General features: G+C 41.0%; 1 protein-coding gene and 1 long non-coding RNA gene across 2 annotated transcripts; both read left to right on the top strand.

Annotated features, from left to right (window-relative positions):
* The first annotated feature begins 28,018 nt into the window (after positions 1–28,018).
* LOC122669398 lies at positions 28,019–36,691 on the top strand. Its single transcript, XR_006334007.1, has 3 exons — positions 28,019–28,434; positions 29,217–29,221; positions 36,681–36,691. It is a non-coding gene; the product is annotated as an uncharacterized LOC122669398 (long non-coding RNA).
* A 16,691-nt stretch (positions 36,692–53,382) lies between these two features.
* LOC122668700 lies at positions 53,383–55,031 on the top strand. Its single transcript, XM_043865235.1, has 2 exons — positions 53,383–54,939; positions 55,008–55,031. The coding sequence occupies exons 1-2, from the start codon at positions 53,383–53,385 to the stop codon at positions 55,029–55,031; spliced, it is 1,581 nt and encodes a 526-aa protein (XP_043721170.1).
* The last annotated feature ends 17,058 nt before the right edge of the window (positions 55,032–72,089 follow it).

Consider the following 72,089-nt stretch of genomic DNA (forward strand, 5'->3'; position numbering starts at 1 on the left):
AAAATATTATATTTTTAGAAAGATGGCAAATTATTACAATATTCATACATACCAGGTAATTTTTGTCTAGCAACAAGTTTAGCTTTGATTTTTAACCATGTTATAATCCCCTCATTGGTTAGATTCCGGAAAATGATATCCTTAGATATGTTCGAAATCTGCAAAAAATAGGTTAACAGTTCGTAGGGCCAAGGAGATCAGGATGGAGTTGGAAGAGGTCCAGGCAAGGAGTCTGAACACCAAACTTCTTTCAGCTTCACTCCTCTCTTGGCAACAAAATTTAACACAGTTAAAATCCCAACCAGCTCTGATTCTAGAATATGATGGTTCTTAACGAAACCTGCATTGACCAAAATGAATTTGCCATTTAACAAACTTAAAGACATGCTTTCTTTTCATTTTATAGTGATGGGTAGTCAAATTAGACATGTAGTTATTTAGGGGTACGTAGTTTAACTCCACCCATGGCCAATGAGGTATGTCTTCACCATGAGTCTTTGTTGGTAAGCTTCACCATGAGTCATGATGGGGTAGGATGAGTGTCAATAATGAGGCCAGGCCATGAGGGGATAAATAATTTAAATATTCGTCATATAGAGAGAATAAAAATGGTGATCAAATCGTGGGTTTTTCATTTCTTAGAGATGAAAGATATCTCCCTCCTTGCTGTTTTAGAGGATCACCTATTTGTTTACTAGTTGGAATTGCAAGATTCACCATTGATTATTGGCTTTTCCTCTCCATTTTTCTATTTATTTATTGGGAAGCAGTTTTCTTTACGGGATTGTGGCCTACGCCAGCACTCCCATGTGTCTATCTCTCTACTCCTTAAAACAAAGGGACAGAGGTGTCTTTTCACATGGGGAGGAGAGAGATAGACTCATGGGAGTGCTGGCATAGGCCACACTCCCGGACAGAGAACTTTTTCCCTTATTTATTTTATGCTGAAATTTGACCAGTGAAACAGATGTGGACAAAAACCACTAATGTTATCCACTTAACAAGAAATATCATTTGATGTCATTCTAAATGACACTAAAACAATTGTATTATTTTTTTGGAAAACACACTAACAATAGTATCATCATGGAAACAAATCCTACGATGTGTATATTAATAAGAGGTACAAGTAACAGCATAATGATAGTTCGTGCTCACTCCCATAGCCTTAGGGCATTAGGGTTTTTGGGCACTGTATCCAAACCAGTATTGGTGGTATTACCACCGACACTAATAATGATATAGATCAGTAGATGATTCCTAAATCCATGAGATGCATCCAACTAGCCAACTAGGGATGGCAAGAAAGTTGGGTCAAACCCATGGTTTCCAGAATCGGGAATTAGATCGGTGAATAGATCGATTCATATTGGAATCGACTGACACTGATCGATCCTAATCGTTAATGCTTGAATTGGAACCGGTTTGGCCCTATTCCTAGTCATTTCTTCATTTTTCAACCTGAGTTGGACCGATTCTTAAGCCAAATCCCGATTCTAAAGCTAATCCAATTTTCACATCCAAATAGCTTAGAAACAGTTGGATCGGCTCGATTCCAATCTAATCTGGATCAGAATCGGCTCTGATGGATTAGGATACCGATTCCATTTTTTAACACCCTGGTCAAATCCAATATCCGAATCGCCCCACCCACCATCAGACATGGTTTCGAACAACACAAATAGTCTATTTTATTTAGGAGAATAATTAATTAATTTTAATTTTAAGAAAGTGTAACGTACAGGGGTAGGTTCTGTAAGTTTTGGATTTTCAAGTGTCAATAACATAACCCAAACTTGTTTTCCCGCACCCGCGCTGACGCGGCAAGAATATAACGGTCATATTCCTTCGATTTTACGCGTCTTCTGATCTCAATCTTGAAATTTTGATTATTGCATCTATCTTGGAGAATCCACAACGGTCATATCCTTCGAATAAAAGCTATTAAGAAGAGGGCAACAGGAGCAGGTAACTCTCGGTCTGTCTCTCTTTGGTTTTCGTTTTCTCTGTTATTGTATTAGAAACTAGAATCGGACCACTCTCCCCCTGTTTTCATACATTCAAATTTCTGGGTTTGCAATCTCCAGCTGGGATACTTCGTGGGTTTTCGAGTTCTCTGTTCATGTGGTAGAAACAAAGGAGTGACGATGAAACACTCAGCAGAGGGTTCTAAGAAGAAGGAGAATCTGGTTTTAGCTTGTGAGAAGCGGCAAAAAGTTTCCTTTCTAAAGAGAACAGAGGGTTTGAAGAAGAAGCTGCGTGAGCTCACGACCCTCTGTGGTATTGAGGGGTTTATGGTCATTGTACCTGAATCTCAACCTGGGAATGACCAATGTTCCCATATTTGGCCAGAGAATCAGGATGAAATTTTGCGTCTTATACAACGATACACTAGCACAGATCATAGGAAACGAAGGAAACACATTTCTAATATGTGTTTGAAGGAAGATCAAAACGAGACTCAGAGCATAGAGAAGGGCCAAGCTACAAAGAAACCCAAAATCTGGCTTCAGGGAGGAGACTCCCTTGATGGGTTTTCTATGGAACACGAATGAATCTTGGGGGGCACTGGGATTGGTTCACCGGACCAACCCCAAGCCTGGCAAAAGTGTGTAATGGCCAGTCCAGGGTATATATGACCTCAGGTGGAGCTGGACCGGTGGCAAGCTTTTAGGTAGTTCACTCAATAATAATGTGGAGATGTGTACAATAGGTATACTATCAAAGAGTTGAAATGAATTTTTGATCTCCTTCCTTAAAAGTAGAATGGCGAAAAACCTGAGAGATAAGAGAAAGGGAAAATAATTTCTTGGCTTGGATTTGGGGTTGTTATATCTTGTATTCTCTCTGAGGCTTCCTCAAGGTAGACGAACATTAGTATGAATAGAGGTAGGTAATCTAGGGCTTTTAAATTTCCCATAGTTGAAGAAAGAAGCATCTTCCTGTTGCTGGAATGGAGCAGAAGAAGCTTGAAAGTGGATAATAAATGAGTGGGTGACTGGGATCTGAAAGACAGGAGATGACAGACTAGCAAGTGAGAAATTTGTTGAATTTAGGTGTCATCGGTGTTATAAAGACAGCTTTATGAGATTCTATCTAATGGAGGAAAAAGCATGGGAAGCAAGGATGTTGCTGGAACTAAGCATTCTATAAGCAGTTCAAAATGGAGTGTGAAGGAGAAGTTTTTAGAATTTCATTTTGTTATTGGTGTTAGAAAGATAGCTTTTTTTTTTTAGGGTGAATAAGTATATATTACCAAACCCCAGGAGGGGGCCGGAAGGAGAAAAGAGAGGGTGGGGGGAGGGGAATGTACAAAGAGGAGGGGGAGAAAGAGAAAACCAGAGATAAGTCCCCCTTTAAATAGAAGGGGACTGCAACAAACTACTATCCAGACCCCAGGTAACAATAATGTGCCTGTTCCTTGGGGTATCCATGAGGGACCGGTGAGGAATAGTGCTGATCTTAGAAGAAACTTCGAAGGAGATGTCTTTCCAAATCAAGTCGAAAGATCTAGATTTGGAAGTCCATCTCCTTAAGTTCCTCTCCATCCAGATATGATGTATAGCAGAGCCAAAAACAAGCTTACCAATGCTGTCACAGATGGTGCTGCCTTTAAAAGCTTTGGTCAACCAGATGCATTCTTGGTCAAAAGGAAGATGTCTCCTACTATGGTACCAGATGGAAGCGAGGGCTTTTATTGAGATGGTGGCAGAAAAAGGGCAAGCAAAGAAGAGGTGGGAAGTGTCCTCAGAACCGTTACAGCAAAAGGTGCAAGAGGGGTGAACAGGGATGTGACGGTGTAAGAGAAAGGCTTGTGTAGGAAGGCAATGGTGAAGCGATCTCCAGGCAGTAAGGCTGTGGTGAGGGATGGAGCCTTTGAACCAAACTAGCTTGTGCCAGGGGACGGGGGCGGAAGGGTTGCGGACAAAGTTCCAAGCAGAGCTGGTGGTAAAACAGCCAGAGGGGGAGGGGAGCCAAATTGCCTTATCCACAAGGGACGGAGTTGGCAAGTGAATGGGGGGGGGGGGGGGAGGGTGGGCCAGATCTGGGAAAGGACAGAGGGAAGAGGAGAAGGGGGGGGGACCAGGAACCTAGGGAAATGATGAGAGACAAGGGGGCAGATTTGGGAATGCCTGAAGAGTAGACAGCTCTAGGGCCAAAAACATTATAAAGAATGCCTAAGGGATGCCAGGGGTCAAGCCAAAGGGAGGTAGAAGAGCCATTGACAATGGCGGTGGAGGTGGCCGTAAGGCCAAGAGGCCAGAGAAGGACATAAAGGAGCGGTCCAAATGGAATCATTCTTGAGAAGATGGGAGTAGACCCAGTTGACCTAAATAGAATCGTGCTTGGAAGAAATTTTCCAAATGAGCTTAAGGATCCCGATTTTGTTGGAGTCTTGAATGCGGCGAATGCCTAATCCTCCTTTAGCCTTGGGAAGGCAGATGGATTTCCAGGTGATTGGATGCAGAAATTTTGAGGTTTCTTTCTCTTTCCAAAGGAAAGCACAGAAGAGTTTCTCAATGGCTTTGATGGTGGCTTTAGGGATGGCAAAGATGCCACACCAATAAATGTAAGAAGATTGGAGGACCGATCTGATACATTCAAGCTTACCCGTATCAGATAAAAGTCTGCCTTTTCAGAGTTGGAGGCGCTTGAGAATATTATCAAGCATGGGTGTGCAATGATAACTGAAAAGCCTGGCGGGGATGAGAGGCAAGCCTAGATATTTAACAGGGAGGGAGCCAAGAGAGAAGCCAGTGAGACGAAGGAGGGAGTCTTTGTTAGACTTAGAGGTCCCAGAGAGGAAGAGTTTGGATTTAAGGAAATTTATTCGAAGCCCAGAACGGTCTTCGAACAGGCGGAGGGAGGACATGATGGCAGCGATAGAGGAGGGGGAGGCCTTGGAGAAGATCATCAAGTCATCAGAGAAAGCCAGGTGGGTTAGGTTGATGTGCTTGCATTTAGGGATGGGGGAAATGAGATGGAGATCGGTTTTGGATTGGAGGCTCCTGGAGAGGACTTCAAGAGCAAGGGAGAAAAGGAAGGGGGAGAGGGGGCATCCTTGGCGGATACCAACAGAAGAGTTGAAAAAACCAGCAGGGGAGCCATTTACAAGGACAAAATAGGAGGGGGAGGAGATGCAAGTGTGAATCCAGTGCACAAAAGCATTAGGGAAGCCCATTTGGATGAGCACATTTCAGATGAAGTCCCAGCGGATAGAGTCAAAAGCTTTGTGCAGATCAATCTTCATGAGAGCAGCAGGGAAGTGAGATTTACGGTCGAAGCCGCGAACAATCTCAGAGCAAAGGATGATATTGTCCGCAATGCTCCGTCCTGAGATGAAGGCAAATTGGTTGGGGCTGACTAGATCAGGGATAACTCGCGGGATCCTATGGGCGAGGATCTTTGCAATGAACTTGTAGAGGAGGTTGCACAGTGAGATAGGTCTAAAATCAGACAAGGAGGAGGCTCCCTCCAATTTGGGAATGAGGCAGAGGAAGGTTTGATTGATCTGGGCAAGTTGACTAGGTTTGAAGAAAAAGCTACGGATGGCTTTGAAGAGCTCGCCTTTGATCGAGTCCCAGCAACTGAGAAAGAAACCCATACTAAAGCCATCGGGACCAGGGGCTTTGTTGGCTTTATGGGAGAGAATGGCTTTGGAGATTTCGTCATCCGAGGGGATGGACAGAAGGAACTCAGAAAGAGAAGGGGGAAAAATTTGTTTATGAGATTAGGGGGAAGGGTGGAGACGGCGTGAGGAGGGGGATTGAAAAGGAAAGAGAAGGAGGCAGCTTCAGCCTTGATCCCAGAGACGGAGGAAATAGGGGTCCCATCAGAAGAGATGAGTTGGGTGATGGAGTTGGAACTAAGCCTGGCACGCAAAGAGCGATGGAAGAAGGCTGTGTTCGAATCACCCAACTCGAGCCACTTGATTCTAGATTTTTGGCGAAGAAAACTTTCTTCGAGGAGGGAGAGAGAGAAAAGCTCCTCGGAAAGCTTTTTCTCCTCCAAATTAAGATCCAAGAGGGAGGGATCTTGTTGAAGGGAAGATTGGACAGGGGCCAGATCAGAACGGCAGGAGGAGAGGCGGGAGTTGATGTTGCCAAAGGTGGAAAGATTCCAGCGCTTAAGGGCCGCTTTAGTGCGGCGGAGCTTGGAGGCGAAGGCGAGGAGGGGAAGGGAGGGGAAATGAACAGAAGGGCACCAAGCTTGGAGAAAAGTGGATTGGAAATAGGCATGGGAGGACCACATGTCGAAGAATTTGAATGGCTTAAGGCCAAAAGAAGAATAGGGCTGGCTAAGGAGGAGGCAAGGATAGTGATCGGATAATCCCTAAGGGTGGAAGGTAGCATGGGAATGAGGGAAGGTAGTGAGCCCGGAATCATTAATGAGGAGGCGGTCGAGTTTACAGGCAATCCGCTCAGGCCCAATCCGTCTGTTGTGCCAAGTAAGAGGAGATCCAGACCACCGAAGATCTTCAAGACCAAGATCTTCAATGCAGTCATTGAAGGAGTTGATAGAGGGGAGGTCAATGGGGCGACCTCCAAATTTTTTGGATTGGTATCTAACCACATTGAAATCACCCCCACCCCCACCCCCCAAGGGAGGGAGTTAATTCCAGCTTTGAGGAGAGAGAGGTCATTCCAAAGGGCTAGACGATCAGCAACCAAATTGTGAGCATCGACCACAGTGAGGAAGATTGAGGAGGAGGAATTCGGAAAGGAGAGATGAAGGTGAAGGAGTTGGGAGGAGGAGTGAGAGATGGAAATATGAATTTTGGAGGGATTCCAAAGGATCCAAATGCGGCCATTAGGGGAATGGGTGTAGTTAGAAAGCAAGGACCAAGAAGGAGCTAAAGAAGCAGCAATACAGGAGGAGTTCTCTTGGAGGACTCGGGTCTCCAGGAGAGCACAAAAGGAGGAATGAGAAGAATTGATGAAAGATCTAATTTCATGATGTTTGGCTAGGGAATTAAGGCCCCTAATGTTCCAAATGAAACTGGCGGACATGACTATAAGGTAGAGGGCAGGGAGGACCTAGGGGGGACACTCCGGTATCGTCTGTGAGAGAATACAATAGCCGGGTCGCGAACAAAAGGGCCCTAAGGGGGGAGGAACGAACAACAGGAAGAGGTTGAGGGGGCGAATAGGGAAAGGGATCGGGATAACTAGAGGGGCTAGAGGAGGGTCCACCGAAAGGGTGGGGAATTGGGATTCAGAAATGGACGGGGTCTGGGAGAAGGAGCAAGAAGATGGGCCGAGAGGAGATGGGCTGGGGGGTGATAATGGGAAGATTGTAGGCAAAATAAGATTTGAAGGTGGGAGGAGGGTTCGGTTGAGGAGGGAAAGATGAACGAAGGTTGGCATGGGTGGGCTTAAGAGGGGTGGATTTAGAGGAGGTTTTAAGATTTTTGGATCTGGTGGCTTTGGACGAAAGGATGGGCTTAAGGGGTTTGGATTTAGTAGAGGTTTTAAGTATTTTGGGCCTGGTGGGGGAGTGGGTGGGCTTGATGGGGGTGAAGTTTATGGAGGGTGAGCGGGCTTTCGGATTGGAGGGCCTAGGAGAAATGGCAGGGGGTTGATGGGCCTGAGCGTGGGTGGGCCAGTTGGGTGATAAAAGGTTTGATGGGCGAGGAAGAGAAAGGGATGGGGGATTAAGATGAGAAGGGGAGGGATTGCTGGAATTAAGGTTGAGAGGACACTTGTCGGGAGATGATAAAGAGGGGACATGGGGGTTGAAAGTAAGAGGAATAGGAAGTAGGGGGAAGTTGTGAATAGGGAAAAGGTGGCAGGGGGGGGGATGTACAAAAAGGGGAAAGGGGTTGGGGGGGAGTTGTGCAAACCTGACGAAAGCTCAAGAGTCGAGCTTTCAATACCAGAGAGGGCATCGTTGACCAGAACTTTGGGGGCAGAGGCATCATCAGCAGCGGATGGAGCTTGAAGAGGCAAGCCTTGGTTCGAGTGATCTGCGAGGGGGACAGAACAATACGAAGTTCTTCCTCGATCAGCATAAGAGACCTCATGGGCAGAGGGAAATCTTGACAATAAAATGGAAGTCGCATCTCCCGAGGGACAAGCTAGGGTTGATGGAGGGCTAGAAATAGCCAGACCGGAGAGCTTGCAGAGCGGCAGAGAGGGCAGGGGGGCAGACTGCAGAGTCTCGTTTCCATCAAGAGCAACAGTAATCGTTGCAGAGGACAGGGTCACATCAGCGGTAATCGACGCAGAGGACAGAGGCACCGCAGATTTCAGGGAGCAGGCAGCCTTTCCAAGAGTTGCCTCCGGCTGGGTTGCAGCGCGATAGAGATTTTTAGGCTGGCGGGAAGAGTTGCAGCAGCGGGATGGAGATCTACCCCGAAGATAAAGCTTCACAGCAGCGGGATCGAGGTCTTCAGATGAAACTTCAGGCATAACGGAGATGGCAGCTTCAGCTGCGACAGGGGCAGCTTCAGACTCAGACGAGACTGTAGCTTCAGGGGTAACATCCGGAAGAGCAGGCACAGCAGTGACTTTCCTTGAGCAAGACAAGGAATGATGGCCAAAGACTTTACAATGAATGCAATGAGGCGGCAACCATTCGAACTTTACAGGCTGCTCAAAATTGAAATCGTCGTCCTCCTCGATGGCGATGGAGGAGGGAGGGGGGGAAGCGGCAGAGATGTCGATACAGATGCGGGCGGAGGAGAGTCTGAGCATCTTAGAGGTTCGATCGTCAGAATACAGAGGAATGCCAATGACCGAGCGTAGCCGGCTGAGATACTCTTGGCTCCAGTAGTGCAGCGGTAGTCCAGGGAGGGTAATCCACAAGGGAATGGTGCAGAGGTCGACCTTGTGGAGCTGAATGAAAGGAGTCCATTGGCGAAGGAAAATTGATTTGGAACCAACCATCCAAGGGGCGCCAGCAAAGGCTCGAGCTTTGACATCGGGGGAGTAAAATTTGAAGATAAATACTCCATTGTCAAGGAGGAAGAGGTCCAGTGCTTCAAGAGCTTTCCATTGCTTGGAGAGGGGAAGCTTTGACAACATTGAAGGAGGGTCTGGCCCCCAGGAAATGGCCCACGAGACAGTCAGTCTATTTGTTGATTTTTGGAGCTAACAGATTGTTTGGGCAGTGAGCATAAGTAGCGCCATTCTCAGAAGAAGGTTGTATAAAGTGAAGCGAAGTTGCAGGGGAGGAAGAGTCACGGTGGAAGAGGTGGTTGGCCCAGTTTTTTCCAGGAGTAGGAGTGGCGGTAGGTAAATGGGTAGTAGTGGTGATGGATGGAGGAGAGAGGTGGGGGGGAGCAGCGGTGGTGGAGGCAGGGGGAGGTTGGGTGCAGGCCTGTAGAGTTGTGCACATCCTAATAGTTAACACTTTTGTTAAACTATTAAATTAGAGATCTGAAGTTGCTTTTGGATTAGTCTCATTTAGGATATATGCTTATGGGCTGAAAATTCTAGCCTGGTTGTACCTATTAACTATTAAGGGTTTGCTAAGCTGGCTTGCATGGTGAAACATTTGGGTTTGTTTCTCGCATCTATTATATGTTCTAAAAATCTTGGATATGTGATTACGAATCAATTATTTTTCGGGGTTTGATCTTTCCATCAGTTATATTTTCCTGAAAATTTTGTCTAGTGGAGTTGATTCAATTGGTTTGTCTATTGGACAAATCTATTGGTTCTGGAATGCCAGACAATGCATCTACCTGCCTAAATTATTTTGGTTTCCTACATTGATTTGATTCCAAAGGAAGGGGGAGGGGGTAGCCTACCTAGATTGTTTGGGCATCTCCATTGCCTAAAAGTATAGTTTGTCACTGTTTCTAACCAGGGATTTCTCTGGTTGGAGTTCTATTTGGCTGTAATCTCTTTCTCTCCTTCTCTCTCTTTTGTTATGAAATACAATTCAATCCTTTCCTTCCTCCCAAATAACTCAGTAGATTGTTTGGGCATCTCCATTTAGGAGCCTAAAAGTATAGTTTGGCAGGGATTTCTCCAGTCAGAGTTCTATGTGGCTGCAGTTCTCTCTTTTGTCATAATATACAATCTAATCCTTTCCTTCCAAAAATATTGGAAAGGTTGGCACTGGACTTGTATCATTTGTTTTGATGTCCAAAAATATATTTTCATTCAGAGCGATTTTGACAGTATTCACACACATCGAATTAAGTTTGACCGGTACATAACTCCTTCAATATAAATCAGATTTAAGCAATCTTGGACTTGTTGGAAAGCTTTCAAAACAAAACTTTCCAACAAGTCCAAGATTGCTAAAATCTGATTTATATTGAAAGAGTTATGTACCAGTCAAACTTAATTCGGTGTGCGCGAATGCTGTCAAAATCGGTCTGAATGAAAATAGTCTTTTGGACATCAAAACAAATGAATATTTTAACTATTTTTATTGGATTCAAATAGGGGGTATTTGCTTATTTATGAATAATATCTTAAGTAAAGTAAATACAAAATGATATTAGGCATAAATAAGTGTCTGTCTTGTCTGTCTTGGTTCCTGGCATAGATAGGTGTCTGTATACCCAGAATTTCCAGCAAGATCTCGAGATCTGGCACTCATATAAAGGACCTAGATGGGCATTTACCTATGTCAAACCGAGATCTCGACCGAGATCCGAGATCTCGGACCGGCGAGATGCGAGATCTCGGCGAGATATTATACTTTTGTGACTCGACCCCCATCTCGTCTCGGATTTTCGAAATACCGAGAAACTCGGCGAGATCTCGCGAGTTCTTGAACTATGGCTCGTACGTGTGCTCCGATTGGCCCCAGTGCTGACGCAGGGGCCACATAGCTTGGCAGCAAACCCCTTCCCAATAATAATTAGTTGTTTTAGAGAGTTACTTTTCTTTACTTTAGAGGTGGTTGGATTCTCTTCTTTTCTAGTGTCCTCTAGTCTTCCTATCTAGGGCTTGAAAGTTGGGGTCATGATCATGATTGTCTTTTGATGGCCAATTACCCTAAGTAGGCTCAAGTAAGAAATGAACCAGTAATAGGCTTAATATCTCCTCTCATCCCTCTTCCTATTCCAATACATACCTCCTCAGCTTCCACTACTTGCTTCCCTAATCAAACTTTACCATAAAGTGAAAAAATCTAATGTTAACCTTATCATAGATTATTTGGTCTGTTAGCTTCCTTATAAGCACATATTAGATCATATTGTTCAGAAGAATTTCTGCTTTTTAAGAGGAGTAAACCAAGAACTGCACAATTGAACTGTTAAGCTCAAGGCTGGATGATACTGTTAACAGTTCAATAGAAACTGCAGTTGGGCAAAATAACAATTGGGGATCATCATTTGTAGCCCTCTGCATGCCTTCAAGTTGTGTATCTTTTGTCCTCATCAAGGCTAGTATAGCGTGACTCTGTTAGTTCATCCCAGCCACCAGTTAGTATGACACTATTAAAACTTCTTTGCTAATTTCTACTGTGTAAATTCTTTAAGGCTCTGTTTGGTTGCAAGGGGAATCAAAGGGAAGGGAAGGAAAAAATTTTCAAACTTAAAAAAAAACTTTTGTAATCATTACCCCATGTGATTGTATAAACTACTTAATTTCTTACTATATTTAGTAATGATACATTTTACATGTAATATTTATTTTACATTTTAAACCAAAGGGAATTGGATGCAAAGTAAAGTGGAATTTAATAACCAAATATGGAATGATTTGGACTTGGTGATATTGTCACATGGGGTAATGATTACAAAAATTCCTTTTTTAAGTATGAAAATTTCACTTCCCTTCCCTTTAATTCCCCTTGCAACCAAACAGAGCCTAATGGATTTTAGTAGCCCAGAAAATTTTTCTAGTGGGTATATGTTACAAAACTTCAACCTTAAGAGTAATAGTCCTAACAGAGTTAAGGTATGGTGATGACCATTCCCAAGCATGTGCTGTTGTGAAGAATTTGTTTAGGAGTGGAAAAATTACATAAAATTACCGAAAAGCATTAAAGAAAAAAAAAAACGAATTTATGGACTCAAGTAAGTATCAATTCACCAACTCTCCTTCAAATCAGATCTATAAATGCCTTAAATCCCTTTTAGTTGAGAACCCAACTCAATAAGAAAGTATTGCTTTATGTGCATAACTTGAGAGTGCTCCTTGTGTTATCATCAAATTAACAGGCCCCCAAATACGGCATAGCTTCCTTTAGCTTCCACTTCCAACATCTTCAAATTTGGTGCTGAGTTCTACTTCAACAATTTGAAAATGATAAGTGGCATCTGATGATCAGATTAAAAAAAAGAGTCTAGCTGAAAGCACAACAGTGCATACAGAGATGAACTTGGAATCCTTCTTTGGGGTAACATCAATCTTCTCTTATGCCAGTATACAAGTCCGCGAATTCTATTCAAGCATGTATGTATGTTTTTATTTCCTCCTCCTAAGACCATGCCCTTTGTTGGCTTACTTGTTTCTTGTTTCTAATTCTATTGCAGAATATTTATGCTTAACAACTTCCTAAATTACTGAGACTGCCACTTTATACAATGTATATGTGGCTTACCCAACAAAACCATAACCCTTTCCATGACTCATAAAGTGTTTGGAACCTTGGAAAAGGATAACTAGTTCAACTGACCATTATACAAAATAAACTAATCAGACACCAGAAATCATGACATTGTGGTTCTAAAGATTTGCAGCATTTTATCAGTGAATTACATATTCCTGCAATTCACATGTGAAGTATCTTGAAAATCTCACTACATATTTCTGTAATAGCTGTTCTCCTTCACTTTTATCTCCTTTTCCTGCAGTCACAAGCCACTAAAATATAATCGAAAACAATTTGTGCTGAGTGAAAGAAAGGATTTAACAAAAAAAGTTCTGACTGAAAAAGAGAGGGAAAAAAACAGAAGTAACAGCAGTGGTAAAGTTGAGAACTAGCCAGTTATACATTATAGTAAAAATGATGGTCATATAACAAAACTGCAACTTAAAAATGAACTCCATTTTCCTTTATAAGCAATACCTTGAAGACACAATAAACAAGATTCTTGTTTTGCAGGACAACATCGACCTGAAGACAGTTTACCTAGAAATGCACGATGTTAATTACAATGTGCACATGTGGGAAGGAAAATATATTGAATCAAGACCTGCCTCGATCTTATTTTCCCATAGATTTTATGCATTAATACAACACACTATAGCATAGCAAGAGGAGAATGATGAAGTTCACCAAATGGTTTGGTGAATTACTTCAGTAGGAAGCCATTTATTCAGATCTAAACAGTCTTTTAGAGGCATGGTACTTGATGGAGTACTTGTTTCATCGTATCTGCAGTGAGAGATGGAAAGACTTTTTCAATCCTTCTGTGTTGCATTAGGTGTGAATCGTGTGACACTGTCATTCTCTTGATTTGACAAACTTTTTACTTGAGCTATTATTGAAATGGAAGTCGCATCTTGCACATGACGTACTTCTACAGTGTGAGATGAAGGAGTAACCTTGGTAGCCATTTTCGAGGATGTGGCCATTGAAGAATTAAACGGCTTATTTTTTTCAGATTCGGCACAAGTTAGAGAATTAGTATCCTGACAACTAAGGGCACTGTAGTCTTCCATGTTCATCATGTTATAACATTCAAGGGTTTTATCCAAACCTGAATCCGTCCCCATACAGATCCCTAGAACACGATTGAATCAAAATAAATAGGGAAAGCGAAGAGTACTTGACACCCACGTGTGTTGATGAAGAACACATAAGATCGCCACTAATAGTTGCATTGATCTGTCAGAGAATGAATGCAATCCGCGATGGGGATCCTCTGCCGCCTCCTAAACTCTCCCACAGATCCCTTTCTTGTGGAGAAAAGAGAAAAGAGAATAGTGAATGCAAGGACCCCTCATCAGTTGTATTTATAATACTCCTCAAAACCCTAACCCACTTCCACAATGGGCCAGGCCGAGCCGGTCCATCTCAATAAAATAGTAGCAGCCACGTCAGCCCTTGTATTTCTTGATCCCCATCAATGATCGACCCGATAATTAATTAAGCCCACACTCATCGCATTTTGGGAAAATCCTAACAATCTCTCACTTAGGCTACATTAATTATAAAGTCATCATTATCAGATGTGGCCATGGGATCTCAATACAACAATAATACTACTAAACCTTGATCCAGTTAGCAAATACATCGATGTCGAGCAACAACAGAGAATACACCTCAACATACGGCATATCTCTTTCTGTCAACTACAACAAAGACCTACTTACTAACATGAATCGCCTTGAGATAATTTGTACAAGGAATGTCATACACGTCTGTGATCACATAAATATCGTCATCATTCCTTGTGGGTCCTCGAACGTATCATGAGCATCGTACGACTCATGGATTACCTTTGAACATCGTCATGATTCGTTAGTAATCGAACAACTTGGTTTATCTCCAATTGAACATCTATGGCTAGAGATAGCCGAACGACTTGGCTCGTGGTCAATCGAACATCCTTAGACCAAAATGGCCAACACATCAACCATATGCATGCATGCAGATGTTATTCATCACAACAAACAAAAGCATCACAATCGAAACGAAACATGTATCAAGTGCTCCCACTCAACAAGCATATCAACGAGATAGGAAGAACTCTCAATCCATAAACAGAACAATCATGTAAAGAAGCACTCCCACTGATCAAGAGAATCGAGCAAACTAAATCGACCAAGTTTGAAAATAAATATTTAAACCACAAATTCCGCATAAAGCAATCAAAATCATCAAACTACTCGAACCGATTACTTCTTTTGTTCTCATTCAAGTTATCATTCTCTAGCTTCTTACTTCCTTATGCACAATTAGATATCAATTCTTTCAAGGGTATTATCGTAGTTTATTATGTGCATCAATTTCTTCAATATGTTTTTCGTGATTTGTTCGCTCATTCATTCCTTTATTATTCCTTGTTTTATTTCAGTGCTAGGTTCATCTTTTCATATTATTGATGCATTATGCCACCGAAGTAGCTTCTGTCAAATGCCTCAAAGCCGGTTATACCCTATAGGTTATAAATTGTTAATCTTTCATCACTATAATTCTTATTGATGGATTATTCGTACATGGTTTATTATGCTCGTTGGTTAACCGTCAGTTGTCACAATTATTCACTTATTATTTTATCTACCATAATAAGTTGTTATTCTTCAACAACATAATTTCCATCAACATATAGAAACAAAACATCATAACATTAGAGATTTCTATATCGCACAAATCATCATGTTCTTTAACCATCGCGTGTCCATTCATCATTCAAACATGTATTAACATATTATCACAAAATCAGTGGTTCTAAACATTTATCATCAACACATCAGACACATAGTTATATGCAATCAAGATGATAAATATCAATCAACAATACTTCTTTACAACAACATTGCATTATTACCCTTTCGGGTCAAAGGTCCACGTCTTTATCGTACTGGTACACGTCTTTATAGTACCGCAAATACCGTGAGATAACAACTTTCGGAAATCTCCCTCCACCTTTGGGTGATAGAGAAACCCCGAGGTTATGCACCTCACTAACAATTTATCGCACTGCAATTACCGCGAGATGTCGATGACTTTCGAAAATTTTCCTCCACCTATGGGCGGTAAGAAAACCCCTAGGCCGCGCATCCCAAATTCTTTGAGTAGACTATCTTTGGATGGACACACTGCCTTTCCGTGAAGAGATCAGTAGTTTTCAGAAATCCTAGCACCTTTGGGCAACTGGAACCCTTATACCACTATCCTTCCCAAGGATTTAAGTCTCGGACCGTATCGTATCATCTTGGCCGATATGTCTCGGTATCGGTCGTGGTCGATACGATACAGGCCGAGACGTATCTTTTTAAAAAAAAATGCAAATGTCTCGATTGTATCGAGACGTATCGACCGATACGATACGATACGATCGATACGTATCAATATAGCCGATAGTTTTTAAAAAAGATTATTTTATTATATTTAAAAAACGTTATGTATCGAGACGTATCGAGTCGTCTCGATATGTATCGATATGTATCGACCGATACATACCGATACATATCGAGACGACTCGATACGTCTCGATACGTATCGTTAACTTAAAAAACACATGGCCATTTCATTCTTTTCACCTAAAACTCGATCTCCAGCAGTCCTGGCGGAAGCTCTTCCCAGCTTTGAGAAACCCTTCCAAAAACACATTTAAACTTGCTTTTTGGGTAAGATTTCTTGAGGGTTTTCAATTCTTTGCCAAAAAAGAACTTAGAGGAGCTGAAATCACATCATTTGGTGGATCTAACAGCCCACATTTGAATTCAAAAGCTGTTCTTGAAGGGTTAGGTAAGTTTTTTGAAAAAAGCTTGAATCTTTTGCTTTAATCTTTGATTATTGGTATGTTTTTTGGTATGAATCAAAGAGAATATGTTAAACAAACATAGAAAATGCATTCTTTGTATGCATTTACAAAGATTTGGTTTCAAATCCATGTTTCTTTCACCATTTTTACCCAAAACCGAAAATTCCTTCTTTAAAATGAAAATTTTTTTTCTTCTTCTTAACTTTAAAACAAATGGTAATGTTTATAAGATATGGAGTACATTATGTATAGATGTATGACATCCCAAGAAGATTATACATTTATCCTAAAATCTGTATTTTTTTTTTGGGGGGGTATTTTCTGAATTTATAAAATACTTAAAAAAATGTAAAAAATCTGATTTTTCCATCTATGCTCTTTCATTATAGTTTGATAAAAAGTATAATTGGCTGAAATAGAATCAAAGACTTAGATTCATATATGTAGTACATTATGTCATTTTTTTTCATTATTTAAAAAATTAAATAATATGTAACTAGTTGTAGAAAATATAAAAATGTTTAAATATTGTTTAGGACAACTTTGCTAGGTAGTAAATACATGAAATGATGCAATGCATGACATGCATCATAATGTTTGTCTATACTTGTATAAATAATAAATTATTGATGTGTGGATTTGAATATTGTTTAATATATATCTTATATAGTTATCTACTTTTGTTTGGTATTTAGGACGATGCCGCGGCAACAAGACATTGGGTGGTCTTATTGTACCAAAATAAACAATAATAGATTGCATACACAGTGCAACTTCTGTGACACCCAACATCTTGGAGGTGGGGTAACTCGGCAAAAAGAGCACATGGCAGGAGGATATGGAAATGTTTCCAAGTGTACAAAGTGCCCTGTAGAGTTAAGCAGGGCAATGCAAAAAACACCTTAGAGATTCCAAAAAAAAATCCAAGCAAGCACATGATGATGTTGATGCATTGGTGAAAAATTTGATGGAAGATTTTGAAGATTATGAAGGATCGGATATGGAAGCAGAGGAGGACCCAGAGTTGGCACTGGCGATGAAACAATCAAGACATGAAGCAAAAGAGTAACAATGGAGAGCTGAGCAATTGATTAGAAGTCAATCAGCTCGACCCAGCCAGGGCCCTGTAGATATTGGTGTTGGCTCCTCTTGTCGTCCATCTCTAAGTAAGGGTAAGCAGCCTCTTGGCCTTAGTAGAGCAACCAGTGTGAAGGGGATGTTTGACCGGTTTATAAAGAGTGGTAAGGGTAAGAGAAAGAAGAGCCCAGATATCAGAGACATGGATCCTAATGTCTATAGAGCAAGGGATGCTAGCCAACAGAGGATTGAAGAATGCTTTCAACCCAAAACACTTAGTAAAAGGATAAGCAGAGCAATCTCCAGATGGTTCCATAGTTCTATGATTCCACCACATAAGGCCAAAGATCCCCACTTCAAGGCCATGGTAAAGGAGATTCAGTGGTGTGGGAAAAATGTTAAGCCACCCACACCTCATGAGATTGCTGGGCCTTACTTGGATGATATTGTCCAAGAGGTGCATGAGTATGTAGAGAGGTTCAAGGAGAAGTGGCCACTATATGGAGTGACCATCATGTGTGATGGATGGAGTGGACCAACAAGATTATCCATCATCAATTTTCTTATCTACTGTGATGGAAGGACGATCTTCCACAAGTTGGTCAATGCATCTAGTGAAATCAAAGATGCCAACTACTTGTACAAGTTAATGGATGAAGTTGTGGAGGACATAGGAGAGGAAATTGTTGTCCAAGTAGTAACTGACAATGCAGCAAATTTCAAGAAGGCTGGTCAGTTGCTTATGTTAAAGAAGCAACATCTATTTTGGACACCATGTGCAGCTCATTGCATAGATTTGATGTTCAAGGACATAGGAGAATTGCCCAAGGTCCAAAAGTTGGTTGGTAATGCAAGGAAAATCACCAACTTTATTTACAACCATAGTTGGGTTTTGGCATTGATGAGGAGTTACACACAAGGAGATTTAGTGAGGCCTGCAACAACAAGATTTGTAACAAATTACATTGCAATTGATAGCCTCATTTCCCGAAAGCATGGGCTGCTACAGATGTTCACCTCTACTGAGTGGTTGACTAGCAATTATGCAAGGTCTGAAATTGGGAGATTTGTTCAAAGATCTTGTCACCTCCTTAAAGTTTTGGGCTGCAATGGACCGACTTTATAATGTTATGATGCCACTCTTTTGTCTGCTTCGAGAGGTTGATGGGGATAAAGAGCAGACCATGGGTAAGATGGTAGAGGCCATGGGATGTGTGAAGAGAAAAATACATGAGAATAACCCAACATCAAATAAGAAGTATTTGAAGATTATATCCGATCGATGGGAAAATATGTTGGTTCAAGATGTTCATTGGGCATGTAATCTTATAAGTGTATGACGTTGGTTTCATTTTAAACACTTAGTAATTAGTAAGTTACTATTTATTTATTTATTATTAGAATTTCTAGGTTTCTAACCATCCATTACAAACCATGTGCAGCATATTATTTGAATCCGGATATCCAATACTCCAATGATATAGGGTGTAGACCGGATCTATTGCGTGCCCTAAGGAATGTTGTGAACAGAATGGAGCCAGATATAGCAAAGGCCACACTTGCCATGGATGAGGTTAGAGCTAAATTAGTTGTATAAATGATTGAAACCAAGAATAGAGTGATTGGTGGAAGTGGACTAATATATATATATATTTTTTAATACCTCTCTAGGCTAAGTATTTTTGGGAGGCCACTCGTGATTTTGGTGATAGAATGGCTATCCATGCTAGGAGCACACAACGCCCAGGTAAGTTAGGTTTACCTAATTTATTATATCATTTAAAATTTGTTTTAAGGTTTTATCTTTTAATATTTCATTTATTATTGTGCAGCTGATTGGTGGCTCAATTATGGGGATACTAGTGCTCTACACTTAACCCGAATTGCAATTCTAGTATTATCCCTGATGGCATCCTCTAGTGGCTGCGAACGTAACTGGAGTACATTCGGGTTGATACACACCAAACCCCGGAATCGTCTCAGTTATTCAAAGTTGGAGAAGCTAGTGTATGTCCATTACAACATGAAGCTGAAGCTTAAATATTTAGAGCTCGAAAGAGCATGCTTGACGATGAAGATCCAGTTAGAGCATGGATAGAAGATACCGATAAGGTATTGGTGATGGATCAATTAAGTGAGGATCGCCAGACAACCAAACCTGATCCAGTGATAGAGAGCATCATTCAACAGATGGATGAGGATGCAACACAGCCACCATCACAAGATCCTTGTCCTAATGTTGAAGAAAATGAAAGTAGCTCTGAAGAAGGTTTAGTCAGGAGGACGAGGTCAGGTCATCCGTATGGAGGAACTCAACAACATGTTGATGATGAGGATGAAGACGACGATGGTGATGGTGATGATGATGGTGATGGTGATGGTGATGGTGATGGTGGTGGTGGTTTTGTTGCTGCTGCTGATGATGATGATGATGATGATGATGACGATGATGATGATGGTAGTGGTGGTGGCCATGGTGCTAGAGGTAGTGGTGGTGGCCATGAGGCTTCACAACATCGTGCTGGGGTTCAGTTCACATTTGAGGCAGGATACACACATACTACCCAAGATATGGATCATGGTCCTGAGCCTGCTGGCCAAAAGACTTACTCGCAGAAGCCGCATAAGGGCAAGTCTGCCAAGCGCTCCCACAATCCATATGATAGTGATGTACTTATGAGTGGCATGGAGTCACTTAGCATTAGTTCTGATTATGCTGGTGCTTCATCAGGCCATGGACATTATGTATCAGGTTCTTCTTCAGACTATGGACATGGGGCTTCTGTAGGGTATGGAAGTTATGGATACAGAGAGAATCAAGCACAAGCACAACCTAGTGCTATCATGACATTAGCCACTCTAGAGCAGTACACATGATTCTACTATGAGTGGGAGAGTCACTACCATCAGTATTTTGACTGGGCTCAGTATTGTGCTTATGTTCGGACAGTACACAACATCATCCTAGTCGCTCCTATTGTTAAAGACCCTTACAGACATGACTTTGATCCACCCCAACATTCTTCATGGCAATAGAGTGACTCTACATGTAAGGAATTTCATCTTTTAATCTTTTATAACAATTTCAAAGTACCGCACTTGTCTGGTTATTGATTATTCACCATTCTTAGTATATATGCATGATATATGACACAAATTGCTTGTTTATATTGTTTTCTGTGTCGAAAAGTGCATTTTCATGTGTATTTTGATCATTTTCTTGCATTTCTGCACCGATCGATACGTATCTCTGATACGATACGATACGTCTCTTAAAATCGCCTGACCGATACGATACCCAATACCGATACTTAAATCCTTGATCCTTCCAATGCATATGCATATCACCTCGTCAAACTTTGGTAACATCGCCTTTGGGCTAATGTCACCTATTCCGCTGCCTTGACAGAACCATAAAAGGATTCAATGGGCTACTTTGGTGGATCATCATTTCATCCTCTCATAATTCCTCAACCAGGTATGCAGCAATATATGTGGAAGTAAACACATCGATCGTCCATAATGTGTTGTGACATGCATATTTATTGTCAAAGCGACAATGGTCAACCCAAAATAGTTCAAATATGCTCAAAGCAGCATAATCGTCCAAAATAGGTCCCTGGAAGTATTAATCGTCCAAAACCAGGTACCAGTGGGTAGGTCTTGAAACTACGAATGAAACAAGACCAACCGGAGCACGATCAGATGCTCCACTCGCCTATACGTCACTTGTAAGTGACACAATCGTTATTGACAGGTCCCATAAAATCAACCAAATATACAAACTGGATACCCAAAACGTTGGCCTTAAAAAATTCAAGCAAAATGGGATATCCAATAACATAATCCAATCAAAACGGCGTTCCAAAACAGGAAAAACAGCTTCTGGAACAATTAAAAACGTTCTAAACAGTCAATTCTGTTCCCAAAACAACTGGAAAATGCAATAACCGCCAAAAACATAATATCTGTTCATACAAAGTATGCCAAATTGCATATCATATCGAAGAGCACGAAAAAACAAACACACCAAAAAAACCGCGTCTCAAAATTCATCCAAACGAACCCACACGGTTCTGGTCATTTTCCCCCTTTTTTTTTATAAAAAAAATCTAAATCGAACTGGTCTGAACCAAACCGGACTGAACCCGGATCGTCTGAACCGGGTTGCCGATCCACCCAACCGGGCTACCCGGGTCAAAACCCGAGTTGAAAAATGGGTCAACCTTGAACGGGTCAGGAATCTTTGACCGGGTCTGGGTCAGGTTTGACCCGGGTCAAACGTGACTCGCAAGGAACAGGGCTGACGTCAGCATCGCTATGAAGATTTTTTTTTCTGCAGCGGCCGCTGGCGTGTGGATCTCACTTGCGGCTTCAGTTGGCACGTCCGGTGGCCGGCGGTGACGATCCACACGTCGCCGTGATCGTCTCTTCAAGCCCTTCGCATCCATGTAAAAATATTAGACTTTTGCCGGTGGAAAATTCCGACAGTGGCGAAAATGTGCGGTTCCGCCAAAATCAGGCCAAAATCCCTATTTCCATCGTCAAAACTCGATCTAGGTTTTAATCAATCGATCCTAGGTCCGTATGGTCGGCTCTGATACCACTTGTTAGAACATTCAAGGGTTTTATCCAAACCCGAATCCATCCCCATACAGATCCCTAGAACACGATTGAATCAAAATAAATAGGAAAAGCGAAGTGTACCTGACACCCACATGTGTTGATGAAGAACACATAAGATCGCCACCAATAGCTGCATTGATCTGTCAGAGAATGAATGCAATCCGCGATGGGGATCCTCTGCCTCCTCCTAAACTCTCCCATAGATCCCTTTCTTGTGGAGAAAAGAGAAAAAAGAATAGTGAATGCAAGGACCCCTCATCAGTTGTATTTATAATACTCCCCAAAACCCTAACCCATTTCCACAATGGGCCAGGCCAGGCCGGTCCATCTTAATAAAATAGTAGCAGCCACGTCGACCCTTGTATTTCTTGATCCCCATCAATGATCGACCCGATTATTAATTAAGCCCACACTCGTCGCATTTTGGGAAAATCCTAACACATCAAGCATATTTGTGAAACCCGCCTCTAAATCGAGCCTAATTCAAATGCCGACCATTAGGTACAAATCTTCTCCAGTTATTAAAGCCAAATTCCTATTATTCGTAATCCGAGCTGATCGATCGTGTTTATCGAACTGCCACTATAGGCTGGCTGTGCTGGCCTAATATTTAGTTTTACCCCACGGGCCCTGCATATTCTAAACTCATTAAAGACCCCGTGCCATATATCGGTACGATCCCAATTATACCCGAGACTTAACATTTCAATTCCGGCATCGAAATCCACTTATAAGCCAAAATCACTTTCCAAAAACCCATTCTTTTAATGCCCTTAACCAAACAAGCCCTAAGGGCTATGATATATAAGTAATACATTGTTCTGAGAATTCATTTGTCAAAAACTTGGACTGAAATCGGTTTTGGAAGAAAGACCTTGGAGTGAATTTGCTTGGAGACCCCCTTTGATTTAGTGCATGCTACCAATTCCCTATTCAATTGAGTTCATCCTTCATTAGGTAAACTCTAAACCCTTTCAATTTCCTTTAATTCTGATTTAAACATCAATAAGGCTCTGTTCGTGATTATTCTTGAGTTCTTCTAACTCAATTGCCCAATTCCTCTCCTATTCTTACAATTTATGTTTTGGCATGCCATTGCATGTGTAATCCTTTGATATACATGCAATTGGACCTAATTAACCTAAAACATGTGTACATTATCTTCACCAAACCCTTGGGCAGATTACGCTGAGTTTGGAGACCAAACTCAACCAAAATCCTGCAATTCTGGGTTCTATCAAGGACCCGGAGTGTCAGGGTCGGTTGACTGGACTTGGCAGGGCCAGAAGATCCGGATCCTTGCTGAGTACTATTTTTGGCCCAGTTTGGGCTGGGTTTGAATGCATGCCCTGTATACCTTTTTCTAACCCTCTGTAATTTATTCTAGGGCCTTTCTAGTACCTTATTTTCTCCTCTTTGTGTTGGGAAAGCTTTCTTCCTTACTTGGCTCATTCCAAGGCTTAAGGTGAGTTGGGGGTTTTGGTTTGAGTCTTGTGTTTTCATGTGCTGATGTTATATGTATGTACTTCTCTTGCATGCACCATGTATGACATTGGTTCTGATTTCTTGTTTAAGGTTCTTGAAACCTGTTGCTAGTTCTAAGTTGCATGCATATTATTTAGCAAGTTGTTAGTATTATGCATGTGTTGATGTTGCTGAAATTACATGATAATAGCTACTAATTTCTTATGGATTATTTCTGTTAAGAATGATTGATTGTGGATTCATATATTGTGGATATTTGTTATGAAATGGATTATGTATTGATGTATGCATGTGAAACCCTGTGTCCTTGAGTGGAAGTGTATATGGAACACGGTGCAGTCTTGGATACAACATGTCATCATTTAGAAATGCATGGTTAGGTTGGAAACCCCAAGCTACAACCCTTATCAGAAGGGGGTTCAGGTGTTGGGTAATCAGGCACTTGATGGTTGGGGTAGGGGGGTATACCAGGATTGGGATGTGCATGATTATCGGGGTCTGCCCGAAGGTTTGGTATTGGGTGCCAAGCGTGGAGGTGGGTTCCTTCTGGTATTGGCTGAGGGAGTATGGAGGCGATAAAGAAGAAGTGACCCAAGATGCTTCCCGAGTTAGTACTGTAACTTGAACTTAGTGACTTAGCCTGTTTGTTAGGTGGATAATTTAAATAATGAAATGTTACATGCATCATTTGAATGTTTGTGTGTTTCCCCTCTCATTGGGCTCAGTGGAGCTCACACTCGTGGAAAACCATTTTAGACGATTGTGCAAGTGATGGACTACCTGTATATGAGTACGTGGACGATGGTGGTGATGAGTTCGCATAACAAGAACCCGAGGAGCATGACGGGTCTTGCGTCTGTGATCTGTGTGCCTTTTCATAGGCGGGCCTAATGGATTAGGCCGGATCTTTTGTTACTTCTTTTTGTGTTTATAGAACCTGATGTATATAATCTTTTGGGATATCTTAGATACCTGTATATACGGAGCGTAAAGTCAAAACAACAAACTCTATGTAAATATTAATATCACATAGTGTTAAACCAGTGCCCAATAACCTGGTTTAAAACCCGGTCTAACAATTCGGTCCTTGTGTGTAGGAGGGGGAGCGTATTACGCTCGTGAGTTGTGGGCCATGATACTCAAGCCATCTCACAAGATTGTTGATCGTGACACGAGGAAAGTCGTCGAGGATAGATTCATCGATAGAGAAAGGGGGAAATTCGTCTATGATGGTGTATTCTGGGAATTCCCTCATTTCGAGAATCCGAAGGGCCCGCACCATTATTACCCATGCCCACTTCATGACAAATGGGTAAGTCACTATCCAAATAATTCATGCCTATGCATGATCATTATTATATATAAATACTAATTGGGCACTAGGACTCTTCTTTAGAATTAAGTTTGGGCTATGGGCCCAATGACTTAAACTAAACCTTAGGCTTATACCATCCAAACATGTCCTATCTAATGGACCTAGAGACTTAGATCTACCCAAACAAGCCCTAAGGACTAAAGCAACTTAACCTAATACCCTCTCTCTCCCTCTCATTTGCAAACACAAAGGAAAGAAATAGAATAGAGAAATCGATAGGAGCAAGAGAGGAGGAGAAGAAGGAAAAGAGGAAGTGAAGAAGAAGGCAAAGAAGAAGAAGAAGATTAGCGAGGAGGAGGCGGTGGAGCTCAAGCTACCATCATCAATCCTTGGTGAGCATTCTCTCTCTCTCTCTCTCTCGCTCAATCCTATCACTTCCTCTCTCTTGTTCACCCATTTAATGTGGGTTTTTGTTATGAATCTCCTACCATTAATGGTCTCACCAACCTTAGAGTGAAACCATTAATGGAGAGGGGATTTATGACAACAAGGGTAAACTACAAAAACCTATATATACACTTTAACCCTCTTTTGTTTGGAACCCCAACTTCTATGGGTAAACCCTAGATTTGGAACTTACGGTTTGGGGGCCTCTCTTCCAAAAGGGGAATTATACTCATGAATCTTGAGTTGGAACACATTGAGAGCCCTAGGTTGTCTTCCCACAACTCTAATGGTCTTCTTATTGGGCTCTTCAAGACCTTGATGCCAAAGCTATAGAAGAACTGTAGAATCATGACCCATAGTGGGTTGGAGCCCTAACCTCTCTTATGGGGTAATGCTCATAACCAAAAAGTCCCTAAAGAACCCTAGATATACCCCACTTTGGCCCAAGACCTTGGAAATCCAAACCAATCTCGGATTAGTGTTGATAGCAGGACAGGCATGAGTAACAGGTAGATGCATCTGCCTGTCGGCAACAAACACATCTGGCTGTCAGCTACTGTTAAGGACAGGCAGGAGTGAGAGGCAGGAACTCATGTCGGTGGCAGGCTTGCTGTTCATGCCAGTGGCATTGTGTCAGCCCTATATGACCTCTTTTGGGACCCACCTCTTATGATCCTAAAACACTAACCTCACTACACATTGTACACCTTCTTTAGGTTCACTCACCCAGCTCGGGGGCGTACTAGCGTGTGGGACGGAGTACTTGATATTGAACGCCAATTCGAGGAACTTGATATTGAAAATTAGTTTGAGAACCAAGGTGAGTGAGTTAAGCAACCGTCTTAATTTATGGATTGTTTGTGTCATGTCTTGTGAATGCCATTCATGCATGTTTGCTATATTATATGATTGTCGTTAAGGTATAGGATGATATACGTATATAGATGTTGATAGGATTTTACATTCTTGTCTTGCGATATTACTATTACTTATGGCACTGTGGTGCGGATGGTATGGGATTTGGTTATGGGATGCGGGTGCCAGTTGGTGTTGGACCTGGGACTCCCATACGGTGGATTGAACTCATGGCATGTCCAAGTGCCGGTGGGTGCTGGGCTTGGGATTGCCGTACTTATAATTGAATTAGAGTTGTCTACTGCATTAGGTGGAAACAGGGTGGTGACCGACCGACCGCTTTTGGTAATCACATCCCGTACTTGTATGTGTATGTATAGGCTAGAGGGGCGAGAGGATAGCCGATCGATCGTATTTCGATATCTATGGACTCGGCCTCTAGCTTATGCATGTGCGTACCTTACTTATACAATAGATGAATGCTGGTTAGGATAAATGTGTACCCAGTACTATGACCCTTACCGACGGGGGTTTAGGTGTCAGTTAAATCTTGAGTCTCGACCGTTATTCGAGGTATAACTCACCGGGAAGTTCGGGCGTCGGCCGTCATTCGGGCCGAATGCTAGGACGGGGTTTGACTCGGGGGTTTGCGTACATCTCTTGGTGGAGACTGGTATGGCAGGCTTCCAGCGCAACTCGGATTTGTCATCGCCAGTATACCATCCGTTTATGGCACCGATGTCGGGGATGCTACCTAAGGTGTTGCTATAGTACTATACCTGACTTAGTTGTGTTGTTATGTGGATAACAATGAAAGTATTTATCATCATTCATTCATGTAGCATGATTGTAAATTATAAGTGATGTACGGTCTACCTCGGTGGTATGGGACACCTTGGTATCCGTACATCATCTGCGGTTTGTGGTCAACCTGATTCATTACTATTTGTGCTTACTGGTGTGGCTTAGCCACTCATTGAGCTCAGTGGAGCTCACTTCTCGAGGAAACATATTTTTAGATGATGCAGGTACATTCGAGCAAGTTAGCACGGAGTATGAGGCTCCCGCTGTTGGATATGAAGATTGATGGACTCTGGAGATCGTGGAGCATGAACCGGAGTGCTTTTGCGAGGTGTGTTCCCTGAGGGAACAGTGATTATGGTCGTGTTGCCGTCTTTTGATACACTTGGACACTTTTACTTTTTGGTTCTTAGTGTATTATTTTGCTTTCCTGTCATGAGAGATGTATTGTATGAACCATTGGTATAATACATAGGTCCTGATGGGAAAGGTCGTATTGATGTCATTAAACTCTATTAACTATATGTTACAATGTAGTTCTGCTGACTCTGATGGCATTTATATTAATACTTTCCTTTTTATCTAGGTTAATTTACACATACCACCCCTGAGGTTTGACGAAAGTATGATTTTACCCTCAATTTTTGGAACATTCTGCGTACCCCCCCAAAGTTTGCAAACGGTAACAAATAAACCCATTCCGTCAGTTCATGACTAACAGTGTTAAAAACATGGGGTGAAGTGACAAAATTGCCCTTGCAAAGAAAAAAAAAACCTGCAACTCATCTTCCCCAAATCGATTGGGAAGATGAGTTGTAGGTAAATAAGCAGAACAACAAAGGATTACAAGATGAGTTGCAGGTAAATAAGTAGAGCCGCAAAGGATCACAGATCCAGTACGATTTAATCACCCAAATGCATTGTTACAACAACATGACCTACAGAAACTACAAACTTGAGATGACCGGAAGCCGAGATGAGTTGTCAAAAGAACACCGAATATAAGGAACAGATTCGTCATCTTATTCTAGTTGATGATTGTTTAGGTTTATTAGGCCTTTAGGGTTAGGGTTGGAATAGTTTATCGTTTATTTTTTCTTCTTCCAAAGATGAGGAGAAACGAAGATCAGCAATCTAGGGTTTTTTACGAGCTCTACGCTCTCATTCTCAACATCCTTCGCTCTCCTCTTTCGATCCCTTTCTCCACCCCTTTTTGGCCATGGCACCACCCGTCCCACCCTTAAGACGAGCATCGACCTAGCAGGTATCGCCGGCCATGTTCGTTTGCTTCTTGGGATTTCACTTGCTTTGATGCTCTGTGGTTCCGTTACTTTCGTGATTGGATTTATCTTACTGCCTTGGGTTCTCGGACTGGTCATGCTTTTCTACTTTGTTAGGATCATTTCCAATATCTCATTGTTGGGTCGCTCGATTCTTTGTCCCACTGCCACATCTGCCTCGTCCGGGAAGGAGATGCCTAGTGAGGGTTTTTATTTCTCCTTTTCTCTTTTTTCGGTTTATTCTTTTAACTCTCTGAAATTCCATTTTTGTTCTTGAAAAACTTTAATTTTGTCGCTGCTCTTTGCTTGAGGATATGTATCGCTGATTGAATTTTTTTTCTTCATCTGCTCGATTCTTGTTTGTATTATATGAATCTGCCTTGTGTGTGAACTGATCTAGTACAAGACTTCATGTACAACAGCAAGCAGGGAAAGGAGTTGAAGATGCAGGAGGAATCAAGAGAGATGGGTTTCTTTCTCTCTGTATAAATGTCAAAAGGTTTGTTTTTTTTGCAAATTTCTTCTACATCTCTGCACCGTTTTGCTTGGTTAATGAATGCTATTGCTGATTCTCTGGTGTTTGTGTTGTTCTGTAGGATTGCTATACAGCTTCAACTAATGTCTCAGAACCAAGGTGTGCTCTACCGTTCTAGGTAGAATGGAGCATTGTTTTGATAGTATCTGCTGCCAATGTTTATCCCAATCGTTTCTCTCCCCCCTTATTTTCCTCCTCAGCTTCTTTATCCTAACACTGTGTTCGCTAAAGATACTGTTGTACAGACTAAGCTTTTACTAATTTTGCACTGTTTGTATTGTTTGAATTTTTTTTCTTCATCTGCTTCCATGGTGTTCCCTACAAGATACCTGCAACTCATCTTCCCACTCGATTTGGGGAAGATGAGTTGCAGGTTTTTTTTTCTTGACAAGGGCAATTTTGTCATTTCACCCCATGTTTTTAACACTGTTAGTCATGAATTGATAGAATGGGTGTATTTGTTAACGTTTGTAAACCTCAGGGGGGTACGCAGAATTATCCAAAACTGGAGGGTAAAATTATACTTTCGTCAAACCTCAGGGGTGGTATGTGTAACTTACCCTTTTATCTATTATATTTATCGTGAATGAGTCTTTGATGCTGCATCAGTGATTCTGGTGGTTGGGGAATGTATTTGTACGCTTTGGTTGCATTTCCCTTGGTTTCGAGATGGGGGTGTAACACCTTGGTATCAGAGCGTGATGCTCTACCTCAAGACTAACTCGAGGTGCACACGACCTGATTTACTCTATACTAGGGATTCAACATTAAAAGCTCCCTTCAACACACAAGATGTAGAAACACAAATTAGAGAACAAAAATTTAATTGGTGTTCAAAGTTGCAACATAGACATAATAAACCAACAGGGAGTTCCCACAGTACATGATTAAACTAAAACATGCCAAAAGGGGAATTACATACTAAACCCTTGGGGTTACAAAAAAGTCATAAGTATGGTGTTCCCGATACAAAAGCCATATAGGCAACAAAATGGGGAACTACTCCTAACATGTCATCACTACTCCGCTGGAGGTAGAGGTGTGCCAGGGGAATTAGGGTGCCTTGAACGACGCTCCACATGAACTACCCTATCATGGATGGCCCTGTATAGGCTTTGCAGCTCTCTGATGTCGGCGGAGTTGTTCTGCGCAACCTCAATCAATGTGGCAAGCTGAGCTGCAATGAATCCCAAACTAGGCTCTACTGTTCCTGAAGATGAGGCCTCGGCATTGTGCCCACTGGCATGTCAAGAACGTCTGCCACGGCGCCTAGCTGGGGGAGAAGGCTCTCAAGTGTGCTGACTCCCCTGAGGCTGCTCAACATTCCCAACCGGTAGTCCTTCCTCCTCGTTACCCTCTTCTCCCACCTCCTCCTCACTTCCTCCTCGCTCTCATCGTTGCCATAGTTCCTCCCGGTTTGTCTAACTGTGAGGTCTGGCTCATCCCCGCTACCTTTATTTCCCCGCATGCACATCTTCCTGATGGAAGTAAGATCAAACCATGAGTCTCCCGTCCCAGACACATACTCCTCGTCGAATTCAATGCCAATATATAGGAAGACTCATATCAATAGCCTTCCATAAGGCAAATCACTCTCTTTGGACTCGTAACATTTTTGGGCCATGTTGTGTATAATGATGTTGGGGAGGTTGAGTGGCCACTCCTCATATAGGCATAAAGCAATGTAGGAATGCATCAAGGAGGCCTGATGTAGATGACCAGCTATAGGAATAAGATTCTACTGCGCCAGTCGAGCCAATACTTTGAAAGTGGGGTGAAACTTTGAAATTAACAAAGCTTGGCTGGTACCATCTCTCTTCAAGCGCTTCCGAAGATTGGAGTTCTCTTCTGCTGTCATGTACTTTAGCGGGTTGGTTTTACCGGGAAAGTACCGGATCTCCCCCTCATTGGGAACATCAATGATGGCTGCCAACTCCACCGCATCAAAAGAGAAATCTTGACCCTTGACCCGGCTGGATATCCGAAGTCCCCTTCTACCATGCTCCTCGGCAATGAGGTTGCTATAAAACTGCCTAACCAAATGTGGGTACACCGCTTCATGAGGGTGGAGCATGCTGGTCCAACCCTAGGCTGCAAACCTTTGCGCGACCTTGAAGGAACAAAGCTCGTCCTCATCAATTTTCCTCTCATGAAGGACCAGCTTTTCCGCGAGGAGGGCCCAACGGGCTACGTGTTCCGCTGTACGGAACATAACATGATTGAAATTTGGAGGCTGCATACCCTTCCCCTACCTCTGCCCCCACCTTGACCTTCCCCTTGACCTCTGCCTTGGCCTTGAGCCCTATTCCTTGCTGCTCTTGGCAGCATGGTAATGACCTGCACATCGTAAAAGGGAAGCACAAATTATAAAAAAAAAAAATTAGGACAAGTATAGGGGGATTAAACAAATGGAAATAACAATGTAATAACAGTAAATTTTGCTTAAGATTATTGAAATACATTATAGTTAACCCCTAAAATCCTAAACTACAAGCCCATCAAGCTACGTACAGTAAGGGACATGAAATGCACAAACAAAATAAAATATGTATGCATATATGTGTGGGCATTAGAGCAAATGCTAAGAAAACCTTATCTGATTTAACCATGGGACAGCATACTCGGGGCTAATTAGATAGAAAACTTACACTTGTTCCAATTGGGTTGTACTTAAGTGAAGTATTGGACAATCATCAACCCACCTAAGGTTCTACTAAGGCATATATGTAAATCAAATTGGGTACAGTAACCAAGCTTGCTAGATTTAGCCTATGGAAGGGAAAAACTCATATAGGCAATTACACAAACACCCCACATACATAATCCATGGTTAGTGTTTTTGAGATCAAAAGGGAAGAGACCTTGCACAAGAATTACAATAAACACAACACACAATGACTATGAAGTATAATCTGTGAGAAATCTTGAGATTAATAGCTGTCCACCAAGCATTCTCAACAAACCATAGAAAAGCCCCATTCTAAAAACCCTAGGTTAAAGCTCTAGATGGGAACAAACCCAAATTTTAAATCTTCTTATGCCACTGTAGGAAACAATGAGTAATAAATGAAATTAGGGATTTGTAAGTGATATGTTGTAATGTGTGTGGAGTGGAGGATAGGGAACCACCATTTAACTCAAGAACACCCAGCTGAAATCTAGGGATTTTAGTGATGAGATGCTTGCTATGTGGGTTGTGATGTGTGAATCGTGGCAGAGAATTAAAACAAGTACAAAACCAAAGATATTAGGGGCCTATAAATAATCACAGCCCATAGATATAAGGGGGAAGGAGAGGAAACCAGGTTCTTGTGCAACCCGAGCAACTAAACAACATGAGAGTTGTGAGTTTCGAAAAAACCTACCTGAATATGAGTTTGGACGATGGAGCAGCATTGCTAGGGCCTTGGAGTTGCTTGGAATGGCAAGGTAGAACCTCCTCTAGTCGTGGGTGAAGAGTTCTCTCAGGTAAGGATGTTTTTGAAATGCAGGAAATAGAACCCATATGGGTTTTAATAAAAAACCACCTGCAGGACAGGCAAAAGCAACTGCCGGTCCCTGAGATTTTTTTTTTCTGCCAGTGGAAATTCCCGAGAATGATCGGCACATGTGACCAGCAAAACCACCTGGGCACCATCCTGCTGGTCCTGGCCATAAGGTTTCTGCCGGTTAGAGTATTAAAAAAAAAAAAAGTGCGTTTATAAAATAAAATAAAATATATAAGTATAATAATAATAACATAATGTAAGAATACAACAAATATAATATACTTTTATTTCCCTTAGTTATAACTTGTGGGACCCACCCACCTTGTACCATGACATGTATACATGCCCTAGTGTTTTACTCATGCACAATTGAACGCAAGTAATGTGACGGTTTCAATTGATTACATGTATTGTTCTAATAATGTCAAAATTTATTTTCACTTCTTAAGGATTCGAGATGGTTCAAACTCGGCAACAAGAAACCGGGGATCCCGCTGCGCCAAATAATGAGATAGTTGTAAACCCCGACCCGGCCAATCCACCCCCTCCTCTACCTCAAGCTGCCGGCCAGGCCACTGGAACTTCAGGCACTTCCATTCCTCCTCCATAGCCGGGGGTGTCGGTTCATGAGGTCACCACACTCGTGGGTGACATTCTTAGAGGCTTTCGGAAGGACCAAAGGCAATATATAGAGACCATGATGATACAATCGGAGCAGCGTCAAGAGTGTCTCTTGGCCCAAATTGGGACCCAATTTCAGGCTGCCATTGTCGGTCAAGCGCCTCAAGTCAGAGCTGCTTCTCCATCACCAACAATCCATGCAGGGGTCGCTATACCACCTCCCTTGGTGTACCACCTACCTCCTGTTGGGCAGCAGGCTCTACCATTTGTGAACCTGATGATTCCAATTGTTAAGCGATTTCCCAAAAGCTCAAACCTCGCACCTTCGTCGGACTCACTAGTGATTTGCTCCTCCCCTCTAAGTGGGTCCAACAAATGGAAAAGATTTTCGATTTCCTGGGTTGCACGGCCGAACAAAGGATAACTTATGTCGATTTTCAACTAGAGGGCGATGCCGAGGCTAGGTGGAAGAGTACTCGACCCAATCTCATGGTTCTTCATCCCAACCTCACTTGGGACCAATTCAAGACCACCTTCTATGAGAACTATTTCCCCAGGAACTTCCGGGAAAAGAAGGAAGTAGAGTTTATGTCACTCGTTCAGGGGTCAAAGTCGGTACTAGAGTACCAACAGAAAATATGAGGAGTTACACCACTTCGCACCTCATTATCTTAGAGATGACCGTGGAAAGGCGAGCAGATTTGAGAGAGGCCTGAGAAACACTATTGGGGCCATAGTGTTGACTCATCACCTTCAATGGTACGCCGAAGTGGTTCAAATGGAAAAGTCCTTCGAGGACCAACAGAATGAAACTTCTTACCTGCAGTCTAGTACCGAAAAGCGGCCTGCATCTTCACATAGCACTCAGGGGCCTAGCAAGTATCCTCGGCCTTATTATGTCAACCCTGCACCATTTCAGTAGAGGAGGCCTGAGGCACCTCAGCTGATCTAGGTTCATCATAGGAATTGGCTTATTTCTTTAGAAATAGGCCTAGGGTTTTTTTTTTTTTGGGTAGAAATAGGCCTAGGGTTGGGTTATATACATGTTGGGCCTTTGTTCCCAAGGGTTTTCTATGTAATAGGCCACTTTAATGAACCTAAACTAGGGGTATGTAGGTTGCATACGGGATTAGCCCAATACTTAGTTTATTTTTATGTTTTTTAATTGAACCGGTTCAAATTGGTTGCATCCAATTTGTTCAATTTAAGTGATCATGTGACTTGGTTAAGTGGTCATGTGATGTAAGTTACGCTGGATTAGGACTCTATAAGTCCAACCATGTTTTGAGTCTTTTTCTTTTAGTATTTTAGTTTCCTAGTTAGTTTAAGTTGCCTAATAGGTTAGGGATAGGGTTAGGCCATTCCTTTTTAGTGTCTAAGTCTATTTTTGAGTCTTCTATATAAGTTTGTAAGGGAGGCCAACATTACATACGAATTTGATTAATAAAAATTAGCTTTATGTTTGCTGCCATTGCTGCTGCTCTTTGTGAGTGTATATCCTTGTGGATCTCAAGGTGGATATGGTGGGTGGACTCCTTGCGCCTGTCCAGTACCGGGAGGTTCTTCTTCTTCTTCAATCGAGCTTCTTCAAGCTGCTGCTACTGCCTTTGAAGGAGATCAAACCAGTAAGTAATTTTAGTTTCCTGCATATATCCTTCCCCTCCATCCATCAAACCCTAACCTCCATTAAACCTGCAACTCCTACCTTAACTAGGACTCCCTCATAACTACAGATCTGTCCATCAATTTCAAACCAAACTTTCCAGCATACAACCCCCACACTTCCCCCTACACTCGATCCTAAACCCAGCTCATAATTCCCACTCTACTCTCTCCATTCCTTCACTCCATTAAAGCCCAAAACCTACAACACAATTCTGTCCAGAATTGCAGAATTTTAAAACCTTCCCAAATCCTATTATTTATATACCATAAAAGCACCCTAGACCTGCATATGAAAGCCATATAAGACCCATTCCCAAATTCCCATCCTAAACCCTAGAATTTAACCTAAAACCTAATGCTGTTCATTCGAACCAGCAACCCCTTTTGCTATTGATCTTGTTATTTGGCTCCTAGTAGGGCTCCTACCTATCTAGGACTACATTATCAACCCACCAAGCCTGCACAGTCGTCAGCTGCATCCCAACCATCCGTACCCGGAGCCCATTGTTACAACTGCAACTAGTATGGGCACTTTTCCAAATCTTGCCCGGGCAAGAAGCCGGAGTCGTCACATCCTCCATCTCGACCACCTATGCCCCATCCTATCAGCCGTGCCATTCAGCCTTACACAGGTGACAGGTTGCCCAGGCAGGTGTATGCTATCACCAAGGAAGAGGCGGAGAGCGCACTAGGAGTGGTGACTGGTATGACAGCTACCTCATCAATAATAGTTTTTACTTGTCCTTTACTTTATCCATGCATGCATACCACGAGATTTATTTGTATCATTTGTCAGGTACCTTAACAATCTCTAATTCACCTGCACATGTATAATGTATTGTTTGACTCGGGGGCATCCCATTCGTTCGTGTCCCCTACTTTTGCGAAGGAGATGCACATTTACCCAAAGAACCTAACTCAGGGACTAGCAGTTAGTACACCTACAGGTAGTGTTGTGAAACTGGACATGGTTTATGAGCCCTGTACGGTGGAAGTATGTGGTCGAAAGACGACAACCTGCCTCATCGAACTCGACATGACTGACTTCGATGTTATTCTCGGAATGGATTGGCTGGCTGACTACCAAGCCAATGTAGTATGTGCCAAGAGGCAGATTGTCTTCAAGCCTAAGTGAGGGAAGAAATTTACTTTTGTTGGAGACTAGAAGAGACATAAGAAGTTGATTATCTCCGCTCTCCAAGCATGGAGATTGATGGATTCAGGCTGTCAGGGTTACCTTGCCTCGGTTATGGACACGAAAGCCAAGATTAAACCTTTGACTGATATTGCTGTAGTGAAGGAGTATCCGGCTGTGTTCCCAGAGGACTTAACAGAGTTGCCTCCCGATCAGGAAACAGAGTTTGTGATAGATCTAATCCCAGGGGCAGCATCAATCTCAAAAGCCCCATATAGAATGGCCCCCACAGAGTTGAAAGAACTACAAACCCAGTTACAAGATTTGTTGAAGAAGGGTTTTATCCGACCTAGCGTGTCCCCTTGGGGGGGGCACCGGTCCTCTTTGTTAAGAAGAAGGATGGCAGTATGCGAATGTGTATAGATTACCGAGAGCTTAATAAGCTAACCAGCAAGAATTGGTACCCACTACTAAGGATAGATGACTTGTTTGACCAGTTGCAAGGTGATAAGGTCTTTTCCAGGATTGATTTGAGATCTAATTATCACCAACTGAAGATCAGGGAGAAGGACATCAGCAAGACAGCGTTCAGATCTCGATATGGACATTACGACTTACGAGTTCTTGGTGATGTCATTTGGGTTAACCAATGCCCCAGCTGCATTTATGGAATTGATGAACCGAGTGCTTTACGGTGTATTGGACAAGTTTGTCATTGTCTTCATTGATGACATCTTGATTTATTCCAACAATACAGAGGAACACTCCCAACACCTGAGGATGGTACTGCAAAGATTGGGAGAAAAGAAGCTATACGCCAAATTTAGTAAGTGCGAGTTTTGGCTTCCACAGGTAGCATTTTTGGGACATATAGTTTCAGAGAAAGGAATTGAAGTGGACCCTGGCAAGGTGAAGGTTGTACTAGAATGGGAAGCACCGAAGAATGTTGACGAAATTTGGAGTTTCCTAGGGCTTGCAAGGTATTACCGAAGGTTTACTGAGAACTTTTCTTGCATATCAGCACCAATGACTAAGTTGACTTGGAAGGGAGTGAAGTTTGAATGGTCAGGGGAGTGTAAAAGGAGCTTTCAAGAGCTAAAACACAAACTGGTCACTGCTCCAGTTTTGACACTCCCATCGGGTACTGGTGGTATGACAGTGTACAATGATGCCTCTAGATCAGGGCTTGGTTGTGTTTTGATGCAGAATGGCAAGGTAGTAGAGTATGTTTCTAAGCAACTGAAAGACTACGAGAAGAACTACCCCACTCACGATCTTGAGTTGGCGGCGGTAGGTTTTGCACTCAAGATTTGGCGTCATTACCTATATGGAGAGAAAAGCGAAATCTTCAACGATCACAAGAGCTTGAAGTACTTCTTCACTCAGAACTGGAATATGTGGCAAAGAAGATGGTTGGAGCTGATGAAAGACTATGATTGCACCATTCAATACCTTCCACACAAAGCTAATGTGGTAGCAGATGCACTTAGTAGAAAGTCACAAACCCTTTCCTTGGCAGCCTTGACAGTCAATGAGCGGCTTATAGAGAAAGCCAGAAGGATGGAGTTGGAAGTGTTGATTGATGATGCTACTATGTTACTTGCCGCCCTGATAGTACAACCCTCATTGGTAGAGAAGATCAAAGCAGCCCAACCTACTGATGCAAAGTTACAAAAATTGATAGATGGTATTCGAGAAGAGAGGCAACAAGATTCAGACTTCACATTGACTGAGGATGGTACCCTCCGATTCAGAAGTAGACTGTGTGTACCCAACGATGATCAATTGAGGAAAGATATAATGACAGAGGCTGATTGTTCATCGTACTCAGTACACCCCGGCAGCACCAAGATGTACAAAGACTTAAAGATGCATTATTGGTGGATCGGGATGAAGGCTAATGTGGCAACATTTGTAGCGAAGTGTTTTACCTATCAACAGGTCAAAGCGGAGAGACACCGGCCTTATGGGTTGCTGCAGTCACTTCCTATTCTAGAATGGAAGTGGGAGCATATCACCCATGGACTTTGTCACCAGATTGCCCCGAACACCTAGGGGTGTTGATGCCATATGGGTGATTGTTGATCGGCTCACCAAGACCGCACACTTCATTCCGATTAAGGTAACCTATCCAAAGGACAAGCTGACAAAGCTGTACATGGACAATGTTGTTCGCTTGCATGGGGTTCCAGTAAGCATTATTTCAAATCGTGATCATAGGTTCACATCCAGATTTTGGGGTGGTTTCCAGAAGGCTATGGGCACACTACTGAACTTTAGTACGTCCTTCCACCCACAGACCGATGGTCAGTCAGAGGGGACCATACAGATACTAGAAGACATACTCAGGGCATGTGCCATTGATTTGAAAGGCAGCTGGGACGAGCATATTTCACTCATTAAATTTGCTAACAACAACAGTTACTAGGCTACTATTGGTATGGCACCGTTCGAAGCACAGTATGGCAGAAAGTGTAGGACACCATTGTACTGGGACGAGGTTGTGAGCAAAGGATATTAGGGCCCGAATTGATACAGGCCACATGTGAAAAGATAGACTTGATTAGAGACCGAATCAAGGCGGCCCAATCAAGGCAGAAAAGCTATGCTGATTTGAAACGAAAAGACCTCGAGTTTACCGTGGGTGACAAAGTGTTTCTTCGAGTGTCGCCAACGAAAAGCGTGTTGCGGTTCGGTAAGAAAGGAAAGTTGAGTCCTAGGTACATTGGACCGTATGAAATCCTGGCGAGGATTGGACCGGTAGTGTACAGATTGGCGTTACCCCCTCATTAGCTAGTATCCATGATGTGTTCCACGTCTCGATGTTGAGAAAGTACATTGCCAATTCCAGCCATGTTTTAGCTCAGTAGCCAACTGAGCTTGCGGAAGATATGACTTATGTCGAGGAGCCTGTGAAGATCCTTAATAGGAATGAGCACAATCTCCGCAATTGTGTCGTCTCTTATGTAAAGGTACGATGGAGAAACCACTCTAATGAAGAGGCATCTTGGGAGAGCGAGAGCGAAATTCAAACAACGCATCCCCATCTTTTCTACATGACAGGTATGTCTTAATTTCGAGGATGAAATTCTTATAAGGTGTGGGGAATGTTAAACCCGTGCCCAATAACCTGGTTTAAAACCAGGCCTAACAATACAGTCCGGTTGAACCTCGTGTGTAGGAGGGGGAGCGTATTACGCTCATGAGTTGTGGGCCATAATACTCAAGCCATCTCACAAGTTCATCGATCGTGATACAAGGAAAGTCGTTGAGGATATATCCATCGATAGAGAAAGGGGGAAATTCATCTATGATGGTGTATTCTTGGAATTCCCTCATTTTGAAAATCCGCAGGGCCCGCACCGTTATTACCCATGCCCACTTCATGACAAATGGGAGTAAATCACTATCCGAATAATTCACGCCTATGCACGATCATTAGTATATATATAAATACTTATTGGGCTCTAGGACTCTTCTTTAGAATTAAATATGTGCCATCAGCCCAAGTGGATCTAAGGGCCCAATGAATTAAACTAGACCTTGGGCTTATACCATCCAAACATGTCCTATCTAATGGACCTAGAGACTTTGATCTACCCAAACAAGCCCTAAGGACTAAGCAACTTAACCTAATACCCTCTCTCTCCCTTTCATTTGCAAACACAACGTAAAGAAATAGAATAGAGAAATTGTGGGAGCAAGAGAGGAGGAGAAGAAGGAAAAGAGAAAGTGAAAAAGAAGGCAAGAAAGAAGAAGGAGATTAAGGAGGAGGAGGTGGTGGATCTCAAGCTACCATCATCAATCCTTGGTGAGCATTCTCTCTCTCTCTCAATCCTATCACTTCCTCTCTCTTGTTCACCCATTTAATGTGGGTTTTTGTTATGAATCTCCTACCATTAATGGTCTCACCAACCTTAGAGTGGAACCGTTAATGGAGAGGGGATTTATGACAACAAGGGTAAACTACAAAAACCCATATATACACTTTAACCCTCTTTTGTTTGGAACCCCAACTTCTATGGGTAAACCGTAGATTTGGAACTTGTGGTTTGGGGGCCTCTCTACCAAAAGAGGAATGATACTCATGAATCTTGAGTTGGAACACATTGAGAGCCCTAGGTTATCTTCCCACAACTCTAATGGTCTTCTTATTGGGCTCTTCAAGACCTTGATGCCAAAGCCATAGAAGAACCGTTGAATCATGAACCATCATGGGTTAAAGCCCTAAACTCTCTTATGTGGTAATGCGCATGACCAAAAAGTCCCTAAAGGAACCTAGATATACCCCACTTTCGCCCAAGACCTTGGAAATCTAAACCAATCTCAGATTAGTGTTGACAGCAGGATAGGCACGAGTGACAAGTAGATGCATCTGCCTATCGGCAACAAACGCATCTGCCTTTCAGCTACTATCAAGGACAGGCAGGAGTGATAGGCAGGAACTCATACCGGTGGCAGGCTTGTTGTTCATGCCGGTGGCACTGTGTCAGCCCTATATGACCTCTTTTGGGGCCCACCTCTTATGACTCTAAAACACTAACCTTACCACACATTGTACACCTCCTTTAGGTTGACTCACCCGGCTCGGGGGCGTACTAGTATGTGAAACGGAGCACTTAGTATTGAATGCCAATTCGAGGAACTTGATATTGAAAGTTAGTTCGAGAACCAAGGTGAGTGAGTTAAGCAATCGTCTTAATTTATGGATTGTTTGTGTGTCATGTCTTATGAATGTTATTCATACATGTTTGCTATATTGTATGATTGTCGTTAAGGTATAGGACGATACATGTATATAGATGTTGGTAGGACTTTACATTCTTGTCTTGCGATATTACTATTACTTATAGCACTGTGGTGTAGATGGTATCGGATTTGGTTATGGGATCTGGGTGCCGGTTGGTGCTGGACCTGGGACTCTTATACGGTTGATTGAACTCATGACATGTAGAGTTAGGTTTTGGAAACAGGATCCAAGTGTCGGTGGGTGCTGGGCTTGGGATTGCCGTACTTATAATTGCATTAGAGTTGTTTACTGCATTAGGTGGAACGGGGTGGTGACCGACCGACTGCTTTCGGTAATCACATCCCGTACTTGTATGCGTATATATAGGCTAGAAGGGTGAGAGGATAGCCGGCCGACCATATTTCAGTATCTATAGACTCGGCCTCTGGCTTATGCATGTGTGTACCTTACTCATACAATAGATGAATGTTGGTTAGGATAAATATATACCCAGTACTATGACCCATATCAAATGGGGTTTAGGTGTTGGTCAAATCCTGAGTCTCGACCGTTATTCGAGGTACAACTCACCGGGAAGTTAGGGCACCGACCATCATTCGGGCCGAATGCCAGGACGGGGTTTGACTTGGGGGTTTGCGTACATCTCTTGGTGGAGACCGATATGACAAGCTTCCAATGCAATTCAGGTTTGTCATCGCCAGTATACCATTCGTTTATGGTACTGATGTCAAGGATGCTACCTAAGGTGTTGCTATAGTACTATATCTGATTTAGTTGTGTTGTTAGGTGGATAACAATAAAAATATACATCATCATACAGTCTTGTAGTATGATTGTAAATTGTATGTGATGTACGGTCTACCTCGGTGGTATGGGACACCTTAGTATCCGTCCATTATGTGCGATTTGTGGACAACCTCATTCATTACTATTTGTGCTTATTGGTATGGCTAAGCCACTCATTGGGCTCAGTGGAGCTCACTCCTCGAGGAAACATATTTTTAGATGATGCAAGTACATTCGAGCAGGTTGGTGCGGAGTACGAGGCTCCCACTGTTGGGTATGAAGATTTGTGGACTCCGAAGATAGTGGAGCATGGACTAGAGTGCTTTTGCGGGGTGTTCCCCAAGGGATTAATGATTATGGCCATGTTGCCGTCTTTTAATACACTTGGACACTTTTACTTTTTGGTTCTTAGTGTATTATTTTTCTTTCCTGTCATGAGAGATGAATTGTATAAACCATTGGTATAATACATAGGTCCTGATGGGAAAGGTCGTATTGATGTCATTAAACTCTATTAACTATATGTTACAATGTAGTTCCGCCGACTCTGATGGCATTTATATTAATAGTTTCCTTTTTATCTATTATATTTGTCGTTGTAAATGAATTAGTCTTTGATACTGCATCAGTGATTCTGGTGGTTGGGGAGCGTATTTGTAAGCTCTAGTTGCATTTTCCGTGGTTCAGGGATGGGTGTATAACATATATAGTTCCTTAACGGGTTCTTTTGGTATTTTACTGTCTTTAATTGCTTCCGCTATTTCGATTGTTTGTATTGGTGTGTGCTTGGGTAAGAGTGCTGCATTGTGATCCTGGTAGTTTTGAATGCAAGATATCCTCTCCTCATACTATGCCTGGACAATTCGGGCAGGTTGTGACAATATTCCCTCTTGTTTGGTTCCTTGACCGTTTGAAAATTTTGATTCTTCTCTCACTGGAGGCATTGTATCATCATCAAAAGAAGACTAAAATTGCATCTGTGAGTAACTAAAAGCAATAAAGAGCACTGATACCCTGAATTCATGATCAGAAACTGTTTCTCAAATCAAAAGAAGGTGGTGACCACCAATGCACCATAATTCCAATATGAATCATCACACAAACACAAAAACCATAAATCATGACCTACGTTTTCAACGCTGTTTTACTAGTGCATGAAATAGAAAATTGTCAGAATTTCTCACGATAAATTACCATATAGAGGGAGAAACAGAAACCAAAACAGTTTACAATTAGACTATTTAGTATTACTCATATTCAAAGAGTCAAAATTAAGACATTGTGGGTAAGAAATCAAACAGAAATTCAAGCGATTTTAACTAAATTTTCCTATTCTGTTTGTTTCGATGTAAATAGATGAAAATGAAAATTTTACAATAAAGTTAAATTTTTTGCCGTTTATTTTGGACTTTGTAAAAGCAGCAAAAACTCAGACACCGTTTGACAACGTACTAGTGTTTCTTTGCCGTTTCTGACCAAAAACGTATTTTGGTGTTATTGTTACTAGAATAACGTTACTGGCTTCCTGAAAGGTGTTTGATAAACCTGTTCCAAAAATGTATCCAGAACACTATTAATATTGAAAGGTGTTTGATAAAACCTGTTTCTATAATAGTTTTGTATTGATTAATATAAATTACAAAATTGCCATTTTTACTAAAATACATATAAAGTCATAGATGGTAGGACATTAAAAATTATTCTTAATAAAAAAATAAAAAAATATATATTGAAAAGCCATTTAAAGAGAATTATGCGTAACCATTAATACTGTAATCCATATATAGTCAATAACATTAGGACATTAGTTATTACAAACCCATATAAAGTATATATTGAAATAAAAGGTACATAATCATCTCAAGAATATTTTCTCCTCATTTTTTGTTTATGTTCATATTCTTAAGGTCTTTAAGGATATCATTATATATTTTGGACTTTTCCTCTGAAGCTTGAATTGCTCCTATTAAAATCCTTTTTTTTTTCTTCCTTTTCTTGCATAGCTTTCTGCAAATATTCCATAACCCGTACAGATGTAGGAGATGAGGAAGAGGTAACTGAAGTTGAAGTGCCCACACAATCACTTGACATTGGGTTAGGCTGTTTATAACCGCACATGATTTCTTCATCTATGCATTTGAAAAGCCTACAACCCGGGCTTTTATTCTGTATTAAAAATAAAAACATTCTTATTAACATTCACATAATCTTAAAGGAATGTAATTCATGTAAACTTATGTGAATATTAGGCATACCCCTATTGATTTTGGGCAACACCAGAATCTTCGACCGGGGTTTGCTGTGGTTTTTGATGTTCGTACCTTACATTGTCCTTCTCTACACTAATCTTAAATCCTCCACCCACATGAAAAATTCTTTATGTTGTAGACATTTGAAAAAATTTCTACCTTTATTGGGACCTTTCTTTGTTATATCTGTACTACAAATAAAGTTGCAAACTTCACATCTTGCATGTGTAAGCGTATACTGACTAGAAGTCATCTCGTCAAATACAAAGATAGTATGATAATGGATATGATATGAAAGATATTTAAACATGACACAAAGATATAAACTATATTAAGTACATAGCCATTAATCCATCAACACCATCAATATCCATAAGTTTAAAAGTTAACCAAATAAAGTAATAACCATGAATCCATCATCACTATCAATCTCCATAAGTATCAAAATAACATTGTTAAGTATATAACCACGTAGTCCAACCATTATAAAGTCCTCCTAAGTAGGAATCTGAGGTATCCTCATATCGATGGCCAATTGGTTTACAATTTGGAGGCGTCTTCCTGTTATTTGTCTTGCACTTTTCCTCTGAGTTATAGTTGCATTAGCTTGTTCAAAGGATTGGGGGGCGGGATTAATGTCATCTACTATGTGTCTTTTATAACCATACTCCTCAAACAATTCATCCACTCTTTGTTGGTCTTTGATATAGTTATGCAAACCACAACAAGCCAACACAATTGACGTTTGGTCATTAATATCATACGCCTTCACTAACCTTACGATTTGGAACCTATTTTTTAGAACTCCAAATGTCCTTTCAATAATATTCCTTAGAGAGAGATGCCTGTGGTTGAACAACTCTTGAGCCGTTCTTGGTCTCCTGCTCTCCCCATTAAAGTCCGGTAAGTGATACCTTTCTTCTCTAAACGGTGTTAAGTACCCAAGTTGGTTTGCATAACTTGAGTCCACAACATAATACTTACCTAGAAGCATAGTTCAAAATCTCGCGAAATCTTGATCGAGATTTCAGAAATTTAGGATATTTCGACCTCCTTGAAACGAAATGCCACCTCGAATAAAAAAAATACAAAAATTCGATCAAAATTCTCGAAATTTTGAGATATCTCGATATTTTGAAAAAATATCGCGAGATTTTGAATTTCTCGAGAAATTGCTTTATATAAATGAACATGTTTCGTCAGTCTCGGTCGAAATTGCTCTAGTTTTGCACTTTTGCTTGGTTTTCGAATTTCTTTTCCTATCCTGGCTACCCAACCCACCAGCCGCAGCCGTACAACCCGTACATGCTCCCGGAGCCGTCATATGACTCATATCATAGTGGATCAGTGGGTAGTACTTCTTCACAGTTTGGTGACCTATATCCTAGGATAGGTTACCTTCAACATGTTGATGATGCAGTTTACATGGCCACTGTGGATGACTACACTCGCTTCTTCTCCCAGACTATGACGTGGCATGCATTTGTCCTACAGTCGGAGAGCAATACACATCGGCTCCAACGGACCATGAGTGCGGTTGATCCTGGACGGCGGAGTAGTTATTATTAGCAAATTTGTAAACATTTGAGATGAATGATGACTAGTTGACTACTTGACTTGTAGCCTTGTAGGGGACAATTGGGGATATTTTGATTTGGAATGTTTGATATCATCTTCTTAAATCTTAACTCTTAAGTTGTTATTTGTTAACTTGTTATTGACTTGATGTCTTATGTACTTAATATTATGATTTATGACTTAACTTATGAGTCATTATGTTTCCAATTTAGTTCCAAGTCAATTTACTTGTTTAATGTACAATGTGTATGTGTAAATGTGTAATTAACTAAGTCATACATTGGGGTTCGACCGTACGTTGCCAATCAATGGTGCACATCCAAAACACCATTTTGGGTGACTATTTTTGCAATTTGAATATTTAAATATGTTTATATAGCCTAAAATAGGGTTTCCATGAAGTTTCAGGCCTTAACTTGGCCTAAAACCCACCGAAATGACCTATTGAAACATACCAGAAAAAATACAATATTTCGACCGAAATATCCGAAAATTTGAATATTTTGGATATTTCGGTCAGCCCGAAATACCGAAACGAAACGAGTTCTTGAACTATGCCTAGAAGCATTATGAATTATATATATTAATATTAATTATAATAATAAAAATTTGACAGAATAGAACAAATTCTATAATTTACCTGGAGGTGGATAAGGGAAACCTAAAGATGGATCTGCTCTTGCAGCTTCAAAGACTCTAGCATCATGTGCACTACCTTCCCAGCCTGCGTACACAAACGTGAAACGTATATCGAATGAACAAGCACACATGACATTCTGTGTGGTTATTCCCTTTCGATTTCGATATAGGGCTCACTCTCCTGCTTTAACTATTGCATTGATATAGGAGCCATCAATAGCACTGATGCAATCCTAAAAGGAACAATAGGTACATCTTATATTTTTAAGAAAAAAGATTGCAATGATGAATTAATATACTAAAAATGCATAGTCAAAATTGAGATTACCTCAAAACAAGGGTTGTATTTAGGGTTCTATTTTATGTCGTCTGGTATTACCTCATAGGAAGGTGGTTGAATGATTTCCCCCGCTAAATTGACTATAGCTTGTAACACAAGCTGAAAGACAACGCTAATTGTCTGTGTTGACCGCCGAAATTCAGTTGCCACCTTTCTAGTACCTAGAGCATGTGCAACTTTCATCATGAAGATCCCAAGTTGTTCATCAACTCGAATAAAACGAGTGTCTTGCAACCAGTTTCTCCGAACCATGAGGTCACGTAAGTTAAGGAATACGTGTCTTTCAACTTTAAACTTCCTATAGCAAAGATCTGAATGGCCCGTCAATATGTCATGCATTAAAACAGATGAAGGATACAGGCCATCCACGCAGGGTTCTCTAATACTGATCGAATCAAGAACAGCGTCAACCACAGCTAAAATGACAATATCATCTTTCTCTGATGAATCATCTGGGTTATAATAGTTGACTGACATATCTGTAAAGAATATGACAGCAATTAATGCAACGTTATTTATATTCACCTTAATGTCTAAGCTAACTAGTTAAATTACATCATACTACATAATGACATATAGTTGGACATTCCACCAAATAGCATAATCAAATAAAGTATTTTAATAGATGCCATAAAAATCTCAAGTTTACCAAATAGCATAATCAAATAAAGTAGTGGTAGATACATGCCATTAAAGTCTCACATTAACCAAGTATTAATATAAAAAGTATCAAATTTTAAAAGCCAACATGGTTGGTTTCTTTCTACAACTGTGTGTGATTAAACCAGTCAACTGTGTGTGATAAAACCAGTCAAACCAATTTGGATATGGTGGAAGAAGGATTCATCAAAGCACTGAAAGGTTCATGGTGGATTCAAATCCTCCAAAAAATGGGTCTTTTGGCTTCAAACCCAATAAATTTAGACTTTCAAGAAGAAACTAGGTGGGGATTCTCAATTCTCCTCAAAGTTACTGTTCAACAACAAGATCCCAGAGACTATTACTAGGTTGTTGATCATAAATGGTAGGTTAGGTTTCTAAAAAGTGAGGCAAACCCCAAGAATTATATTAATAGATTAAACACCAATCACTTTTCTTGACCCCATCTATTATTTATACTTTAAACACCAATCAAGCCCATTGTTCCTACAGTACTGTGCTTAGGTTTTGCTCCTGTATGGTGGATTTCATATTAAAAAAAACTGGGTGTCTTTGGCTGTAAGGATTTCCCTAACCTAGTCTAGGATACTTGCTTTGTTTGATTATTTGGCTAGTTTGGGTATTTGGCAAGTTAAATATTACACATGTTTAACTTGGAAATTTTTACATTTAATGCTTTAATTAGCAAGACTTTGATGAAAAATGATAGCTAAACAGTTGCATAATTGATGAATGGAGGCTATGAGGACTTTTAGACCAAGGCTTTTAAATTCCATCGCATGGAATGCATTCAAAGAAAAGTTCATGGTAACTTCTCTTGTCTTTCCTCATCATCAAAGTCAAAGGAAAGACTACTGTTCTTTAGGTTATGACCAGCCTCATCCACAACTCACTTCAACAACCACACCAAGCAACTATATCATTCACTCAAACAACATAAGTAAACAAGAACATGAATACTGTAATAGATATGGTATAATAGGCTCAACCAGCCTCATACATGTATCGATGGGCATTGAATCAAGCTCTAAAAATAGAGCAGCTGCAAGGTTTAATAGCCTTTCATAGATATGAATCAATATTAACAGAGAATAATGAATAACACTAAAATCAAAAGGAAAGAATCCATACCTTGGTTGGATTTCTTCAAGCTATAACTCAAAGGCCCAGCAGAGAAAAGAAGACAGAGAGGTTACCTGAGAATAAACACTTCACATTAGATGTAATACTGTAATTGTAAGATCTGCAATAAATTTGAATTTTTGAAATTTGTGTGATTTCAGGTTCCAGTCCTGTGTCGATGCTTGCTTCAATGTTATGGGCTGCATCGGTCGAGGTACTAGACCAACCATCTGACACACCTATGGAGGATTCCGAGGAGGAGTCTTCTCAACCTGCCCTTCTAGAGTCAGAGAACCCTGGTGGGGTCCCGCATCTGAGCTACCTGTGTCAGATATGCTACCTGGAGGGGATGCAGAACCTATCCCTTAACTAACTTATTGTAAGTATGAACTTATTTGTGTATTCGTATGCCGATTATATGACCAATTAGACTTTTAGGGGTATTCTGGTCATTTTATCCTTGTGGGACCCACATCCCCAGTGGAGATTCCAATTCCAAGTAATTACCCATACCCAGTTTACCCATGATGTCATGTGACATCATTCTATAATTACATTAAGGTAATAAGTACAAAATTCTGGTTAAAAACAATTTTAAAAATTAGTTTTAAAAGTTGATTTTACATTAAAAGGCCAAACATGCCTTAGATAACTCAACCACTATAAATATAAACCAATTACACTATTCATCAATCTAAGAGGTTAATAAATTAGTTATAGAAATAATTAATACTCAAATTACCACCCTACCCCTTAGTGCTTCAGAATTATGCATATATATAAACCCCCCCTTTCTATTTTCCTTCTTCCTCTTATCTATAGAAGAATCGATCCAGCCTTGAGAGCCTTGGGGAAACTTAGAGAAAGAAGAAGGAGAGAGAAGTACATCATACGTTGGGGCTATGATTCTATACTTGGAGTTGATGCTTGAGAGTGCAATTGGAGTTCTTTCTACACAATCTAGGACTGCTGTCACACTGATATCACCATCAATTTCAGGTAGGTCCTTAAATTTCTGCTATTCTCTTCTCTTTCTTCTCTAATCCTAAGCCTTAACCCAGTCCTAACCCATGGCAGCCATTAAAATATGTAAACTAAGCTTTAAAATTAGGAATGCTACCAACATAAACCTAATTTAGAACAAATTAGGTTCTGTTATACCTGAAATTTCAGGGTTGTTTCTCTGCTGAATCTAATTTCAGGTTCCATGAACCAATTTATAAGCCCTAAATCATTAATTTGAGAATTAATTAACTTAAATCCCTAATTTTAGTATTAAATCTGAAATTCAACAAATTAGTGAAATGACCCACCTTAATTATTATCTGAAACCAGAAATTGGGACTGTGCATGTTAAGATCTGCCCATTTAAAGTAAAACCCCTAATTCTGCCCCTTGAACCGGACAGCCGATTCAGTCGATTCAGCCATTTGTGACCAAAATACCCCTGATGCCTTTGACTGATCTCTTGGCTATGCTCTAACCTCCAAACATTGCTGATTTTCTGCTGATAGGGACTGTTTCCAGTCTATTCTTGCTAGTTTGTCTATTTTGTTGGGCTATTTTGGAGGGTAATTATTGAGACCTTACCTACAGAGACAGGTAAGGGAATTCTGACCTTAAATTTTGGAGTGTTTATCATTTTAATTTGTTTTGTTCTGATTGCCATGTCATACATCATCAAAATTATCCTATTCATATAGTTTATTAGCTTTTATTTATTGCATTAGAACCTGCATATGATTTAGGTTGCATTGGCATCTTGCATTTGCATTGATATCTACTTGTTACTGATGACTATTATTGGAAAAGTATTGTTCTATTAAATTCAGTTATACATACATGTGTTATCATGCATAGATTGCACTGGGCTAGGCTGTTTTATCATAACCCAGTACTACGCCCCTTACCAACAGGGGGTAAGGTGTTGGACAACCCGTGGTACAGCCAAAGGGTATGCCGGGGTACCATTCACTGTCCCATGTTAGCGTGTGTACTCCGCTGTGGGAACAAACAGTAGGGTTGGTCATTGAGGGTCTGTTGGGTTAGCTGCCTGGTGATATGCTTTCCTGGTGGGTCCTCACCGTAGTAGAATGGTTTCGCTCGGGTGACTGATGTCTAGAACTGCCTGGTGTCATGTTTTCCGGTTGGTCATTGAGGGTCTGTTGGGTTAGCTGCCTTGTGTCATGCTTTCCTGGTAGGTTCTCTTCGAGGTTAGCATCTACTACAGTAGTACTTATACCACATGTGACTTAGTATCCATGTTAGGACATGCTACTTAGGACATTCATCATAATTGCTGCGATATGTTTGCATGCATTCCCTTATTGGGCTCAGTTGAGAGCTCACCCCTCGTGATCACTCTATTTTTTTTACAGATGAGACTTCTATCGCTGCTGTTTGTGCTCCTTTGGGGACTCCTACTGTTCAGGATTCTCCTGTTGATCGCGGAGTTGGTCCTTATGTTCTGGTGGAGCACGATGCTTCGTGCTCCTGCGACGACTGCTCATTCTCCTGATCTCCCAGACTGATCAGGCTCCTCCCTTCCTTTTGTTTATATTACTTTTTGTAGTACTTATGTATATAACCTTTTTGTCTTAGTTAGTGTTACACCTTCTGTGAACTAACTATGTAACCCTGATGTAAAAGCATGTTCATATATATATAAATACAACTGTTATCACTAGTTTCCTTTAATTACTATCTTATTTTATATTAAATTGCTTCCGCTGCTCTTAATTTAATTATATTGTGACTGAAACTGCGAATAGAGAACTGCATGGTGATCTTGGTTGGATGTCAAGGACATCCTGGCACACTTGGCCCTTATGAACCGGGCCGGGGTGTGACATTTAAGTGGTATCAGAGCATGCCACACTTTTTTTCTATTCGCAGTCAAATTCATGATTGGCAGCTCTTGAACTCATTGACCTGAAGGTGAGTTCAACTTAGGATTAATTAAAAACCTCAACTAAAAGCTACCAAGTAAAAACAAATGGAAAAATTGACTGTAGACTGTGATATAAAGATAAAACTTCTATTATATAGATCCGAGTTTATACAAAAATTTCAGCGCATAGGCTGATCTGGTTACATCAGGTTGATATAGGTTAAGTTGAGGACCATAGTCCTTACAAAGTATAAAAGAAAATTACATATAAGTTAAGACCTAGTCTAGATAGTAACATCGGATAGTCACTGTGGTTGTGGGCCCTGTCCCGAGAATTGTGACCTCCACTCTGACAGCTGGGTCTCCACTGCACTCATCCTTCCACCCAACTCAGAAAAAAACCCTATTTCATGGTCCTCTCCATGCTCTCTAATCTGCTGAACAGCTGTGCCCATGTGGTACCATCACCTGTGTACTCTGGAGCAACTGAAGAAGAAGAGGCACCTGGATGCCCAAATGATGCTGCAGGCTGAGACACTGGTGGGTGATCAATAGGCTGTGGCACTGGGACCTCGCTCTCAGGCTGCAGCCATTATAGATCAAGCTGCAATAAAAAAAAAAAATAAAAAAAAATATAATTTAGATAATGAGTGTAAAATCAGTAAAATGTAAAACAAAGTGTATTTCTTTATGCGTGCTCATATATGGGACAGCAGCCCATATGTAAGCGTGCATTGACCAAGAATACAGCAAGTATGTAGTCTAGTCAAGTGTAGAAAAATATATATAAGTATACAAGTTATCTTTGTGTATGAGTACATGTTTATAGTTTACAAACCCAATATAATCCTAAACAAATGTAATGGAACAAGTTAGGCTAGACAAACATGCACATTAAGGTTAACAACTTCATTAGGTCATTTTATCAAACACTAGCTGTGCATATTTAAGCTTGGTTTTATAGGGAGATTTGTGGTTATGATATACCATTAGAAAATAAAGCATCTGAAAGGGGGATACCTTAGAATAGTTGTAGGCATGAAAATGTTCATAAAAACAGTAAAAGAAACCCAAAAAAAAAAAAAAATTAGTTAGGAAGGTCATGTAAGCATTTTATCAAACACTTGCTGAGCACAAGCTGTACACAGTGAATGTTGCATATAGATCTTGAGGAAATGGAAGCAAAAGAGTGAAATCAGCAATAACATAGCACATTGTGACAAAATGAGCTAAGAAAAGTGAATGTGCTAGAAGAGAATAAGAAATTTCTGTTTTGGTTGAAGAACAAAAAAAAATATAGGAAGAGATGCTTATTTAGATCTAAAATGAAATAAGAGAAAGAGAAGGAATGAGGATTTGATCACTTACATTTGATTTGGGGGGGTGAAATCTTGTGTTAGGATCCCTTCTTTAGTCTTGAATGCTCTTAGGAACCCTCTTTGGGGTGTTAGACACTTAGAAAAGAGAAAGGGAGAAGTAAGAGCCGAATGGGTTTCAAATAGAAAAGATGCAGGTTTTTACACTTTTAAGAGAAATTGGTCACTGCCGAGTGAACCGGATGATCGATTCAACTCGGTAGTAAATCCGATTGCCCTTTTTGCTAGGGAATCCGATTCATCCCTTTTGCCTTCTAAAATGGTTTGAAAAATTATAATAGATACTTAGAAGAATAATGAATTGTACCCTATAATATATTAAAATAAAATAATTATATCTTTATAATATAATAAAAAAAAATAATAAGAATAATAATAATACATTATTTAAAACAGAAATAAAATAGAATAAATTAAAATTAAATTAAAAAAAAAGGTACATTAAAAATTATTTAAAAATGATAGAAAATTCTTAAAACTATGTTTGTGTAATATAAGGCTTGTATATTTATAAATTGGGTGTAAAAATCATACTTTTATGCTTTAAATGCTGTGTTAAATGCTATGATTATGCTTAAGTTAGGAAATGGCTATGAAGTGAGTGTTTTTATTGTTTCATTATAATATAATATATTTTAATATGTAGTATGATTTGTGAGTTTTCTTTATAGGAGTTCGATTCCTGGCTTAACATATAATACCAACTCGAGATGAGTTATGTGTTAAGGCCAATTGAAGAGTACAATTACAACCCCGAGAACATCGATGAGCTCAATCGAGCGCTTGAGTTGCTTGTTAATGACCGGGTATATCTACGGTCTGTCTTATGGAATGACAGCAAATCATTGTGGGCCAGAGATTTTTACATCATCGATCGGAGGATGGATTACCTTCGGGCCCACATTTCTCGCATCGAATCTATCCTCCACAGATGGGCAGATATACTTCAAGGCCTCCCTTGAATTCTGTGGAGTACGATAAGGCTTATCTTGCCTTTATTACTACTTTCTCTATTTTGTGCATATATATATATATATATCAAACTGCTGCATGTGCTGATAGTTTGATGTTTATTTTCTTTCTCAGCTGATCATTATGGATCCTCGGCCTCCTGTTACATATCCGAGGCATAACACCAGAGGCCGTGCACAGGCAGCCTCATCCTCCAATCCTACTCATAATGATCCTCCAGCTGGGGGTACACAAGCAAATCATCCTCCTCCTCCCCCTGATATGCCTGCTCACGACACAGCTAGCCTTATAAGGGCTATAATGGAAGGGCAGCAACAGCAAATGCATTAAATGATTACCGATATGGGTAATCAATTCCAAGCAGCCATCAGGAGTATCCAAACTTCACAAGCAGCCCCTGCAACTCCTGCAGCCCCTGCTGTCCCTCCCCCTCCTGCTCCACAACAGGACACTGAAGGCCGCATGATGGAACGGTTCCTCAAGATGCAGCCTTTAACTTTTGCTGGGATCAGCAAGGACACCCTGCTTCCTGTTAAATGGGTGAAAGAGATGGAGAAAGCCTTTGAGTTTCTGGGATGCAATGACCAGCAAAAACTCATCTGTGCTAGATATAAGCTACAGTATGAAGCAGAGGCTTGGTGGGAAACCACAAAGCCTATCTTGCAAGCGGCTCACCTTGTCCTAACTTGGGACATTTTTAAACAAGCTTTCTTTGGGAATTACTTCCCCACCAGTGTGAGGAAGAGGAAAGAGATTGAATTGGCTGAATTGGTTCAGGGATCGAAGTCAGTGCTGGAGTACCAGCAGAAGTTTGAAGAGTTATTTTTCTTTGCTCCTCTTCACTTGGGAACAGATGAAGCTAAAGCACAGAAGTTCGAAGATGGATTAAGGCCACAGATTGCTTCGATTATGGCCACCAGACCGACCCAAGGGTACTCAGAGACCGTGCAAACTGCAAAGAGGGTTGAGGATAAGCAGAGGGATGCTTATCATGTTAGTCAGTCTTCAGGCAAAAGGGCAACACCATTCCCTGACAGAGGATTCAACAAGTATAGTAGGTTTTCTGAATCTAGTGCAGTCTCATCCTTGCCACAGCGAAGTGAGTCTGAGACATCAGTAACCAGGCCGGTGTATGCCAATCCAAGCACCAAGGTGTCAGATTCTACTTCTACTGCTCCATCGAGTGTTGCTGAGTACAAATGTTTCACCTGTGGCCAGATGGGTCATACTTCTAGGACTTGCCATCACAAGAGGCCTATGCTTCCTCCTCGACAACCGGCCGGTAGACCTCAAGGTCGAGTCTACTCTGTGACAGTAAGTGAGGCTAAAGCCAATCAAGCTGTAGTTACTGGTAACTTTCTAAACTCAAGCTTGATAGTAAATTTCAATCATTATTGTCATGCATACATAATCATCAAGTCATGGCATATAGGTACCATCCTTATATGTGATCATCCAGCATATACATTGTTCGATACTGGAGCGACGCACTCCTTTGTATCTCCGTCCTTTGCTAAGAGGATTGGTGTGTTACCTAAGAGTTTATCAGAAGGTTTAGCAGTCAGTACACCTACCGGGTCAAGAATAGACTTGAATACTTTATATGAACCGTGTGCAGTGAGAATTGCTGGTAGAATCGTGAATGCACATCTGATTCTGCTCGATATGACTGACTTTGATGTCATATTGGGTATGGACTGGTTGTCGGCTTATAAAGCTAATGTACTATGTGCTGAAAGGAAGATAGTATTCCAGCCAAAGGGCAAGAAAGGATTCATCTTCATGGGTGATAAGAAGAAAAGGCCAAAGAAGATGGTGATTTCAGCCTTGGAAATGAAGAAACTGTTGAACAAGGGATGCCAAGGATACCTTGTGTCGGTTTTGGATACCAGGACACAGGTTAGGCCAATGGCTGAGATCCCTATTGTTGAGGAATTCCCTGATGTCTTTCCTGATGACTTGACAAGCCTGCCTCCACCAAGAGAGAATGAGTTTGTGATTGATCTTAAACCTGGATCGGCGCCAGTATCTAAAGCACCTTACAGAATGGCACCGACAGAATTGAAAGAATTACAAGCTCAGCTTCAAGACTTATTGAAGAAAGGCTTTATAAGACCAAGTATCTCACCTTGGGGTGCTCCAGTCTTGTTCGTGAAGAAGAAAGACAGCTCCATGAGGATGTGTATTGATTATAGAGAGCTGAACAAGCTAACAATCAAGAACAAGTATCCTCTGCCAAGGATTGATGATCTTTTTGATCAGCTTCAGGGTGCCCAAGTCTTTTTGAAGATAGATCTCAGATCAGGGTTCCATCAGCTTCGAATTAAGGAAGCTGATGTTAGTAAGACTGCTTTCAGGACTCGATATGGGCACTATGAGTTCCTGGTTATGTCATTTGGGCTTACTAATGCCCCAGCAGCATTTATGGCCATGATGAACAGAGTCTTCCATGATGTCCTGGACAAGTTTGTGATAGTCTTCATTGATGATATCTTGATTTACTCCAAGAATGAAGAGGAGCATGCCCAGCATTTGAGATTTATTCTGCAAAGACTGAGAGAGCAGCAACTATATGCAAAATTCAGCAAATGTGAATTTTGGTTACCTCAGGTTGGGTTTCTAGGCCATATTATTTCAGCCAGAGGGATTGAAGTGGACCCAGGGAAGGTTGAAGCTATGGTAAATTGGGAGAGCCCCAAAATAGTAACAGCGATTAGAAGTTTTCTGGGATTAGCTGGGTATTACAGAAGGTTTATTGAAAACTTGTCAAAGATAGCTATGCCCATGACACAGCTTACTAAGAAGGGCGCCAAGTTTGAGTGGAATGAGGACTGTGAAAATAGTTTTCAGGAACTGAAGAAAAGATTGGTAACAACCCCAGTTCTTGTTCTTCCTGATGGAACTGAAGGGATGGTGGTGTACACTGATGCCTCCAAGTCAGGGTTAGGTTGTGTGTTGATGCAGAATGAGAAGGTTATTGCCTATGGTTCTCGACAGTTAAAGGACCATGAGAAGAACTACCCTACACATGACCTAGAATTGGCAGCAGTTGTGTTTGCACTAAAGTTGTGGAGGCATTACCTGTATGGTGAGAAAATTGAGATTTTCACAGATCACAAGAGTTTAAAGTACTTCTTCACACAGAAGGAGTTGAACATGAGGCAAAGGAGGTGGCTTGAACTCATTAATGATTATGAGTTTGATATCTCATATCACCCAGGTAAAGCCAATGTAGTGGCTGATGCACTCAGTAGGAAGTCTACAGATTGGGATATGGGTAGATTTAAGGTTGAGGATGAAATTCTGAAGGACTTACATGCTATGGAAGTGGAAATGATATTTGGTGAAACTGAAGAATTGATTTCTGTATTGATGGTGCAACCATCACTGCGAGCTCAGATAATAGCAGCACAGTCCTCTGATGAAGAATTTCAACACATTATGAATAGTATTAGTACTGGGGCCCAGAAGAGTGCAGATTTTTCACTGACTTCTGATGGAGTGCTTATGTTTAAAGATAGACTATGTGTACCCGCGGATAGTCACTTGAAGGAGCTCATTTTACAAGAGGCTCACCGATCTCCCTATACTGTGCATCCTGGTGGTACCAAGATGTACCGAGACTTGAAACAGTTTATGTGGTGGCATGGTATGAAGAATGATGTAGCAGCCTTTGTTTCCAAGTGTTCTACATGTCAACAGGTTAAGGCTGTTAGGAATAGACCACAAGGACTTTTGCAACCCCTAGCTATACCAGAGTGGAAATGGGAGAATATAACCATGGATTTTGTCACTGGCCTTCCTCGCACTAGGAAGGGAATGGATACAATCTGGGTAATTGTTGACAGGTTGACCAAAACAGCCCACTTCATTCCTATGAAGATTACTTACTCCATGGATCAGCTAGCTAAGCTTTATGTGGATAACATTATCAGACTTCATGGGGTACCAGTGAATATTGTGTCTGACAGAGACCCTAGGTTTACTTCAAGGTTCTGGAAGAGTCTACACAAGGCTTTGGGTTCTGAGTTGAGTCACAGTTCAGCATACCATCCTGAGACAGATGGACAGTCAGAAAGGACAATCCAGACTTTGGAAGACATGCTCAGGGCTTCTGTATTAGAGATGAGTGGCAGCTGGGATGAACACCTTTCTCTGATAGAGTTTGCTTATAATAACAGCTACCACGCATCTATTGATATGACCCCATTTAAGGCATTGTATGGGAAGACGTGTCGTACTCCACTGTATTGGGATGAAGTTGAAGAGCGACGCATTTTAGGTCCTGAGCTGATCCGAAGACTTGTGAGAAGGTGGATCTCGATAAGAGAGAAGATCAAGGCCGCATACCCAGCAGTAAGAGCTATGCAGATAAAAGGAGGCAGCACATACAGTTTAAAGTTGGGGAGAAGGCATTCTTGAAGGTGTCTCCAATCAAGGGTGTTGTGAGATTTGGGAAGAGAGGGAAGTTAAACCCCAGATACATTGGCCCATTTGAGATTCTAAGTAGAGTTGGTCCAGTAGCTTATCAACTAGCACCGCCCCGCCTCTTGCTAGTGTGCATGATGTGTTCCATGTCTCTATATTGAGACAATTTATCCCCGATTCTTCACACTTGCTGCCTCAGCAATCACCTGAGCTTATTGCTGACCTGACTTATGAAGAAGTGCCAGAGGAGATTGTAGACAAAAAGGAACACAACCCGAGGAATCGAATTATCTCTTTTGTTAAAGTCAAGTGGGTAATCACTCAGAGTCAAGCGTCTTGGGAAAGAGAGGACTTAATGAAAGAGAGATACCCTTATCTCTTCGATCTTCCAGGTACGTCAATTTCGAGGACGAAATTCTAATAAGGGGGGTGGAGTGTAAGATCCGCAATAAATTTGAATTTTTGGAACTTGTGTGATTTCAGGTTCCAGTCCTGTGTCGATGCTTGCTTCAATGTTATGGGCTGCATCGGTCGAGGTACTAGACCAACCATCTGACACACCTATGGAGGATTCCGAGGAGGAGTCTTCTCAACCTGCCCTTCTAGAGTCAGAGAACCCTGGTGGGGTCCCGCATCTGAGCTACCTGTGTCAGATATGCTACCTGGAGGGGATGCAGAACCTATCCCTTAACTAACTTATTGTAAGTATGAACTTATTTGTGTATTCGTATACCGATTATATGACCAATTAGACTTTTAGGGGTATTCTGATCATTTTATCCTTGTGGGACCCACATCCCCAGTGGAAATTCCAATTCCAAGTAATTACCCGTACCCAGTTTACCCATGATGTTATGTGACATCATTCTATAATTACATTAAGGTAATAAGAACAAAATTCTGGTTAAAAACAATTTTAAAAATTAGTTTTAAAAGCTGATTTTACATTAAAAGGCCAAACATGCCTTAGATAACTCAACCACTATAAATATAAACCAATTACACTATTCATCAATCTAAGAGGTTAATAAATTAGTTATAGAAATAATTAATACTCAAATTACCACCCTACCCCTTAGTGCTTCAGTATTATGCATATATATAAACCCCCCTTTCTATTTTCCTTCTTCCTCTTATCTAAACATAAGAAGAATCGATCCAACCTTGAGAGCCTTGGGAAACTTAGAGAAAGAAGAAGAAAAAGGGAAGAAGAAGGAGAGAGAAGTACATCATACGTTGGGGCTTTGATTCTACACTTGGAGTTGAAGCTTGAGAGTGCAATTGGAGTTCTTTCTACACAATCTAGGACTGCTGTCACACTGATATCACCATCAATTTCAGGTAGGTCCTTAAATTTCTGCTGTTCTCTTCTCTTTCTTCTCTAATCCTAAGCCTTAACCCAGTCCTAACCCATGGCAGCCATTAAAATATGTAAACTAAGCTTTAAAAATAGGAATGCTACCAACATAAACCTAATTTAGAACAAATTAGGTTCATTATACCTGAAATTTCAGATTGTTTTTGTCAATCTAATTTCGTGTTCCATAAACCAATTTATAAGCCCTAAATCATTAATTTGAGAATTAATTAACCTAAATCCCTAATTTTAGTATTAAATCGAAATTCAACAAATTAGTGAAATGACCCACCTTAATTATTATCCGAAACTAAATTGGGACTGTGCATGTTAAGATCTGCCCATTTAAAGTAAAACCCCTAATTCTGCCCCTTGAACCGGACATCGGTTCACTGGTTCAGCCATTTGTGACCAAAATACCCCGATGCCTTTGACGATCTCTTGGCTATGCTCTAACCTCCAAACATTGCTGATTTTCTCTGATAGGGATCGTTTCAGCCTATTCTTGTGATTTGTCTATTTTGTTGGGCTATTTTGGAGGGTAATTATTGAGACCTTACCTACGAGACAGTAAGGGAATTCCGACCTTAAATTTTGGAGTGTTTATCATTTTAATTTGTTTTGTTCTCGATTGCCATGTCATACATCATCAAAATTATCCTATTCATATAGTTTATTAGCTTTTATTTATTGCATTAGAATCTGATATGATTTAGGTTGCATTGGCATCTTGCATTTGCATTGATATCTACTTGTTACTGATGACTATTATTGGAAAAGTATTGTTCTATTAAATTCAGTTATACATACATGTGTTATCATGCATAGATTGCATCTGACTAGGCTGTTTTATCATAACCCAAGATTACGCCCTTACCAACAAGGGGTAAGGTGTTGGACAACCCGTGGTACAGTAGAAGGATATGCCGGGTACCATTCATCGTCCCATGTTAGCGTGTGTACTCCACTGTGGGAACAAACAGAGGGTTGGTCATTGAGGGTCTGGGTTAGCCGCCTGGTGATATGCTTTCTGGCGGGTCCTCACCGTGGTAGAATGGTTTCGCGAGTGACCGATGTCCGGAACCGCCTGGTGTCATGTTTTCCGGCTGGTCATTGGGGTCTTGGGTTAGTTGCCTTGTGTCATGCTTTCCTGGCAGTTCTCTTCGAGGTTAGCATCTACTACAGTAGTACTTATACCACATGTGACTTAGTATCCATGTTAGGACATGCTACTTAGGACATTCATCATAATTGCTCAATATGTTTGCATGCATTCCCTTATTGGGCTCGATTGAGAGCTCACCCTCGTGATCACTCTATTTTTTTTACGATGAGACTTCTATGCCGCCGTTTGTGCTCCTTTGGGGACTCCTACCGCTCAGATTCTCCTGTTGATCGCGGAGTTGGTCCTTATGTTCTGGTGGAGCACGATGCTTCGTGCTCCTGCGACGACTGATCATTCTCCTGATCTCCCAGACTGATTAGGCTCCTCCCTTCCTTTTGTTTATATTACTTTTTGTAGTACTTATGTATATAACCTTTTTGTCTTAGTTAGTGTTAACACCTTCTGTGAACTAACTGTGTAACCCTGATGTAAAAGCATATTCATATATATATAAATACAACTGTTATCACTAGTTTCCTTTAATTACTATCTTATTTTATATTAAATTGCTTCCGCTGCTCTTAATTTAATTATATTGTGACTGAAACTGCGAATAGAGAACTGCATGGTGATCTTGGTTGGATGTCAAGGACATCCTGGCACACTTGGCCCTTATGAACCGGGCCGGGGTGTGACAGTAATAGTAATGAATTGGGTCAAAGGTGTAATTTTTTTTCCTTGTGAGATATCCCCAATGTAAATTTGTTCATTGTAATAGTAATGAATTGGGTCTTAGTCGCAATTTGTGATTTGTTATGGTAGCTCATAGCTGAGAATCAAGAGGGACTGGTTCTCATGCTTTTAAAGTTCTTAAAGCTAAGCTATTATAAACTTATCTACCCATGCATCCTTCTCAATATAAAGCCCATAAAGTAATGCCTCCCTATCCATCATCACAAACAAGACAATTGACAAATACTCCAACACACTTATCATTTCTTCAACTTGTTGCTTATCCTCACTATGCTGTCCTCACCCGTAGGAAAAGTAATTTTCTGGTACTTGTGGTTCAGAACAGAGTTTTATCTCTACTACTCATATATGGATCCCTCTTTCTAAAGTCACGCTTTTCAATCACTTTTATGTGCGGTTCTGCTTCTTTCCCTTCTTCCTTCCCTTTGTACCATATACATCCAAACAACTTTCTCAAGATCTAAGCGTGAAACTTCTTCTCTTTGAACCAGTTTGGTAAGAAAGGCTGTGATGGTTTAGTGACACCAAATATCGTAGTAATTAGTTTCCTATTTTCACACTTAATGAATATAGTCCACAAAGTTGCTTTAATAAGTGAGATCCAAACATTGCCTTAGAAAGAATTCCTTCTAAGGATAATTACTATAGCATGAATTGACAAGTTGAGCCATCAACCTAGCTATTAACATATTGCTGTGACTTGTAGGGCTTGCTGACTGATGGAGTATGTAATACCTAATTCTATCAAGATAAGCAAGCAACCTCTGCGGAGGGATTTTGAAAAGATTAACATTCTGGTTAATGAATTGTGGTTTCTAAGTACGGTATCTGATCTCCTTGAGACAGTGAGACCCAACCGTCAAACAGATGTTGAGTCCTCATTTGCGAGAAATTAAAAACCTCTCCCTCCCCCTCCTCTCTCTCCTCTCTCTCCAACAGAGCAAGAGAGAGAGAGGCGAGAAACAGAGAGAGACGAACAGATAGGGGTTTTTAATTTCTCCCAAACAAGGGTTCAGATAGCCTCAAAACTACAGTAAAGTGGAGGTCCTGGGGTGTTGTAATGGTCCTCCAAATTTCACCTAAAAATGACTAATTTTGTTGTTGAGATCCAGGGTTTCATAGCAGCAGGTTTCCTTGTAGAAAAAACTAGTTCGTTCCACCATGAATGAGAGAGAGAGAGAGATATTTACCTAGATGGTGGAGGAACAGCAGCAGAGCTCCTTGAGCTTGAGGTGAGGACGATGATAGCTTCAGGTCCCAACTCGAGCAGAACTCACGATGGATCTTGAGCGTGTGCCAAAGAGAGAGAGAGAGAGAGAGAGTTGGAGGTTAGGGTTTTCGAGGTTGAGTGAGCGAGAGATGGAGATAGCAAACAACTCGTTTGGAAGTTCTTATCGGCTAACAGTTTTTGATAAAGGCCACAAAAATGTAAAAACAAGAAAAAGTTGTTATTCTAAAAACGTTATTTTAGCCATAAATTGTTATAAATTTTGATTTTTGTTATAAAAAACAAGTGAAACAAAACGGATTTCTCAAACGTGTTTTCTGTGCTAATTGTGTGTTGGAAACATTAATAGCACAGAAACAACAGAAAAGTAACGTTGTCAAACGGTACCTCAGAAGACCTAGAACAGTTGAGGGAAGAAAGAACAAGAACAAAAAGTATTAAAGCAAAAGCCCAATACCTAGTATAGCAGATTCGATATCTGACCTAAAACTCTATGTTGCACAAAGGAGGGAGAGGGTTTGCGGAGAGGTTGGTTTCACAACAAATGCAAGGGAGGGTTTGCAGAGAGGATGGTTTCACGAGAAACGCAAGGGAGGGTTTGCAAAGAAGCTTTGGGCATGGAAAAAGGGGAGGTATTGAGGGAAATTTAGGCAACTCAATTATTAGAAAAGAGAACCAATACTATAGAAATGTATTCACCTAATGAGATGAGAATGGAGAAATATCAGTCAAACAAAAACTGAAAACTTAATAAAAGAATTTGCAACCTCCCCACCCGCCAAAAAAAAAAGAAAAAAAAGAAATGAGGAATAATTATAAACTAAAGAATAAAGAGTAGTGTATGTTTGTCACATCAATAGTATGCTCAAACTAATAACGCCAATTCTTTATATGAAAAGTAGTAAGCTGAAAAGCAATAAAAAAAATGTACAACCATAGTTAAAGATAGCTTGGTCACCTCCACTACGGTTCTGAGAGGCAGTGTTATAAAAAACTAAACTTTGTTATATCAAAGAGTAGAGGAAAAAATAGATTAACTATGAAATAATTAATGGAAATTAATATTCACGGAAATACTTGAAGTGAAAATTTTTATTATTATTGTGGCAACTTAGGTCTCTCAAAGTTAACAGAGCTCCAAGCCCTGATAGTTTCTGTTTGGGGGTTCTTTCTTTCTTATGGGGACATTAACAAGGCAGATCTTATTAATGCTATCAAGAGTTTCTTCTTTAATCCTAACCAGATCAAAGAAGTCAACCACACATTTCTTTGCCTCATTCCCAAGAAGGAAGGTGCTTCGATCATGCCTAATTTTAGTCCTATTGCTCTACAACTTCTTATACAAATTCATTGCAAAGATCTTAGCCATAAGACTAAAGGTTGTTGTGGGCCTTCTTGTAAGTGATAACCAAGTCTACTTTTATCACTGGAAGAAGTATATCAGACAACATTCTTCTTTACAATGAGATTGTTAGAGTCTTTGATAGAAAATCTCACCCCCTTGCTACGCTCATGAAGATTGATATCCATAAAACTTTTGATTCTTTGAGATGGGACTTCATTGTCAAGCTACTAAATACTAGGTCATCTAAGTGACTCAAGGGTACTAAGGATTATGATAAACTCACATGGATACCCTTGGAGCTGATTCAATAAGAACAAATTGCAGGCAGGTTCAGTTAATTGAGCTCTAGAACAAAATTTTCAACCATAAAAGTCTACCTCTATTTCAGTCAATAGGTGAACTTAACAATGCCCCAAACAAATTTCAAAATTTATGTTAAACTTAAGCACCTTGAGTTGTTTAAGGACACCTTCCCATTCTTTGGATGTGAGGAGCTTCAATGAATGATGTCCTTCTGTAGAAATGGAATAGTTAGACCATATTTGAATCGGTGATAATCGGTGTTAGGATTCAATTGACCAATTCAGACAATTTAATTGTGATTCCTAAAACAATGATGTCCAGAAATATAATATAACCAAATGCATAGATAATACCAATTTAAGGTGTATTTAAATTGTATGGCCTTACTGAAATTTGCCGAGTCCACCCATTCCAAGGAGAATCATTAACCCAAATAGTCTTATTCTCTCGTGCTCCAACATTTTACCAGTGGGATGCAAGCCCCAGAGACGATTAAAATGCAGATCCAGCAAAGACAATGCCCAAAGAAACTCGCATCAACTTCTGTATCTGCTTTTGTAACTGGAATGCCTTCTTCAGTGAGACAACTGAAATCATATAAAAACCCAAACATTATTAGTTGAATGGAAAGAGTGACAGACAACAGACAACAATAGCTCATACCGAGATCTACTGGTTCGCGGAAGTAGGGATCGGAGAGAGAAAGAAGAACAAATCGTCATTTAATCTCATCACAGTTATTGGATCTACGAGTAGCAGAAGAAAGAAAACAAGAAAAACCCCAAAGCCGAGGGCGACATCTCGAGAGAGGAACCAAAGCTTGTTATCAAGAAAATCACCCAGAGGCAGAGCGCTCAAAAGGAAACGCGGTTTGGTAAAGTGGTGGTTGGTATTATCGAAGGTCCGATCCAAACTCATTCATGGTTTCTGTAGAGGGAAGGCTAAGACAAGCCCACAAGCGTACACTATCAAGAGACCGGATCCACCCTCCATGGCCCTCCAAGCCACTCACATGGAATCCATGGTGGGGTCCATAGCAGGAGTGGATTCCATGTGAGTGGCCTTAGATGGTACTTGTACAAGGAAACAATCTACACGGATCTTTATCCCCTTCAGTTCCCTGCCCGGCCTAGTTCCCAGTGCCTCTAACAAGAGGGCCGCAATGACCACCCTAACCCTGTCCGAACACTCTGATCGGGTGGGGTCCAACCCCCCCTTATTAGAGGCACTAGGGAACTGGGCCATGTAGGGAACTAGAGGAGATAATTTTCCGATCCGCACTCTACTACTAAGGGGGAGGGGAGGGGAGAAACTAGAAAATGGTGCCATTTAATGGCAATAGTGTGACCAGGAAAGTCGATCCCATGACCTCGTGGGGGGACATGCAATTCAACTAGAACCGTTCAACCTCATTACAATTTAAAACAGGGTCGGGCCGGGCTGGGCCAGGCTTAGCCCAAGGCCTCAATCCTGACCCACCTGACCCTGACTCAGGGCCAGAAATTTATAACCTTGCCCTCAGGGCCAAATATCTCAGCCCAAGCCTTGTTCGGGCTAAGGGCAGGTTCGGGCCCACAGGGCCAAACTTGCACCCCTACTCTAAAGTATTGGGTGGATGATTGAATTCTTAAGTATGATGCATTGGGCAGTGCACAGCACTTGAGAGGATAAATTTCCCAAATCATGTTACCTATAGGCCATAGCTTTTCTTAATAACCAAACCAACCAATGACTGAATTAAAAAAAAAAAAATATTCTATACCATCTAAACCCATAGCTAGGTGAGAGATACTTGGAGTTAACGATGTTCTAGCGGAGTTTACTAGGAAACACTTAGTGGCTCCATCGCCAATCGACGTGATCGCCTAGGCGCTTCATCTTCTCCGGCTTAGTTCGGCACTACTTGATGCCGTGTTTGCAATACCTGACCTACTTATAGGCTGTCATTATACCCCTCTCTCTCGTTCTTTGCATCTTTAGCTTAGTAATCTCTGCATGCTTCGGGTCTTCATAGGAAGATAGCCTCTAAGAAAAAGAGCATTTGGGTTGACTGGGTTTACTCGAGACTCCTCCGGCAAGACTCTATTTGGACTGTTACTGTCTCCTCTGAGGCTTCTTGGGTTTGGCGCAAGATCCTAGAAGCTCGTCATCTTGTTCAAAGTCACATCCACAATCACATAGGAGATGGGCTCTCCACCTCTCTTTGGCTGGACAACTGGCACCCTAAAGGAATATTACTCCACCTTGTCACCCCAAGGGTTATCTATGCTTCGGGTCTTCATAGGAAGGCTCGGGTGGCTGATATTCTCCATCTTGATGATTGGGCTCCCCCCCCACCCTCCTCTCCGCAGTTATCTCTTATCTGGAGTGAGCTTTAATCTATCAGCAGAAGGTTGCCTTCTAGGGGAGATAGTGTCTCTTGGAATGCTAACAGCTCTCCTGCATTCTCCTCTAAAGGAGCTTGGAACCTTATCCGGCAGAAAGGTCCGATGGCTATTTGGAGGAAGCTTCTGTGGTTCAGGCATTACATCCCTAGGCACTGCTTCACTGCTTGGAGGGTCTTCACTAAATGTCTTCCTACGCAAGCCTTCCTTCGCAGGCGGCACATCCAGGTGTCCAGTTCTTGTTGCCTTTGTTGGAGCAACTCGGAAGACTTGGCTCATCTGTTCTTTGATTGTCCAGTTTCCAAGGTCATATGGAAAGGCATCCTCTCCAAATGCTGGCCTGCCCAAAGAAGGATTCTCAGTTTCTCTAGAGAATGGATTTGGGTTGACATTACCTATGGAGGAACTTCTTTGTGTGATTCAGTGGGAAAGATGGCTTTCTGTGCTGCTATTAGTCACATTTGGATGGAGAGGAATATTAGGAAATGGACCTCCAAATCGCGTACCTTTCAGCAGATATGGGATTCCATTTCCTTTGAAATCTCCTCAAAGCTGCTGTCTGCCCCTCCCTCTTTTTGTAAGGACACCCCAAGGAACATGCTTATTGTTGTCTCCTGGGGTCTCTCTAATGTTTCTCTCTCTTCTAGCTCCTGTTAGCTAATGCTCTCCTAGCCTTGGGCTCTTGTATTCCCCCTTTGGGAGCCTTTTCTTTTTCTTTAGTAATTATATTCTTTATTCACCCAAAAAAAAAAAATCTCCGCATGCTTTCACTTGAATCTTCTTGTTCTTTGCGAAGAGTGAGAAGCCTTTTCTTCTTTTTCCCTTCTTCCTTGAGATGCTTTCTTTGCATTAAATGCTGTGGTTAGTGCTCTTCTCTCATTCGGCGATTAAGGTTCACACATGCATGTAATATCCTACTTGGAAGGTTTATGGATGCTTTTTCTGGGAAGCTGTTATGGTTTATGCAAGTTGGATCTAGCGTATTTCAGTGATCTTCCCATGCTTGGGCTCTCTTATTTCTTATCTTTGGCGTTTCAGCTACTCGACCAAGGCGATGTAAGTTTTATCTATTTCCATTTAGATGCATTTCTCCAGTGCCTGTTTGAGATTGAGATAATCCTGCGTTATGATATACATTTGGGGCTTTTAGTGTTATCATTAGATATGATGGAGTTCTCTATTCCCCATTCCCTATTCTAGATTTAATCATGAAATCTAGTTGCTATACTCTTCGTTGGTATCGGTTGTGGTTTTTGTTGGGAGGTCATCACTACTATTTAAGCTGGTTCATGGTGGCGAGCTTGCTCACCCTTCTCATCCCCCTGAAGCAATCCCCCCCCTCTTCAGTGTGAAAGCTCTTGTGGGTCAGTCGTGCTACACAATATCTTTCCTCATTGAGCAACCCAGCAAATCTGCTCTCTCTTCATTCACCTTCCCTGAATTACCTGGTTCCAGTACCTTCGTTGAGTCCTTAGCAGCAGAATTTACTGCTAAATTGGACCTCCCTGCTATGCCTATTCCCCAAGTTGATGTCACTGAACAGGCTCTCCAGCAAGCACGTAATACTCTGCAGTACGCTATCATCGGCTGGATTCTAGGTAATGTCCATGTATCAGTATTAGAACTTCGGGCCATGTTCAATCGTGCAGGCCAAGCACGATCATTGCGAGTGGAGGAAATACATTTGGTCGAGAATGCCCCAGACCGTTTCATCATCAAATTCTGGTGTGCTCGAGATATGCATGTCACCCTCTTCGCGTAACCTTGGATTTATCTTGGTCATCTAGTTGTTTTGCAGCAATGGAATCCGGAGATTGAGGCTGCACATGTTCTTTTTCCTATGGCCGCCTCTTGGATGCAATTTGCATTGGATGTTTTACGGCTCCGAAATCCTTACTTCTATTTTCTCCAAGGCTGGACGTTGTTTGGAGATTGAATGCCCTACTGGTTTGATCAGTTCACACAATAATCCTACAGCCCGAGTGGTCATTCCCCTTTCTCATAGGTTCGTTTAGTCAGCGGTGGTTAATCTCAGACCTTCAGCTTCCACTCCTATTTCCTTCGCCCATGAGAATAGGCCTGATCCTATATGCCCGAATTGCAACATGTTTGGCCATAAAGGCAAAGATTGTCCATTCAAACCAAGGCTTGAATCCTTGCAGGCTCTAGCTTAGATGGATCCAAACGCTGAGAACTCGCTACTCCCAAATGCAGCAATCCCCCCTCGCCGAGCTAGTCTTCTTACTGAAATCTGTCAAGTGTATGATGAATTTTTCTTGGCTACTGCTGAGGACTCTCCCTTACTCGGGTTCCTACAGTCTCTACAGAAACAGCAGGTGTTACTATTGTGTATTCTCAGAAGCGAAAGGGAGAGGTCCTCCAAGCTATTATAGCTATGGCTCATCTTTTCAACATTAATCTTCCTCTCACATCTGCTAATACGAAGAAGGTGACCCTCGATCTCATTCGTAATTGTGCTCTCCAGAATTCTGCGAATGTTCAGATGGCTACTTCGATTCAGATGGATAATAGTTCTAAATCATTGATGCGTATATCTCCAGCCAAAGCACTCAAACCAGGGGCAAAATTGAAACAGAAAGACATCGCACCTATGAATGCAGAGATTTAGCATACCAGTCCCATTTTCACCATTCCTAATCCATTGAGTGCTTGGCAGGTCCCCAGGAGCCAATCGGTTCTTCAGGGCATTCCTCTCCTCCTCCCTAAGAAGCGTGCAATCATTTGATACAGGTTAGTACAACTAACTTATTTGTTATCATCAAAATCATAATGAGTGATGTGTGGAATTTATTCCAACAATCTCCCCCTTTTTGATGATGACAAATAAATAGTATCAGATGATATAAAGAGATAATATCAAGACAATTTATGTTCAAAATATAAATTACAACTTTATCTCCCCATTCTCTCCCCCTTTGGCATTATCAAAAAGCGGGGATAGAAAGGAAAAAAACTTAATAAAGTTTTGGTCCCCATTGTGTGTTGGGTCCATCAATCTTAGTATCATACATTTCTCTCGGTTTCTATACCATACCAATTTGGATATGATTGGGGGTTCCAAGATCTTTGGTTTTGGGGTACCTTATGTGAACCTTGGTTTTTGGGTAGTCTTTGCACATTTGGATGACTTCTCCAGTTTTGACCATTGTAAGGTCTTCTAGGACGATGAAAAGATTGCTTCATATGATAACATTCCCAAATAGTGTGTCCCTTCTTGTTGCAATTATTGCATACAACAATTTGAGGGATATTTTGAGTCTTCCCTTTGGGATTGGGGTTCTTAACTTGAGGACTTTTCTTTCTTGAGTAGCATTCCTCAATCGAGTGTCCGTCCTTCCTACAGTAGTTACAAAACTTATTTTTCTTTGCTCCCTTACTTGCTATCTTACTTGAACTTGACTTTTGGGTTTGCTTTGAACTCATATTCACATTATAGCCCCCCTTGTTGAAAGGTGCTTTGGAGGCATTTCCAAGAAGAATATCAAGGGTCTATTTGCCATTAGTGAAAGACTCTAAAGCTTTACACAATTTCTCATTTTCTACTTTCAAGTTGTTCACTTGAGAAGTTAGAGTTGTGTTTTGGTCTTTAAGGGTATTGATCTATTTTAAGAGATTCTTTTTAGTAGTAGCTAATTCCATGCTACTTTGGTATAGGTCTTGAAAGGCTTCTTCTAATTCTAGAAAATCCTTATCCTTATGAGATGGAGAAGTGGGGGTTACCTCATTTTCACTTTCTTCATCTTCAATAGCCACAAAAGCAAGGTTGATTTGCTCTTCTTCTTGAGATTCTTCTTCTTCATCGCTTGAATCGAAGGAGTGTTCGACTTTGGATATTTTATTGTATTTCTTTATCTTCAGACAATCTCCCCTAAAATGTCATAGTTTCCTACACTCATAGCAAACAATGTCTTTTGAAGAAGAATCATTATTTTCTATAAGAGCATTTTTACTTTTTTGGTCTCTTAAGAGTCTTCTCTTGTTGAATGTGGCTTTGCCTTTGTTCTTCAGAAACTTTGAGAACTTCTTTGAGAGATATTCGATCTCGTCATCAGATAGTTCTTCATCATCATCACTTACTTCATGGTATGATTTGAACGCTACAACCTTCTTCTTTGGTTCTTTTGGTTCAATCTCCTTGGTGTCTTGTTCGAGCTCCATCTCATGAGTTTGGAGTGATCCCAGCCATAGTTGTCATGGCGTCGCCATGGCATCCTAGCGCTGGAGAAGGTTGCATGGCGACCTACGCCATGGCGTCCCTCTTTGATTTCTTCTTCTTGTCTCTCTTTCCCTCTTCGATTTCTTCTTCCTGTCTTCGATTTCTTCTTCCCTCTTCGATTTATTCTTTCCCTCTTCGATTTCTTTCGATTTCTTCTTTCCCTCTTCGATTTCTTCTTCCTATCTTCTTTCCCTCTTCGATTTCTTTCGATTTCTTCTTTCCCTCTTCAATTTCTTCTTCAATTTCTGAATTTTCTTCTTAAAACTTGAGAAACAATAGAGAAAAAATAAAATATGGCTTGAGTATACATCTATTAAAACATTAAAAATAGAGAAAATAAAAAATTAAACATAGTCGACATGCTCGCTATGGCAACGCCATGGCGGGCAACATGTCGATATATCGACGTGACACCCCTCCACCGACTTGGATCGCCATGACGCCGTGACAACTATGATCCCAGCAGCTCATCTAGACTTAGTTTGTCAATGTCTTTGGATTCTTTGATTGCTGTAGTCTTGGGTCTCCATTCCTTTGAGAGAGATCTCAAAATCTTTCGAACGTTTTCACCATTGGAATAGATTTTTCCAAAATCCTTTCAGCTTGTTCACAATGTTAGTAAACCGAGTAAACATTGCATATATGTCCTCATCATTTTTCATTTTAAATAGTTCATACTCATTTACAAGCATATCAATCTTAAATTGCTTGACCTCTGAAGTACCTTCATAGGTAACATTGAGCTTATCAAACATCTCCTTAGCGGAGTCACACATGTAAGTTCTATTGTACTCCTTTTCTCCTAGAACACATTGAATATAACTTATAGTAATAAAATTGAGTTGAATCTTAGCTTTTTCAGCTGGGGTCCACTCTTCTTTGGGCTTGTCTATGGTATTTGGTCCATTTTCAATTACTTCTCATGCGTCAATGTTATTGGCACACACGAAGTTCTTGAAGCGATTCTTCCAATAGGAGAATCCTTCACCTTCAAAGAAAGGTGGTCTAGTGATAGTGTATCCCTCAATCCTTCGGTTGCTAGAGGATCCCATGGTCTTTAACTCTTAAATAGATTGAAAAACAATCACGGTCTTGAGCTCCCGCTCTGATACCAAATGTGAATTCTGTTGAGAAAAAGTCCTTATACATAAACTCCAATCATCTATCATGATGATATATATGTTTTGATGATAACAAATAAACCAAATTGTACTAACTCTTGTTTAAGATGTTTAGATAAGAGCATAGCACCAAGTGAGGGGGAGCACTCAATTTAAGAGATTGATGCTCAAAGCAAATTGAACCTTGTCCAATCTTTCAAGACATCAAAGAATCATGAAGAATGAAGAACAAGTTTTAAAGACAAAGATCAAGACAAGTTAGAGGAACTCACTTTGAAGACATTCATGTAAAGAAGTGAAGTTCAAGACTTGAAGAAGATTGAAGACTTAGAATTGTGCTATGTTGTTAAATCATGTGTTAAAGTCACAATCAATGTAACACACACACTCATGCATACATACATGTAGTGTGCCCTTAGGAAGTTGTTTTAGACTCTTCCCACATGGACTAAAACCAAAGAAATTGGCCCGGACTTATCCAATGGAATCGACCCAAGTCAGTCCAACCAAGGACTTAACACTTGTTCAGCAAAATAGTTGATTCGGCATATTGAATCTAGATCCAGCATACCGAATCCAGATCCGGCATGCTGAATTTCATTTTTCCTGCAAAATACAATCTCAGGGTTTTGCTCACAGAGAGCAAACGGAATGCTCTGAATCATGATCCGGCATACCGAATCACAATCCAGCATCCCGAATCATGATCCAGCATATCGAATTGGCATATGACTGTTATGAATTAGCCGTTGGTCAACGGATAGATTCCTTGATCTGGCATACCGAAT

This window comes from Telopea speciosissima, chromosome 7 (genome assembly GCF_018873765.1).
Source record: "Telopea speciosissima isolate NSW1024214 ecotype Mountain lineage chromosome 7, Tspe_v1, whole genome shotgun sequence".
Classification (NCBI taxonomy): Eukaryota; Viridiplantae; Streptophyta; class Magnoliopsida; order Proteales; family Proteaceae; genus Telopea; species Telopea speciosissima.

What these genes read in the sequence shown, in the direction of transcription:
- LOC122668700 (XM_043865235.1), top strand. Translation starts at nt 53,383, where the DNA reads ATGGGTAATCAATTCCAAGCAGCCATCAGGAGTATCCAAACTTCACAA. An exon ending in TTTTGGATACCAGGACACAG is followed by an intron (nt 54,940 to 55,007) that starts GTTAGGCCAATG and finishes TGACTTGACAAG; the next exon opens with CCTGCCTCCACCAAGAGAGA.